This window comes from Pistacia vera, unplaced genomic scaffold, assembly GCF_008641045.1.
Source record: "Pistacia vera cultivar Batoury unplaced genomic scaffold, PisVer_v2 Contig76, whole genome shotgun sequence".
NCBI lineage: Eukaryota > Viridiplantae > Streptophyta > Magnoliopsida > Sapindales > Anacardiaceae > Pistacia > Pistacia vera.
In genome coordinates this window covers 12,167-84,255 of record NW_022196623.1, presented here as the reverse complement: position 1 = coordinate 84,255, position 72,089 = coordinate 12,167, and the positions used below count along the sequence as shown (strand labels likewise).

At 37.6% G+C, this 72,089-nt stretch overlaps 2 protein-coding genes across 2 annotated transcripts; one reads left to right on the top strand and one right to left on the bottom strand.

The window, feature by feature from the left end:
• The first annotated feature begins 23,647 nt into the window (after window positions 1–23,647).
• Window positions 23,648–24,307, top strand: LOC116116012. Its single transcript, XM_031402119.1, has 2 exons — window positions 23,648–24,013; window positions 24,098–24,307. The coding sequence occupies exons 1-2, from the start codon at window positions 23,648–23,650 to the stop codon at window positions 24,305–24,307; spliced, it is 576 nt and encodes a 191-aa protein (XP_031257979.1).
• Window positions 24,308–50,212: 25,905 nt separating this feature from the next.
• On the bottom strand, window positions 50,213–51,025 carry LOC116116045. Its single transcript, XM_031402146.1, has one exon. The coding sequence runs from the start codon at window positions 51,023–51,025 to the stop codon at window positions 50,213–50,215; it is 813 nt and encodes a 270-aa protein (XP_031258006.1).
• Window positions 51,026–72,089: the final 21,064 nt, after the last annotated feature.

Here is a 72,089-nt window from a genome sequence, read left to right as displayed (position 1 = left end):
TTGTACCTATTGACACTATTCCTCACTGAACAACCTTAAGTCGTTTATACATTGTGCATTTCCAATAGGACCCTTGTCTGTTTGAGATTTTAGCTATTACTTCAGTTGGTTTAGGCTATATTGTATTGGGACCTTAGCCTCATTTTTTTTTTTTTGGGTTTTTCCCCGGGCTTCCACTGGGGGGGGGCCATTTTTTTGCGGGTGCATTAGTATTAGGTGGGTTGGGTGTTTCGTATGGATTTATTAAGTGTAGCTTCTTTTTTTGGATAACATTGTCTAACGGTATTAAATATTGGGCCAATTACTATACATGAACCACATGCTTCTTTTAAGTGTGTTGTGTCACCTCTGAATTTGGAATTCATTTATTATACAACAAGTAATGCATCACCTTTTCTCAGCTCTATAGCTAACCACACTGCTTACAATCCAATGTGCCTAAGACCGCTAAGGTACGCTGGAGCTCTGTAATTATACAACTTTGAGATTAAATTTGTTTGCCATTTTTTAAGTCTAAGAGTAATGTATACCCAACTCCTGACCCTATAACGAGTTATTGATTTCCCATGAACAATTTCAGGTTCACCAGTTATCAAGTTGTGATTGAAGAACCCGGTTTTGTCTAGGGACTCATATGAAAAAGGAACACCCTGAGGCGTCTAGCAACCCATCATTGAAACTTTGCAACTGGACAACAAAGTAAGAAGCTCAGTGATTTCAAAAATGTTTATTAAGGAATGCTTAGGTTGACAGATTCTTGGTTACTAGTCCTCGCTCTTGGTCCAGCCCCCCTACACGACCAATGCTCGCAGCTTCTTCTTTTATGTGACCCAGGTGCCTGTCTACAAGCGAGAAAACAGCATTCATCGTTTTAGGACTCGACTTATAGTTATGTTATAGCCTTTTGCCTTCTTCTCTTCTTTGGTCCTAAGTTTTTGTGGTGAGCCCCCTTTGACAGTAGGTCTGTATCATAAATAAAACACACCACCCAAGGGAGAGGCTATTCGGTTTTTTCCTGTTACAATAGAGATTATTCCTTATTGTGCTCTTTTAGTAGCTCAACTCATAGTTTTGGATTTTAAAGCCAGACCATATATCAAAAATCTACATAGGGACATGTGCAGTGTACTGTCATGCATTTTACAAACTAAGAGGATTAAATAGGAAAGAGAATTTACAGAACATTGTATCAGACTGAGATAAATGCTCCTAATTCTTATTATTCAGTTTCGATTTTTTTTAGTCACTTTTTATGGTCATTTTGTTTATTGTATTTATTGCTATATAATATTCTTTTCTGTGTTTTCTAGATTGATCTTTAGACAACCATTGGCTACTCATTTCTATAAGAGAAACCAAAACAAAGACAAGACACGCTTTTCATAGGTATAGGCTAAATATTCAGGACAGATTTGTCTCTCAAATGCAACCAGTAGTACAATGTTTTTGAGTTTTTTTTCTCCCTTGAGCTTTTGTATTCGTGTTGTCATTAGACTTCCACACTTGACCAGACATACTTCTATTTCGAGATAAATTTTTCATGATTATTCTAGTATGGTTAGTTACTTTCTTTCATCGTATCTTCTGCCTTTTTCTGTGTTGTGTCGTTGTTTTTACTTCTGGGGACCATTTAGGATATTCATCTTTTCCACACAAAAGTGCTATCTTCTTCGGAGCGCGATTGTGTGGGGGGTAGAGAGGTGGCCTTCATTGTTTTGTTCGTTGCGAAGGTATGGTGGAGAAGCGCAGCGTCTGGTCCGTAATAATACTGGATTTTATATTTGACACGCTTTTCTCGTGGTGAGGGGTGGGTCGGGATGGCGGGATTTTCGCGCGCGATGCGGGCAAAGCAAGAGAAGAGCGGCACAAGACATAAAACACAGGTGATTGGGAGGTACGTGGTCTTGTTAACACTAGTAGTTACCAGAAAATTAATGCTCAGGGTGGTTTAAGAGTGTCACTGGTATTCCAGCCTATATACCCTTAAACCAAGAAAACCCCTAAATCTGGACAAAAAACCCTAATTTTGATTTTGCCCTATTTTCGTCGATCCCTTGTGTATGTGACCTAATCTCACGAATTAGCCCCAAGACTCAACAAGATTTGATAGCCTAATGATCTAGGGACCTTTAAATCGAAAAACCCCCAAAATCTGACAAACCCTAATTTTTGAGTTCGTCAAGAGTTGAACGATTTCTAACCCTAGACTCGATTAAGACCTAAAAGGCTCTGATACCACTGTTGTAAATCAATACTAATCCTTCAACCTGCAAGATTAGTCACAAACAAAACAGAAACTGCAAGAACAAAGCACAAACACACAACACAAGATATACCGTGGTTCGCTTGTTCAATATAGAACAAGTTACATCCACGTTGAACTCTAGAATATGGAGCTCGCTGCACTAATATTGATTTCCTCAAAGATTACACTTTACAGAAGAATCTTCTTCACTGATATTCCCAGAAACAAACACTCATTCACTTCCCTGTATCCCGCAAATCCTAATAAACCCTAGAGTGTTCTATAACCTTCAAGGAACCCCTGCCCTCAAACACAACTCTAGATAGATTCACACAGAAAAGAAATCCAGAATGAGCATGAAACCCTAACCTAGACCAGATGAGTTTTACAGAGAAAACAAAACGAATACCTAAACTCGATTACCCTCAAATGCGTGAATAGTCCCATTTTATACTGTTGACTTCTGAATGCATTTGAGCCGTTGGATTCTCTTTATCTTTGATGGCTGAGATTCATTTGGAATAATGAACAAAACGACAGCGTTTTGTTTCCTGGTTAAACGACGTCATATGCTTCACTTATTTAACAGATTGCATCCTAGTTATCTACCAAAAGAGGGAACTATTTCGACCCATTTCTTATTTAAGTTTTTTGCCTTCCACCCTCAAATCTATTATTGCTCATTGTATGTTTGGGGTTTGCTTAGGTGTACAAATGTACAAATGAATATCTTGGCTTGATATTAAAACTTGACCATGATTTCTACAGACATCGTCTTCGACCAAGGAATGCTTGCATTTGTCATCATTGTTTCTATAATTGCTGCTGTGCCACTCACTTGGTTCTTGAAGCAACAATTCTCCTTTGGCAAGTAATTCGTTCGAGGTATATGAGCAGTACTCACTTCCATTCAAGAAAATGCATCTCCAAGCTCTTAAATTGGTAAAGCAACTTTGGGAGCAAGTGTTATTGCTAGATGACTATAAAATTGGAGAATTACTTCGGAAACCGTCAAGATTGTTGCATACAACTGTAGAGTTAGGGAATGTTGAATTCGTAAAAGCGTTGATTCAAATGTATCCTGGTTGATGATCATAGTCGAAGCATACTTCACATTGCAGTTTTGCATCGTCAGAAAAAATATTTTTAATCTCATACATGANTGGCCATTAGGAGCAAGATTCAAGTTTAGTAAATCACAAATTCTAAATATATAATACTCAATTTTATTGGAAACTACAATAAAAAAAGTTCTAAAACTGTAAAACATGGAATGAATAGAGAAAATTAGGGATTTAGCCTTTAGGATTAGGGACATTACCTTTGATAAATGGATGAAAAGTACTGCTGGATGTTGGTTCAGCCGTTCAGCCTTGGAAGGAGAGTTTGGTGAGAGACTGAGAGTCAGAGTCTGAGAGAGACTGAGAGTTAGAGCACCTGCTGACCTGCACCATGAGAGAAAAAGGGAAGAGAGAAAGAGGAAAGAGAGGTTTTACTTTTTAGCGTGTGTTTTGTTCTGGAACTGTAAGAGTTCAAAAACCAAAAAAGCTTTTATTTTCCCAAAATGTCAAAGTTATATAGGGGGCAAAATGTCAAAGTCTTATGGGGGCGAAATGTCAAAGTTTTATAGGGGGTAAAATGCAAATAAATAAAAATATTTATGGAATCTGAAATTTTTTAAAATTTGAGTGGGGGCTGTGGTCCCCACTCGTCATTAAGTAAATCCGCCACTGCTGCTGACATAGATTTAATAGCAGCTTATGAAGATGAAAATAGTAATAACATGTTGCATTTGGCGGGAAAGCTGGCTCCCCCTAATCGACTTAAAATTGATTCGAGTGCAGCTCTACAACTTAGACGAGAATTGCGTTGCTTCAAGGTTAATTACTTTTCAACTACAAAACTTGCACTGTAATTAGTTTTGTTGCGAATTAACATCTGAATGAAGAAAACCTAAAACTACAAATGCATGAATTCCAATTAAACATTTTCTTTCCGGCTCTGAATCCTGATGAACGATAATTTTGAAAGTAATTTTAGGAAGTTGAAAAAATTGTTCAAGCATCTTATAGAGAAACAAAAAACTCTGAGGGAAGGACACCTTGTGTTTTGTTTTCAGAGGAGCATAGAAGACTTGTATGCGAAGGGGAAAAATTGATGAAAGACACAACATCTTCATGTATGGTTCTTGCGACTCTTATTGCCACTGTGATGTTTGCTGCAGCCTTCACTGTACCAGGTGGCAATAACAATCTTACAGGAAGGCCTATTTTTCTACATCACGACTCATTTTTGGTTTTCACCTTATCGGATGCGTTAGCACTATTTTGCTATGCCACTTCAATAGTAATGCCCCTGTCCATTCTCACCTTGCGCTATGCAGAGGAAGATCTCCTGCATTCATTACCAAACAGACTAATTATAGGGCTTGCAACTCTCTTCATCTCTATAGGAACCATGATGGCAGCATTTGGAGCCACTCTTTTCATTGTTCTTAGTGATGACTTTGCATGGGTAGCTTTTCCAATAGCTACTGTTGCTTGTGTTCCTGTCACCTTGTTTGCTCTGCTCCAATTCCCCCTTCTTTCTGATAAGATTAATTGTTTGCATAATTCTAGTATTTTTTATAGTCCAAATCATCAACTGTACTAGATCAGTTCAGAGAGTGATGTCTCAAGTTCATGTAAATTTAGACTCAAATAGCCATACAAATCCATTGTTTTCTCATAGGTAGCTATGCTTGTTACAATAGTATAGCTTTACAAGCAAATGGTAAAATCTTAAGAGCTAGCTAGCATACATGAATTCAAAAAATATGCCTAATTGTGAAGTACAAACAATGCATTTACATCTTATTTTCCATTGATCTTTCTTCTCTTTTCTCTAAAAGAGGATGTCCACAAGGTTAGATGAGACGCTATTGTTGCTCCGTGGACAAGATAACTGGCATAGGACTGATGACTATAACCCAAGGCACCCCTTCTTTGAAGATAATGCAAATAGTGGAACAATATACTACCAGCATTGCTGCTATTGATAAACAGAAATGTTGCAAGTTCAACAGCCAAACCTTCTAGGCAAAACTGAAGGGAAAATTTTCTCTGCATATCAAGGAGTGAGAATGGATAAGAAGTTTAGTATAGAACAAGAGGATGATACAAGCAATATTAATATGACCAGTAAAAAATTTCTGAAGGAAACTTTTCGGATGAAAAGAGGAATATTTGTCTGTTCCTTGGTACCACCTGGCACCAAGAAAGCTGCTTTAAAAACCCATCTCGTTCTCGTACATGAGTTTTTTCATCTTTATCTTTCTAAGGAACTATCTAATCTTTAATTGAACCTATATTGCATATTAGTTTGAAGAGTAATCAACTGTTAATCAAAAGTACATAGTCCATTAAGGTAAACTAGGAATTTGATTTGTGTTCCCAATAGTAACGCACTAAAATTTAAATGCTGGACTTCTATAAATATATCCTATAAAAGTCCTCATATTAAGAAGAAAATGTAGAAACTATATTTTTCGAGGACCAAAAACTAAAAATAAAAAATTGGGTGTATAACAAACATACCTTGATTTCCAACAATTTTGTATACATAGCATCAATTATGTAAAAATAAATTGTCATTGATGCTTCTCTTGTGAGAGATTAGGTTATGGATCACATATGGTCTTTCTTGCTTATAGCCCCACACGTTCCTTTGTCTTGCACGACACTTAATATTATCATCTGGTCCCAAAATTTAAAATAGTTCTGTTGTTGATTAGTAGCTCCAGTTACTTGACCTCCGTGTAAATTGGTCTTGGTCATTATTGGAAGATAGCTCTCCTCTTTCCTGGAAAGTGTATGTTAATTCAGCCTTGTGAGAATTGAGCCTATTTACCCCTCTTTACAATCCACTTACAACTGTCTTCCCAATTTTCCTTTCCGCCGATTGCTCCCAAGTACCTGAACAGGTAACTTTTTGTTTTTTATTTATTTATTGGGGAGTTTAATTTCACATTAATTGGGATAATTTTATATGCCAGCATGTTGATTATTGATAGTAGCTAGTTACTATATATAGTATACAATAATCCCTGTAAACTGAACTGAATTTACTAGACAAAACTTAAATGCTTAATCACAGCAACTTACATATGACTTCAGCTACAGTCGCGGAGTAGGTGATTCATTAACAACCGGAATGCTCTTGAATTACACTAAGATTCGCTGTAAAATAATGACAAATATGTGATAAATTTACAATCACTTCAATGTAAGTTATTAAATGTATAGCATTGTTATGACATATGATATTATAAAGTTTGTAAATATTTGTTAGATTATATATGTAGTTTAATAAATAATTATAAACACAAGTCATCTTATGCTAAAAAATTCATTGTAAGTTATGTAGATTTACCACCAATACAAGCAAAGAAATCATGAAGATAACATACATCAGGAAGTGCTCAACTGAAGAAAAACTTGAGACGTGATTGCTCCACCTCATAAAAAATGGAAGGTACGTGTTCACATTACAAATAATGCTACATCTCCTTTGTTTTTTGTTTTTTCTCAAGATATGGTTTTCTGACTCTGACTCCCTTTTAATATTTTATTTCCAGGGCAAATGTCACATATAACTTGCTAAGTTTTTGTTAATATCATATGGGTCTCTCCATTAATTATTTCAGTTTAATTTTTTGTATTTAATTTCTCTTGTTTGGGGGAGTCGGTAATCAAACAGGCTTTTTGTTCTATCAAAATCCTACGTGTATCCAAAACAAAATTTAGTAACTTATATTTTTTTTTCTTTTAATTTAATCATCAGAGTTTAATGTGGATGTCTCAAGGAGTCTTCGATCTCAATGGTATTAGTGGGAATGTTAAGGAAAAACAAATTAAGTCTTCAACGAAAGAAGAGGAAACTGTGCCGGAATAAATTCTACTTCATTCTCAAAAGGTAAGCCGTTTATTATGATTGTAGGCTCTAGCACCCTTTCTTAACAGTTCATGTTTACGGCCTCATTTTCTCAGTAATGAAGTGCTGTATTCATCAGATTTAATTTATATAACTTTCTAGCTTACACCACGGTTATCTCTAAATAGACTGATACATGGAAACTAATGTACTGTAACAAAAACTTTTGTTAAAGTTAATGTGCCTTTGTAGTCCTAGTTTAATTCACTTGAGTTAAAGCAGTTGATGTAAAAGAAACCCTGTGTTGGGCCTTCAAAAATATTATAGTTCATATACATACTAGATCATTCCACTTGTTAATGTGGATAGCTCAATGGTCATCGAAGATTAAAAAATAGATGAAAAGCAGAAAAAAGGCTGTTAGGAAAAGTGCAGAAACGGGAATTAAAATCCAGCAAAAAAAGCTGGAATTTTTCCACATTTTTTCCCTTTTTTAGTTTCCAAAATACTACTATACTTTCTCTGTTTTTAGCTAAAATTTTCAGGTTGTGTTCTTCATTTCCCGAGCTCACTTTCATTCTAAATCCTGGAAATGATTGTTTTTTTGTGTTAGTGATTGAGCTGAAAATTAGCCAAACAGTTTGTATAACTTGTTCTTGTTTCGCCTTGACAGATCAAATTGAAACGAGAAATAGGCATTTCAATTGTACCGGGCTGCACTGGCATGTAGTGGAACTCAGCTGAAAAAATTTCAAGGAAGATAAAATTTATATAACGCTAAGCTATCAAAGGAAGGGGAAACTGCTCTCCATATTGCAGCTGCAGCAATGAGCACTGATTTTGTGAAAAAGCTGCTCGAACAAATGAAAAGAGAGGATTTACCATAAAAATAATGCTGGCATACGGCCTTCTTTCTTGCAGCTGCATCCGAATAGTGGAAATTGTCAGGCCATGATGGAAAGAAAAGACTTAGTAAAAATTAGGAGTAATAATGACATGTTACCGCTCACAGGCAACTCTGATGGGAAAAAAGAGATGGTGGAATACCTTTATGAAGCCACTGGAGATGGATTATTGATGATAACGTCGCTTCGAATTGCTTATCTATCGCTAAACCATGTTGTTGTGTAAGTCTTACTATTTTTTCTGGCTATTTCTAGCAGGCACTGTGATTTATATTTATATACCACCAATGGACAATGATTAGGCAATCTATTACCAAAAGAACTGATGGATCTATATAGTTACAAAACAGTAACATCACCACAAATTAAGGCATGTATCTAAAGTGGAAAAGTAACCGCCCGGCCCGCCCGGCCCGCGGCGGGTTACTTTGTTTGGCGGGCTGGGCCTAACCCCCCGCCAACCAAAGCAGGCTGGGTTAGGCCCGCCATTTTCTCCAAAATGGCTGGCTCAGCCCGGCCCCCAGCCCTAACCCGCCGGGTTAGGTGGCGGGTTTGGGCCCAGGTTGCCCGATTTTCCTTTTTTGTTTTTTTGTTTTTTTATTTAACTTTTCAAATAATAATTATAATATAATGTTTTTAATTAACTTTTCTAATATCAATAATTCAATTCATTTTTTTTGTTTGTTAACATTTCAAATATTAATTACAATTTTGATATAATAAAATTATATATAAGAAAACATAGACTTATGTGAGTAGGAAATTGGAATTTTAGAAATTGGAAATAATGGCATTAAAAATTGCAAACACTAAAAAGTAAAATATAGCAAATTGCAAAAACTAATAATTGAATAATTGAAGATTAGAGATTAGAGAATATGAGAGAATGAGAGAATTTGCGTTTGGAAAAAATGTGATAACTTAGGCCAATTATAGGAAAAAATGGGAAAGAGAAAATGACGAAAAAGACCCTTTCAACCGCTATATTTCAAGGTAAAGGGGTAATTTGAAAAATAAAATAAAAATTTTATTTTTTTTTATTTTTTTTCGGCCAACCCGCCGGGTTGCACACAACCCACCGCGGCGGGTTGCCGGGTCCCTTGCAAAAGAGACAAAATAGCAACCGCCGTTGCGGTTTGCCATTGTGCAACCCGCCCGCCCGGGGGTTACAGCCGGGTTAAAGTTAACCCTCATTTTCCCAGGCCGGGTTGGTTTGACCCGCCTAACCCGGCCCAATTTTCCACCTCTATGCATATCTTAAAAATGTTCAACTAATAACCATTAATTGTAGATTTGACTTGATGGAAAGGAAAACGGTAAATTACATAAATAATTCAAAAATATTTTCGTGCTATTCTATTTTTTTTTCATCGTAACAATTATGGTGTAAGGACACCTAAATTACAAATTTCTTATTTAGGTAATTCAATAGAGCGTGCCATTATTTGCAACTACTGAGATCATTACCATTTAATTAAGATGGTAGGATCCTTTGATACAAATAGAGTTGAATTTATTTATTTATGATTTTGACATTGTTTGTAGATATGTGCGCTAATTTGGTGAGAGGCCGACCCGGAGATGGCTCTTGCGCGTGATGAAAACAAGAAGACGGCATTGCATACTTGGCTCGAAGTCGGACTAGGGATCCTATCGATTTTAGCGTGGTTGCACGTGAAGAGATCATGATCTACTCTTTGTTAGTTCTCTCTAATCATTAACACCTTTATCATGCTTTGATTTTTTTTTTTTTTTTATGAATCATTATATAGATATATATGAGGTTTCGGTAACACCACTTTTTTTACATAAAATATAAACAATTCACGTACGCATGATTACACTTACATAATAATACACTTGAAAATACCATAATTAAGACACAATCTCAACCATTCAATGTTTAATCTAAAATGTCAAGATTATGTCAAACTTGTGTAAAAATAGAACGCTCTTGAACCTTTCACAACACATTATTGGAAACAAGTATAAAGCAGGTTGTTTTTCTCTGCAAAGATTAGAAGTTAAGTAGGGTTTGTTTTTTGTAAAGAAAATAAAATTGTCACCACAGCGGTGCGTTTTGTGTGCTTTTGTATCAGACTAATAATGTCTTCTGTAACTAATATTGTATTAACTCATTGTTTTAATAAAGAATAGAAACAAAGTTCTTTCTTCTTTCTCTCATCAATTCATTCATTTCGGTATTTTTCTTTTCAAGTCCGTCGCTAATCCTCTCATGGTATCAAGCCATAGACCAGCGTCAATGTTCGAATCTTGATTCCTCGAATGTTTCGTCAAAATCTGAAGTTGAGTCAACTGAAAATGCAAACGCAACAACTCAGCTGCTCACTCTACACTTCCTACCATCAGTAAAACTCGTGGGAAGAATTACGTCATGGAGGTCGCAAGTTTTTCTAGCGTTAGCCTTCACACGGTCTCGAAGCTTTATCACGTGGTGGAGTATCTGTCCATCCATGTCCCTTTTGAAAGCGTATTGTTCTGATGAATTAAGTGAAGAAACAAAACCCTAGTACCTTAACCGGAAAGAACATATCTTTTTTTTATTTAGTTGGTGTGTTTTTCGTCACTCTCTGAATCCATGTTCAGCACTGTTGCAATGTATCAGTGTGTATGAATCTTGAACACCTAGAATTGCATTTTCAGTCAATTTTCGAGGCTAGAAACACTTCACTTAAGAAATATGTTTGCAGACCACAAAAAGCACTCTTTTAAGCATTAAGAGTATGTCCTGAAAATGAAGGAATTAGGGTGATGATAGTAGCAATGGTGTTCCATGTGAGAGAAGAGCTGCTCTTGTATGGTCTAGGACCACGATACGACGCTGTTGTGGTAAATCTGACATATAATAGTAGCAATCCAACTATTCAACAAGCTCAAATCATGCTTCACAAGCATGAAATGAGCCGGAAAGACAACACTCGGCTCTGTCAAATTTTTCATGAGCACTAAACTCTGCCCTGTTTGCTTCCAACAAGAAATACCACCACCTACTCTATCCTCGTGACTACTCCGTCGTCAAAGAATGCTTGTACCATTTCATGGTCAAGCTGGTAGTCATGGACCCTCACACGCCCCAATCTTAATGTACAAACTCTGGTCCAATGCCTGGGTTGTATCCTGCATCAAGCGTTTTGTATTCTGACAATCAATTATCAATGAGCAAGTTATGGAAGAACTGGTTACTCTCACCAAATCAACACACTCTGCTGGACACTTCAGTTTCAAAACAACTTGGCAAGAGGCAGAGGCAAAGTAGAAGTTACTTCAACGAGACTAATAGGCCAAGTGTGGTAATATCAGGCCACTCTGCTATCCAATGTTACCACCGATTTGATCAGGAGTATCAAGTTTTGCTGCCATTCTTACAGCTCTCAAATGCAGCCTAATCTGTACAATCCAATAGCATATCCTCAACTGTCACAGCTGAACCAATACTGAACCTGCACAAGCCTTAATTGCAGCAATTACACACACCTCCACACACACACAACATTCTGCCAATGCTTTCACACACAACTTTACAGAGTTTCATGATTATTCCACTCCTCTTATGTCTAAGTCAAATGCACCACCTTCTGCAAACTTTCCGTCAGTACATATCCACAATACTGTCTGGTCCCTCAACTAATATTGGTAAGTCTATCAATCTACACCCCAAAATGGCTACCAATGAAGCACCTCAATCTTCAGCAAACCTGTTATCCAAGCAGTGGCCTTTCCACAAACTCTACAAGATCATCCCTGGTATATGCCTCTGGAGCCTCCATCACATGACTGCAGATGGTTCCAAACTTGTGTTCAAACTGCTCACAGTTCAGGAAGTTCAAAGTGCAAGGTTGGGGAATGGTGGAATCCATCCCTATTACTCATACAGGTAGATGCTGGTACCCTCGTTATGACACATCAGATGATTCATCCTTAGAAAAACATGTGTTCCCAACTTGCAAAGAACTTATTAAGTATTTTCAATCAATAAAGATAACAAGTGTCTAGTGAGTTTCATTCTAACCATTGTTTTATAAGGATAAGTGTAGTAGGGCTGTTCTTCTTCAAGGTGCTTAAAGGGATTGTCCCATTTAACTCCACATTTGTTAGCCACTGTTCTCAGTCTCAAGTTCAAGTTGTCCGTCTCCGCTGCTGCTGGTCAGTTTTTCAGAAACCTTTAATACTCCTATCAAGCTATGGTTAATAAGTGTTCTACTGTGATGTTCAGTTTACTACTGTTATGAATAATTTACATTCAGATTTGTATGTTTATGGCATGCAAGGCTAGGCGCATCCCAATGTAGAGACCCTTCATTGGACAAACTGAATGTAAAACACCTCCTTGAGCAAAATAAAAGTTTCTTTTGTGAGCATGTCATTTGGTAGTGCAACAGTGCCAATTTCTATTTCTCCATCTCTAGAGCCAAGATCCTTTAGAGTTAGTGTATTCTGATCTTTGGGGACCAGCTCCGTCAATTCTCGGGAAGTATTCAGTATATATCATATTTGTTGATGAACTTTAGCCGGTTTCCTTGGATTATCCCTTGAAATTCAATCTGAAGCCTATGAGCATTTGTACATGTTGTAGATTGTTGTAGATAATCATGCAAATCTTACAGATATTGCATATTAAGTGAATAATCTATAATAGAGATTTAGTGATGTAACTCTATACATAATAGGACAAAATCTGTAAATAGAAGTAGATTTTTTATTTCCTAGATTAGATTATTTATTTCCTAGATTATCGTTTATTTTCCCTATATTGATGTATAATTGTCAATGCAATACAAAGAAAATTACAATCAGTCTCTATTTGTAACATGGTTCAGAGCCAATACAAGCATTCTAGGTTGTTTTTATTTTTTTCAGTTTGTTTTTTTTTTTTTCTCTCCTGCCCAGTGAGCATTTTTTCGTGAGTCACCCTGGAGAGTGGCCTTTTTTCCTCAGCGACTGCCTAGGAAGTTCGATTTCTCAGCCAGGTCAAACAGTTTTTGTTGATTTTCGTTGATATCAGTTTGTTTCCTGATGATAGAGTTCATTCGTGAAGAGTTTTGTGGCTATTTCATCTTCTTACCATGACTGATAGTCTATAATTGAATGTGTTCTTGTAATGTCAAAAATTATGAGACATAAGCTTAATGGTCTGTAACATTATTGATTAGTAGTAGACAATTCGTCGTTTATCTGCAAAGCATTGGTAAAATGATCATCTCACCAAAGATTCATCTTAGAGATTCAAACAAACATGGTTGAGAGAGGATGCCCCGTTGTTCTTGGCAAATACGGAACCCATCACAGGAGTACTGTTAATTTAATCATTGTGAATTTAAAGTAATTGATGGACTATCTAGATTTTTTGTATTCTGGGAAAGGGAATGTTTCTCGTATTTTTGATGTATGCAAAGCTTTTTATCGAGCTGAGAACACAGATAGGTCTCTTACGGCCTATTTTATATGGATTTTAAAAAGACATATGAAGAACTTAACATTCTTCTACCGGTGAGTGCTGATGTGAAAGTTCAACAAGCTCAACGAAGAAAATATGCAATTATGAGTTTCCTACTGGAACTCCCTTCTGAGTTTGATCTGTTAAATCTCAGTTCGTTGCTAGTTCTGAATCACCCTCCCTCCAGACATATTTCTATCTAGGGTTCTTCGTATAGAAAGCACTCCATCTGTTCAATCGAGTAGTGCTCTTGTAAGTCAGAATCATGACACTGGGCGTTCAATAACAGGTGCATAATATAGAGGGGGTTCGAATTATCGTGAGAATCGGAGTCAAGATCAGAGGGATTGTGTGCTACTATGTCATAACCGGTCATACAAGCGCACGTGTAGAAGTTGCAAAATAAGACCCAAACCTCAGTCAGCTCATGTTGCCGCTACTACTGATACTTCTGAGAAGAAGGTTATGATTTCAGCTGATGGATTTTTGCCAATTTTTCTCAGTATCAAGAATCATTGAAGTCCTCATCTACTTCCATCACTCGCTTGCTCTCGCCGAGTCAGGTAAACAAACACAGTCTTATTCCTCCATCCTCCAAATGGGTTTATTATTCTGGTGCCACAGATCATATGACATGAATCCTAGTCTCTTTTCATCATATCAGTCACATAATTCCTCGTCTAATGTTACTATGCGAATGAGTCAACTCTTGTGTTCTTGGGTCTGGGTCTGTTACCCCTACTACTCCGTAATTTCCCTATCCATCAATGTACTTGAGTCTACCACAGTTCGCTTTTATTTATTTCTTTAGTACTCACTCGCTGCTCTTAAATGTGGCTATCAGTTTTCCCTGATCATTGCCTATTTCAGGATCTTACGACGAGGCAAATTATTGGTAAAGGACATGAATCTGGGCTTTACATCCTTGACACACAGGTGCCCGAACCATTGCATGTTCTAGTATTTCGACCCCTTTGAGGAGCATTGTCGGTTAGGACATCCTTCTTTACATGTTAAAGAAACTATGTCCTCAGTTTAATAAATTATCTTCGTTAGATTGTGAGTCATGTCAATTTGCCAAACACCACCCTCTTTCTTCAAGTCCAAGAGTCAATAACGGGCTAGTGTCCCTTTTGAATTAGTTCATTCAGTGTTTGGGGTCCGTGTTCTTATTGTGTCTAAACCTGGATTTAAATTTTTGTTACCTTTATTATGACAACTCCGTGTACCTTGGCTTTATTTATGAAGAATCGTTCTGAGTTGTTTTTCCTCATTGTTGTGTCCTTTTGTGCTGAAGTTAAAACTCAATTTAATACTTTTGTCCAGAACTTAAGAAGCGATAATGCCAAGAGTATTCTCGAGTTCTTTTCAGTCTTATATGCCGCCAGCATGGCATTCTTCATCAATCCTCTTGTGTTGACACACCATCCCAAATGGAGTACCGAGAGGAAAAATAGGCACCTTCTTGAAACCGTTCGAGCCATTATTCAAATGCAATTTCCTAAACATTTTGGGCCGATCCATTTTCCACGGCCTGTTTTCTAATTACCTGCATGCCTTCCTCTATTTGAATGGTTCCACTCCTTAAGTGTTCTCTTCTCCCCGTCTAAGTCTTGTTTCCTATTTGCCCCAAAGATATTTGGTAGTACTTGTTTTGTTCGTGATGTTCGACCCAAGTAACCAAGTTAGATCCCAACTCTTAAATGTGTTTTTCTAGGTTACTCTCGTCTTCAGAAGGGATATCGATGTTATTGTCCTGGTCTTAATAGATATCTGGTGTCACCTGATGTTACTTTCTTTAGAAAACACCCCTTTTTTTCCACTTCGTCTACCTATACACGTCATGGGGAGGAACGATGACTTACTAATCTATACTGTCCACGTCCATACCTGAGTCTTCCCCACTAACTGTTCCTCCTCCGGCACCACCACTTATCCGTCCACTACCTCCAATTCCCATTGTCTATTCTCGTCGACAGAGAACCTCTTGTACCAGTCCCTTCGTCATTAGACCCAGTCCCCAGTGATCCGGATACCTGTGTTCCTCGTCAAGAAGACCTCAGACTTCATGTCCTATCCAAGACTCTTCGTCGTTGGATCCAACCTTGAGTGATCTGATCTTCCTATTGCTCTCGAAGTAACGTCAGGTACTTATCCTATAATTTCATTTGTTTCTATGATCACCTATCATCTTCTTCTTGTTCTTTTGTGGCATCACTAGACTCTGTCTCCCTTCCTGCAACTGTCCAGGCCTTATCTCATCTGGTTGCGTGATGCTATATAGAAGATGACTGCTTTAGATTTAATGGTACTTGGAACTTGGTGACTTACCTACTGGAAAGAAGCCTATTGGATGCAAATGGTTGTTTTGCTGTTAAAGTAATCCTGATGGGTCAATTGGCTCGCTTAAAGCTCGTCTTGTACTAAAGGCTATGCTCCAAACTTATGGAGTGGATTATTCTGACACTTTTTCCCCTGTGGCTAATTGACTTCTGTTTGCTTATTTATCTCTCTGGCGGCTACTCATTCTTGGCCATTACATCAGTTGGACTAAAATGCTTTTTTACATGGTGACCTTCAGGAAAAGTCTATATGGAGCAACCACCTGGTTTGTTGCTCAGGGGGATTGTTAAAGTTTGTCACCTTCGCAAATCGTTGTATGGTTTGAAACAGAGTCCACGTGCTTGGTTTGGAAAGTTCAGTGAGTAGTTGCAAAGTTCGGAATGACAAGAGCAAGTCTGATCACTCAGTCTTTACAACAATCGGCAGTTGGCATTATTCTTCTGTGTGTATATGTTTGGCGACATTATCATTCACTGGGAGTGACACTACAGGGATTGCATTACTTAAGTCATTTCTTCACACTCAGTTTCATACAAAGATTTAGGAGTGTTGAAGTATTTCTTAGGGGTGAGGTAACAGGAGCAGAAAGGCATCTTCCTCTCCAGAGAAATATGTACTTGACTTATTAACTAGACAGGAAAATTAGTGTTACCATGTAGTACGCCAATGTTTCCTAATTTGCAACTTACCAAAGATGGTGAACTATTGAAGATCCTGAGAGGTATAGAGACTGGTTGGAAAGTTGAACTATCTAACAGTCACTCGTCCTGATATGCGTACTCTGTAGTGTAGTAAAGTCATTCATGTCTTCTCCTACTATTGATCATTGGGCAGCGTTAGAACATATTCTGTGTTATCTGAAAGGAGCTCCAGACGTGGTATTTTATACGAAATCATGGACATAATAATATGAGTGCTTCTCTGATTCAGATTGGGCGGGTTCCAAGATAGATAGGAGATCCACTACGGCTACTGTGTTTTTTATTGGTGGAAATTTGGTCTCATGGAAAGTAAGAAGCAAACTGTTGTGTCCCGATCTAGTGTAGAATTGGAATATAGGGCTATGGCCCAGTCTGTGTGTAAGTAATATGGATATATCATTTTTGACTTAGTTGGTCTTATGGCTTTCTTTGCCCAAAATTGTGGTGTGATAACCAAGCCGCTCTGCATATTGCTTCTAACCCCGTATTTCATGAACGAACTAAGCACATTGAAATTGACTGTCATTTCATTCGTGAGAAAATACAGCAAGGTTTAATTTCTACAGGATATGAAGACTGGAGACAACTAGGATATGTTTTCACTAAAGTCTTGATGGGGTTCGGATTGATTAATTTGTAACAAGCTGGGCATGATTAACATCTATGCTCCATCTTGGGGGAGTGTTGTAGATTGTTGTAGATAATCATGCAAATCTTACAGATATTGCATGATTAAGTGAATAAATCTATAATAGGATATTGGATTGTAATCAATACATAATAGGAACAAATCTGTAAAATAGAAGTTAGATTTTTTATTCCTAGATTAGATTATTTTTCCTAGATTATTCTTTTATTTTTCCTATATATTGATGTATAATTTGTCAATGCAATACATAAGAAAAATTACAATCAGTTCTCTATTTGTAAACGTACAATTTCATTGCTTTGTGAAAAACAATTAGGTTATAAACTAAAAGGTCTACAAACTGATTGGGGGAGGTGAATATAGATCATTTAGTGGTTATTTACAGCAGAATGGTATTCTGTTTAGGCATCCATGTCCACATTCACATCAACAAAATGGCGAGTAGAGAGAAAACATAGGACTATTACAGAATTTGGGTTATCCCTTCTAGCAATGCTGGTATGCCATTAAAGTATTGTGGGCACCTTTAGTACTGCTACATACTTGATAAATGACTACCCCCGCCTCAGTTCTTGAATCTGCCTCACCATATTCGTTTTTTTAAAACACCAGCCTAACTACACTGAATTGAAGGTTTTTGGATGTATTTTTATCCCTACTTGAGGCCATATCAATGACACAAACTCTCTTATCATACTGAAAGTGTGCTTTTCTTGATATACCTTGCCCTAAAGGATATTTGTGTTTGGCCTCTACTGGCAGATTGTATTTGCTAAGCAAGTTAAGTTCAATGAGACAGTTTTCCATTCAAGAGTGATTTTGGTTCATTCACTTTGAATAGTTGCACATCGCCATTGAATTTAGTTTGAACACCACTAGTAAATGGATTCTACCTCAAAGTGTTTCTAATTGTATAGAACTACTCCACCTGTAGTTTCATCCAACTCTACTCCTACAGAACATTATCCCAACCTGATGTAACCCTGAATGTATTTCTGTTCCGAACCTGTTAAACCTGCTAGTTCACCTAATCTTGCTTCTGTATCATCAGTACAACCTGGTCAGTTTGATACATCAACTATCAATCCAAACTCAACCTCTCTTGAATCAATTTACCATGTCCTGGAATCAACCTGGAAGTAGTTCTTCCACTACCCATACCTCATCTTTAAACACACACCCTATGGTCACCAGATCAAAGTCAACAGCTTATCCTAATCCTGGTTCCATTGCTTATCAAGCTGAAGTAAACACACTTCTATTCTTCCAGAACCTAAAACAGTTACTGAAGCATTGTTAAGCTCTGAGTGGAAACAAGCCATGGACTCTGAATATCAGCGTTGATGAGCAATAACACATGGAGATTGTTCCTTATAGAAGGAATGAATGTTGTAGGGTGTAAATGGGTGTTTAGAACAAAATTAAATTCTGATGGGACACTTCAGAAGTATAAGGCCAGGTTGTTTGCTAAGGCTTCCACACAAACACCTGGTTTAGATTACTTTGATACATTTTCTCCTGTTGTTAGCAGCCACACAATCAAGAGAATGTATCCTATGCAGTGCATCAAAATTGGAAATCCAACAGTTGGATGTTAATAATGCGTTCCTGAAGGGGAGCTCTCTAAAACAGTCTTTATGCTTCCTCCTGAAGGGTATTCTGGTACTGCAGCAACCAAGGGTCATCCTGCGCAGGTTTGTAAACTTCATAAAGCATTGTATGGCTTAAAACAAGCCCCTAGAGCTTGGTTTGACAAACTCAAAGCTGCATTGATTATGGGGCTTTGAAAACTCTGTTTCAATTGAGTTTATTTTTTTACAAAAAGGATTTCAAGCTAATGTTCTGTTAGTGTATGTAGTGATATCCTTGTAACAGGGAATGATCTCAGCTCATATCAATTTTGATTGCTGACTTGAATAGCAAATTTGCCCTAAAACTCTTGGGACAGTGCAGTACTTCCTGGGTTTTGAGGTAAGAGAAATGAGTCTGAATTACTACTGTCCCAGACTAAATATGCACATGATCTACTCTTAAAGGCAGAATGGCAGACTCAAAGCCTTGCTCCACCCCCATGGCTACTGGTCTTCGACTTGGAAAGGAATAGTAAGGTGTTTGATCAGCCCACATTGTACAGAAGTGTCATTGGTGGCCTTCAATATTTAACACTCTCTCTCGGCCAGATTTGGCCTTTGCTGTAAACAAGCTCAGCCAGTTCTTGCAGCAGCCCACTGAAGCTCACTGAACAGCATGTAAAAGAATTCTCCGATATGTTAAGGGAACAATGCCAGCATGGCATTCTCTTTACAAAGAAGCAGCCTTTTACTTTAGAAGCATTTTCAGATGCTGATTGGGCTAGAGTGAAACTAATAGGAGATCCCCCATGGGTACACTGTTTTTCTTGGAGGCAACTTGTCCAATGGTCATCTAGAAAACAAGGTAGTGTCCTTATCATCTACAGAAGCTGAATACAGATCTCTGAGTCAAACGCCACTGAACTTGTATGATTCAAAACCTATTCAAGGAACTTGGCATTCACATAAATAACACTCCTGTGATATGGTGTGACAACATGAGTGGCGGGGCATTATCCTCCAATCCTGTTTTTCATGCCCGAACAAACACATCAAATGTGGTCATTTGTTTAGGAATTAGTTACACGAAAACTGTTAAATGTGCAGTATGTTTCATCTGAATATCAGATAGCTGATGTTCTAACCAAAGCTCTCTCTTGTTCACATTTTGCTATGCTAAGGGATAAGCTAACTGTCACATCTGAATTTGTACAAAGTGATCACAGCAGCCAGGAGATATAGTTTGTGATGAATAGAAATTTGCTCATGTACAGCTAGAGTTCACTTCTGAAGCAGTTAGAATTTGCTGATTTTGTTTGATTGTAATGTAGTAGGAGCTATGGAATTTTGCAGTATGTAGAAAAATTTTGCAGTGTGTGTAGAAGTGTTTTGCTTCTACTGCAGTTGAAGCTTGTAGTGTTATAGAGCAGAAGTTTTTGTTTGAAATGCAGTTGAAGTAGTTTGTGCAGAAAAAGTTTGCTGAATGTGTTGTTTGATTAAGTTTGAAATTTGGAATGTTTTTTGGGAGAATATTGGTTTGAAAAATGCAGCAGAAAGTTTCTGCAGTTCTCATGGTTGTGATATAGTTTGAAGTGTTTGTAGAAGTTTTTTGAAAGTGCAGCAGAAATATGTGCAGTTCTTGGTTGTGATATAGTTTGCAGTGTGTGTAGAGTTTTTTTTTGAAAGTGCGCAGAATATTTGCATTCTCGATAGAAGTATTTTTGCTTGCAATGCAGTTGAAGTTTGCAGTGTTTGCAGTGTTTTCTGCAGTTTCCATGTTTGTGATATAATAGAAGTTTGCAGTAGGAGATTTGGTGTTAATGCAGTTGAAGTTTCTGCAGTTTCCATGTTTGTGATATAGTAGAAGTTTGCAGTAGGAGATTTGTTGTTAATGCAGTTGAAGTTTGCAGTGTTTCTATAGTTTCCATGTTTGTGATATAGAAGTTTGCAGTAGGAGATTTGTTGTTAATGCAGTTGAAGTTTGCAGTGTTTCTGCAGTTTCCATGTTTGTGATATAGTAGAAGTTTGCAGTAGGAGATATGGCTTGAAATCTCTGCAGCAGGAAATATGTCTGTGATATGGTTTGAAAATTGGAATAGGATGTTTATGCAGTCCTCATGTTTTGAGACACCTCATGAGGAGCTTTGGCTTACGGGAAGATATTGATCAAAGAAAGTTCAGCTGAGTTAGTTCAGGGGCCTTGGCTTACAGGAAGATATTGGAAACAAGTATAAGAAGCAGGGTTGTTTCTGCAAAGATTAGAAGTTAAGTAGGGTTGTTTTTGTAAAGAAATAAAATTGTCACCACACGGTGCGTTTTGTGTGCTTTTGTATCAGACTATATAATGTCTTCTGTAACTAATATTGTATTAACTCATTGTTTTAATAATAGAATAAGAAACAGAGTCTTTCTTCTTTCTCTCTCAATTCATTCATTTTCGTTTATTTTCTTTTCAAGTCCGTCGCTAATCCTTCACACATATATTAAAGAAAACTCAAGAGCATTATTTTCTTTTAAACAAGTTTTGTCATAATTTATAAACCGTTAAATTAATGCATTCAATACTTAAGATCTCATCTAATTTCCAGAATTCACAAGTTGCATTTATTTTGTAAGTTGTATTCAATCTCAACCACTCAAAGTACATTGATCATAAATTGTGTCATATTTATGTAAAAAAAATGGTGGTACTCTCGAAGCTTGTCCATATATATATATATACCAGATAAATAATTCTGCAAAATAGTTCCTAAGCAAACCTCAGGTTTCCTGAGAAAGCTAAACAAATAGTATCTATGATCTTGTTTAAAATAAATAAAACGTCATTATTAGAGTATTAATTAACTACATGATTTTTCATACATTTATATAAGTTTTCTTCATATGTTTATCAAGAGTACATATTATAACGTTTAACATAGTAACAAATAGTATCTATATTTAAAGAAGTTTTGTAATAAAAAAACAGATTAATTTGAATTATTTAATTAATTTAGATGATAAGATAACATTTTCTACAATTTTCCCTTCTAAAGTAGTAGTTTATGAAATTTTATTAACTTCTTTTATGGGATTTGAAAACCGTACTCTATAGTCTATTCAAAAGCTTCTGATTTTCACATTAAATTATCAAAAGCAATTGTGTGTAAGAACATTAAAGGTGCTTTCATGTTGTTTTAAAGCAGAAAATGAAGTGCAAAGAGACACTATAAAGATACGTCATTCAGTGTTGGGGAGGCAACGCGTGAAGGAGAGGGGTGAACTGGGTTTGAGGGATCAGAACAATGAGAGCAGTAGCGGATCCAGAAATTTCTTTTAGGGTGAGCCAAAATAAAAATTTATTATACATTACTATTTTTGTCTATTAATATGTTTGTTAGAATGGACCAAAATATATAAATTATACATATTAATATTAAAAAAAAAAAATTTGACTGTGGGCCATGACCCACCCAAAAAGTGGCTGGATCCGCCACTGAATGAGAGGGAGCAACGGTGGAGGAATAGGATGGGCTGGAGGGATCGGATTAAAAAGGCGAAATGCGAAGTGCATTGTCGGTATCAATTTGTTTTATAGTTTTGTCTATTTATTATTACTTTAAATTTTAGTGTTCGTGGTTGGATGACGAAGTTTTTATTTACTTTTTAAACAATATATAAGCCTTATAAGGTATTAAAATATAGTGAAAATTAAGATATTTATGGATGCTCTAATAGTTTCACTACCAATATTAATTAAGTGTAGATAATAAATCTATGGTAGATTCGAAAGGGGATGATCTTACAAGGATGAGGCCACTAGCAATCTTGTAGACTTGCACACACAAAAGAGTGAATGCAAAGCTCACGGGAGACATCGGTGTGGTGTCAGCCGTAGGCACTCCGACGTTAAAGTCAACACAATTATGAGGGAATCTAGTAAGGCTGAGAGCAGGAAAGGGTTAGCAGAGTGTTTGGTGCACGACTTAATTGGTGTAAAGTGGTGAGAACTCAGTTATACGATAATCGGAATAGAGTAGTCAGAACTATACTCTATAGTGGGAAAATGGCGCTGGTTCTTGGAAACAAGAACTTAGAGAGCAAGTGAGAAGCATTGGGATTGAATGAATAATAAAAGAGCAGACTTCTATTTATATAGTGAGCTAAGAAGGCTTAAATTCTTGTAGAACTCGAAGTTCTACTAGTTCAAAATTTTCAATAAACAAAAAAATCGTATAACTTATCTATGCAGAATTAGGAGTATTTATTCATGTAAGATTAAGAATCTTTGATAAATTAGGAAGTGTGTGGAACTTAGAGTCCTATTCTAGAATTAGGTTGATGGGCTAGAACCTAAGTAAGCTCATCTAGTAGAATGGCCAAACTTATAAGGAGGCTCAATTCATAGAATGACTTTAACTGTAGAGTGATCATACTCCTTGAGTAGCCAAATTCATGGAATAAACTAACTCATGGTTTGGACCAGCTCATAGAATTGGTTGGCCCATTGAAAAGATCTCCTTATAAAATGGGCCATCTTGTTGTATGGTCCTTCCAAGATAGATTTAAGACTATGTCCAATTGGAATTGGACTATGACATTGGGCTATGTCAAGTTTACTTTGTTTTTGGGCTTGCCAAGGCTCAATACAATTTTTTGCCATACATTACGTCGACATGAAAATTTAAACTTAAAATCTAGTCAGTTAATTGTTGAATAGGAGGGTAATAAAATTTTGTCTATTCTTTATCAAGTAATTAATGTAATTGATTATGTGAAAATACCTTGCATCCTCAAGTTTTCTGTAAACTAAAGTTGGCTTATCTAAACTTGCTGTTTCAGATATCGGTGACCAGACTCTCCATGCGGCTTTTGAACTAGTCAAATAATGCTTTTGGATGACTCCCAGATTCTTGAAATTATTAGAAAACCTTGGTCGGTCATATTGGAGGCTGCAAAACAAGGAAACCTTGCGTTTCTAAACATAATTTTTTGTGCATATCCTGATCTGATGTTTGAAGTTGACGAAAATCATTGCACCATATTTCATTATGCTGTCATGTATCGTCACTCTAGTATATTCAGAATCATTTATGACATAGGTTCATTGAAGGATTTGATAATTAAGAACACAGATGAAGAAGGGAACAACATCTTGCATTTAGCAGCAAAGTTGCCACCACCAGACAGACCCAATAATATCGAATCAGCTGGAGCACTTTACCATCTGCAAAGAGAGCTACTTTGGTTCAAGGTGAATATTCAATTACTCCGGCTTGTATGGAATAAAATACTTTGCTATTTCCTTGACGGATAGATGTTTCGTTACTAACTGTAGGCAGTGAAGAACATTTTGCACCCAGTGAATGCTGAAGCTACAAATAAAAAAGGGAAAACTGCTAGAGATTTATTTACTGAACAGCATAAAGATTTAAAGGATAAAGCTGAGAAATTGGCTAAGGACATCGACAAATGCATGCATCGTCGGGAACACTTATTGCCACCGTGGTTTTTGCTGCAGCTTTTACGTACCAGGGGGAACCAATGAAGAAACAGGAACTCCACATTTTGTTCAAAGACCTTCCCTCATAATTCTTGCAATATCAGATACCATAGCATTACTATTATCCTCGTCATCCATCATAAGGTTCTTACCGTTATCTCTCCCGATACGAAGAAACAGATTTCATTTGCGGTTGAGTTACGATTGGATGTGGGATTATCCTTACTTCTCTATTCAGTACAATCAATGTGGTAGTGTTTTGTTCAACTATGTTCATCTCTTCAAAGATGGGATGCTATGGAGTCGTTATTATTGCGGCAATGACTGTTTTCACAAGCTTCATGTCGTGGGAGAAATATTGGACTGTGGCTGGAAAGCTAAACCGTTTTAACCTACAATCACTAAGTGCGGTCTTTATACAAATTCATTTGTAGAGAAAACTTAATTTATGAAAGCAGGCTTATTGCGGTTATATTGTTAAGAAGCAGAAGCACGGAAACGCAGCGTTTTGTTAATCACTGTTAGTAGCTGTTATGTTACAGTCTTAGTTCTCGCGAGTTGTATGTACTCCCGGGTTTTGCCCTAACACATCTTCATTGTAATATAATAAAAGATTTTCCTGCATTTTCTAGTTTGCCAAACACTCTAGATAAAAGAATTTTTTCTAATTCGATGGCGATTCCAATTACAAAATATTCTAGTTTTTTTTTCCATCTAGTCTGCAAATTGTTGCTCCAAAACTGGCTCAAGATAACGATCGAATATAATATTTATCTTATTGTATATAATATTAATAAAAATGGAATTTATAAATATTCCTTTAAAGAGATTTTCGAAATTATATTTAATGACATTTCAAATTAATTATTTTAAAATAAATGCTTAATTTACTCACTATTTGCCATAAATCCTATTTTTCTTTTTCTTCACAATTAGTTTGAAGTCGACATTTTCTTCCATAATTATGTGCACTATTTGTTGACTAAAAGGACCAAAAGCAAAGAAGAATCAAGTAAAGAGGAGTCACTTGATATTGTCTAAAGTGTGTTGTTTTGCTGTTAAGAAACCGTTTTCAGTTATCTGTTACAGGTTGTTATGCAAGTGTTAACTCTTTCATTTTGTATAAGAAAGAGAAAGGGTTTAATAGTAGCCAACAGTCTGTAATTGTATTTCATATCGTAAATACAAAATCGCTTTCGAATATTTTCTCTATGTTTTTCTTGAGTTTCAACACTCCACATGGTATCAGATCTCGACTCACATTGATGGCCAAAGATTCTGATTTCTCTCAGTTTCTAAATAATATTGGTAGTATGTCGAAAGATTCAAAAGCTGTACAACTTTGATTTTGGCTTCGAGTTACAAGTCATTAACCCTAAGTTGACGAGGAACAATTATCGCTTTTGGAGCGCACAAGTGCTGTTTGTTGTTGGTCCAATGAACTGGAAGGTCACCTCTTAGGTAGGATTCCTTGTCTCCACCAATGTGCTTTGTGAGTCTGAATTGAAACTAACCTAAGTAAAATTAGGGATGAAATATAGACCTAATAGTGATACTATCAGTGAGAAGTTAAATCCAGCCTATGTGATTTGGAAAGAACTAACAAGTTCTTGGTGGGTTGATTTCTGGCTTCGATTTCAAAAATTATGTTATGCTATATGTCCAAATGTTATTTTTCCATTGAAATTTGGTTAGCTCTAGAGAATGAATTTTCAACAGACTCAAAAGCTAGGGCTCTTCATCTTAAGAACTTACTTCAAACTACTCAAAAATGAAATCTGAGTATTGGTGATTGTTAGAGTAGATGCCATAGAGCCAATCAATTGTTGTAGAATTGACTCTTTGTAATAATGTTAATTAATCAATAATAAAAGGCATTTTGTTCTATATCGCGTAAATCATTATTATTGCAATATGTATTGATATATGTTCTTAGAATGGTAGAACCGTGACGAGGGTATCAAGTGTTTCAAATCTTGATAGTGAGAACCCTATGAGCACATATGGTGGCCATTCTAGAAACGTTCGTAGCTATAATATTATTCTGAAGTAAGGACACAGATAATACGGTAAGGCTATCATAGTGTTGAACGACCCTGTTGAAAGGCAGTGACAGATCTCACTTGTTAAGGTTGTTTGGTGACAACCTGGTGCAACATATGGGTGCTTGCTGTAGGCGATTACACCGCAGCAAGTTCACTGGACTGACCCACCAAAGGATTCCATATGGATGGTAACCCCAGTGTCTATGGAACAAATCCTCTAACGAATGGTGGTGCATGTGATCCTTAGACTTGAGATCACTAGAGCGCCTTGTGCACCGATTAGTGCAGTTTGACACTAGCCTAACGCAGTTCTATTTAGAGCTGTCAGTACGATGGTGATTGGCTGCATCAAGGAGTGTATCAAGACTATGGTGGATTGACAGAGGATTCATCACTTCCGAGTACAGGAGAAGTTATCTCACGGCGCCAATTCAGTATATGGCAATGACACTAAAACTGTGGCCACTGTGGGATTGAGTTGTTGCTCTATCCAGTTTATAATACGGGTCATTGGTCCAGAAACTTAATACATAATATAGAGAGTAACCGAAGGTTGACACTATTTCTATGCCTTCGTCTCATCAAGATAACGAATTATGAAAGGATCGAATTGTACGGTAACCATATCATTGACAAGTAGCTACTTTGCTGAATCCGAATCTATCGGGTGGCCATGATACCTTGCTAGGGGCCAATCTTGGTCTGTGTATAAGTGAGATGATTAATTAGTGTTAATCGCGATACTATACACTACCGGTATGATGAGGAGCCTATAGGTCACACATATAGAAGATAATTTAAGACTCAGGAAGAAAGAAGGGCGTTTTCGTCTTTTTGGGTGAAAGGGTATTTTGGTAATTTCATAGTGCAATTAAATTTGCTGAGGTCATAGCCTTTATTTAATTTGTTAGAAAAATTAAATAAGTGAAATTCCGGTTAAATGTGCGTTCGCACATAATTAATTAAATCATCATTATTGTTAAATGTTAATTAAATATTAATTGATTTTAATTGAGATAATGATGAATTAAATTAAAATATCTAATTGGAGTGTTTGGCAAATTGGGGATGTTTGGTTGGAGCCCAAGCCCATTCCATATGGGAATAGGGCAACTAAAATAACACTATAAAAGAAAAGGTTTTAGTTGAAAAAAATAAGAGTGTTATTTTATTATTCATTATTTCATTCTTGAAAAAGAGAAAACCTCCAGCCCCAAAACAGTCTCCCATGCCACTTTACTGTTTGATTGAAAATCAAACACTCCTTTTGTTTTCTTCTTGATTTCTTAAGGCCAAGGAGGATCTAGCAAATCCTTCATTGGTTCTTGTTGATTGTCTTCATGTGGACCTCTACGGTTCGATCCTACACTTGGATCGGTAGCAAACACATTTAGAGACGATATTGGTGGAGCCTCCAAATGTGGGTATGTTTCTTAAACCTTGAACTGATTTTTCTACAGATTTGATTATTTTATATAAACGGTGATTTTTGTACCCGGATCTTGGTTCTAAGGAACGATCTATAGAGTTTATATTTTTTGTTTTCCGCTGGGTAACTGGGTCGTTTACTAACAGTGATTATGTCAAAAAGATGAAAGAGATTGTAGAAAGCTTACTAGCTAGTGGATTAGTTGTTTCAGATGAGGATTTATTACAGTATGTGCTAGATGGACTAGAACCTAAATATGATGCTGCGGTTGTTACACTTACGTCTAGATTAGAGTCCAAAGTTGATACTGACACACTACAAGAAGCTCAATTTCTATTGCAGGAATATGAAATAAGACTTGACAAGTTTAATGCAATTGACTTTTATAATAGCTTAGCTAATATGGCTTCTGCTAATATGGTCCCTATTAACAATCCTAGTGATTGTAATGTTGCTAGTTTATTAGCTCAATCAAATCAGAACAATACGAATAATGTTAAAGCTACTAGAAATTCATTCAACAACGTTCCCTCACTGATATCACTTGGTAACCCTCACTGCTCACAAACCTATATAGCTCCACCACCTTATCAAGTTCCATCCTCACCTTAGCCCTTTATACCTTACCATAATAATGGTTTCAATCCTAGACCTGCTAGACCCATCAATTATGGGAGAGGTAGAGGAAGGAGTTATGATAAAAGTAGACTTATTTGTCAAGTATGTAATGAAGCTAGCCATTCAGCCGTTCAGTGTTATCGTAGGTATAATACCTCCTATAATGGTGCCATACAATCTCCTGGAACCTTATCTTAGAGTTACTATATTTATATAACCACCACTCTCACATTCAACATCCTCTTATCAATTTGGCACTGCTAGTACTCGATACAACACAGGTCCAAATCTCCTATCAGTAAGCCTATGGTTCTCATCAACATAATCATCAGCACAATGCTGGCTCTTAATTTGATTTCTTAAATAGTTCTTCTTATGGTGTTCCTAGCCAACAAATATCAGGAGTTAGTTAAGTTAATTTTGTTTCCACTAGCCAAGGGTAGGCTACTCATTCTCGTGGTGGTTCACCTTTTATACAATCTAGTGCACCTCATAGTATTTGTATAACCCATCATCCCAATCAGCAATTGCATTTTGCTGCTGCAGTGCATTCTCCAATTGACCCTGCATGGTATATGGACTTAGGAGCTACAAATTAGGTTGCATCTGATCTCTAGTATTTGAGCAATTGCAAGAGTTATGATGGTGAAGAATGGCTTCAAGTGGGTAGTGATAAGTATCTTCCGATTTCACACACATGTCATTCTTTGCTTCCTAGTGCCTTACATTCTAAATGTTTGCATCTTAGAAATATACTTTGTGTTCCTAAAATCACCAAAAAATTGCTTAGTATATCTATTTACTAAAGATAATAATGTTGTTGAGGAGTTTGATGCAAATTATTGTGTTGTTAAAGACAAGGCAACAAGGGCAATGTTATTGCAAGAGGGCCTTAAAGGAGGTCTTTATCAACTAAACATTCCCTCACATTCCTTTCCTGTTTCAATTTGCTTACCAGAGAATCTTCATGTCACTGCATAGTCTTCTTCTACTTCTAATAAAACTCGGTCTAGCTTTGTCAACAAGTCTAGCTCTGTTACACATTTAACCTGTCCAGTTGAGTCAGATTGTTTCAAATATCATTAGTCTCATTGTAGAGAACCCTGGAATGTAGCTTCCCACACAAACTGTGCTATTAATTTGAATTGTATTGTACCTGTTGTTGATAATAATAATAATAATACTAGTGTTTGTCTTGATCCTACTGTACATAATTCGACTACTATTTTGAACGGTGTTGATTTTGCTATTGACACTAATAACATTGTTGCCTTGAAAGATTATGTTGTAAATAAAGCTCATGATTTTAATAACACTTGTTTACTTGTGGATAAACATTCTGATCAATGCATGGTCTGGCATAAAAGGTTAGGTCACCCAAACTCATCAGTTTTGCATAAAATTCTAGCCAAAGTTAGTAAGTCTTTAGGGTCTTCATCATCTCGATTTCAAAAATTTAATCATTCTTTTCCTCATTTTTGTGATGCTTGCCAATTAGAAAAGTTGCATCAGAATAGTTTTCCTTCATCATAGTCTCATTCCCTTGCACCTCTTGCATTGGTACATAGTGATGTTTGGGGTCCAGCCCTATTGCCTCAATTGAAGGTTTTAAGTACTATGCACAGTTTCTGGATGATTTTAGTTGATTTACCTAGTTGTTTCCTCTTAAAACCAAGGCTGAAGTCAAGTCTATCTTCATTAAGTTTCATCACCTTGCTGAGAGACAATTTGGAACCAAGTTAAAGTGTCTTCAGTCTGACCAAGGTGGAGAGCACAAAGCCCATATCCCTTATCTCACTGAAACTGGTAATATTCAGTTTAGGCATTTTTGTGCCTATGTCTATCAACAAAATGGTCAAAGTGAGAGGAAGCATAGATATGTTGTTGAGACATGACTCACTTTACTTGCTCATGCTCATATACCTTTACAGTATTGGTGGTTAGGATTTGAAACAAGTACTTATTTTATAAATAGAATGCCTACTGAAATACTCAATAACAATACTCCTTATCAAACACTCTTCAATAAAGAACCTTTGTATGATAGCCTAGAAGTGTTTGGTTGTGCCTATTTTCCCTATCTTAGAAATTTAGCAACCATAAGTTTGATTTTCATTACTCTAAGTGTGTATTTGTTGGTTATAGTTTGGTGCATAAAGGGTACAAATGTTTGAGAGCTGATGGGAAAAATTTTATTACTCCTACTGTGAAATTTAATGAAGTTGAGTTTCCTTTTTCAAACAATTGTTTCATGCAGCCAACATTTTTTGAGTCAGTTTCTAAATCACAGTCAAATCACACTAGTCTTTCTACCTTTCCATATGTTGCTCTTCTTGGTTCTTCTTTTTCAACTCCTCCTATCACTCAAGTAGTAACTAGCTCTCCTATCAAACCTTCTCCTAACAACACAGCAGTTGCCAACAATAACACAATAGCAAGTAATCTTATTCCTCCAATGTCTTCAGCCTTTGCATCATCTTTACCTAACAATCTTACTTCACCAAATCTTGTCCACCTCACACCTATACATTCCTCTATACAGTCCACTCCAACTACCACCACTATCTACTCTATTCCAACTAACTTAAATTGTACTAAATCTGTTGACTCTATTTGTCTTTCCACTTCACCATCACCCTCTCATTTAATTTCAACCTTACCTATCATCTCTTCACTTAATAATTTACCCACATGCACACTTGAAGTTGATCTCACATCACTAGGACTCTCTGGTTTTGTACTGTCTCCTCTTATAAACCCACATCCCATGATTACTAAAGCAGAATCAATGGCTACTACTGTTCGTTTAAAAACAACTTTAATTCATCTGCAAGTGCATGAGTCACTATTACGGTATAGTGCACAAGTAAGGGTCGATCCCACAGAGAGTTGAGCTATCAATTAATCTAATACTGTGTAACAACGACTAAAATAGTGAAATCAAATGAGATAACAAAAATATCCAACAATTCAATAAAATCTAAATTAACTAAAATTCAAATGAAAATAATAAAAATACTAAAATGACAACTAAGGTAAAAACAATATCTAAACAAGTAGTCAACAATGAGAAATGTTCTAGTGTATCCAATTTCACCATGATTATCCTACTTTATGTTATTAATCTAACCGATGTTTATCGATCCAAATCTTAAGGTCGATACTTACCTAAGTAAGGTCTTCCCGTCGCCAACCAGATCAACCTGATGTTTTCATAATCCAAACTAGCTAGTGGTGTGTAGCCTAGTCTAAATCACAAAAATCCATTATTCACAAAAATCCATTATGCACAAAAGTATCAAAATGAACTCAAACCAACTCACATCTATTGAGGGCATCGCACAGACATAAATCAATCATTCACCAGAGCAATATGAGATTAGCTAGTGGTGTGTACCCTAAACCCAACTCATATAGTCAATCAATCAACTATTAAACACTATCAAACATCATCTACAATCAAAGATCAAGAGATATTCAAGATTAGCTAGTGGCTTGTAGCCTAACCTTGACTCATACAACCATTCAACCATAAATCAAAGTCAATCATGCAATAATAATGATTAATCAACTCAATAAACATAAATGAACGAAACTAAGATACAATTGGACCAATTAAATAATCGATTAAATAATAAACATAAAATAGTCTAATTAGATTACATTGGATACACTAGGAAAGAGTTTAGCTACTCATAAATACAAGAAAACAAACCTTGATCTTACACTTACACATTTGGGTGCAAAACTCACTCAAGATGATCAAGGATTTGCCTTACACAATCAGTCACTCTCTCCCAAGCCTCCAAGTTTGAAAAAGTGTTCTCTAAAACCTAATACATACCAAAAACGAAGTAAAGTTGCTTTTTATATAGTGTTTAGGAAAAATGGCATAATTGTAAATAATGGTCGCCCAAATTAGGGTTGAAAATGCAGAGTTTTTACAAATATTGCGATTTGCACCGCGACTCACTTTAATTGCATTATGGCTTACATGAATTGAGTTGCAGCATAATTGCACATTTGTGTCGTCGTCAAGTCTGACGATGCAATTGCACCGTGGCTCAATTTGGATTTTGTCTTTTTCACGCCGCGGCTCAGAAAAGTGTGCCACAGCTCAGATGCAGACTTTCACTCTTTTTCCGTTCACCTTGATTTATCTGCACTCGACAGGTCTAAGATGTCCAAAGACCAACACAAGCACGAATAATCAATCTTTTTGCACCTAAACACCTAAAAACATAACAAAACCTGTTATTCTGGGAGATAACAAAACAAGTAAGAAAACTCATCCTAAATAATGTGTTAAATCTTGAATTTCTTACAATTTAACCCCCAAATCACAAAATAAATCTGCATTTTCAACACTCAACAGCTGCTCTTAATAGGGCTACTCATAATGTGGTCCATAAAGCCTATCTTACAACTGGTCAGAATGTGATTGAACTTGAACCTGCCATAGTTGTAAAAGCACATATGAGTACTACATGGAAAACAACCATGCAGACTGAATTTATGCACTTGTCCATAACCATACTTGGACTCTTGTTCCTAAAACTTTTGATATGAACATTGTGGGAAACAAGTAGGTGTTTAGGACCAAATTTAACGCAGATGGTAGCTCGCAAAAGTACAAGGCTAGGCTGGTGGCCAAGGGTTTAAACACAAAGACTAGAATATTTTGAAACATTTAGTCCAGTTATCAGACCCTCCACCATTAGGATTATACTCACCTTAGAAGTTACAAACTCTTGGGATAATCGACAAATTGATGCAAGTAATACTTTCCAAAATGGAGTTCTACATGAAACAGTGTATATGTCACAACCTCTTGGTTTTGAAGTTGCTGCCCATCCTTCTTTTGTATGCAAATAGCCTTATATGGTTTAAAATAGGCTCTTAGAGCTTGATTTGACAAACTCAAAATTGCTCTTCAAGTTAGAGGATTTAAGAACTCTATTTTAGATTCAAGCCTATTTATTCTCAGTTAGCCATCCGGTCTTATCTATGTTTTGGTATATGTTGATGATATTCTCATCACTGGCTCTGATTCTAGTTGCATTTCTCAACCAATGAAAGGCTTGAATGATGAGTTTACTCTGAAAACTCTTGGTTCATTGAAGTATTTCCTAGGCTTAGAAGCCACTAGGACTAATGCTGGTATTCATCTCAATCAGACCAAATATGCCTCTGATTTGCTAATTAAGACAAAAAGGATGGATGCTCATCCTTGTACTACACCAATAGTGGTTGGCACTAGACTGTTTACTGGTGACAATCCCTTATTTGAACATCCTAGTCTCAATAGGAGCATCATAGGGGTTTCGCAGTACTTGACTTTTACAAAAACTAGATATCAGCTTCCCTGTTAATAAGCTAAGTCAATTTTTGTAAGCTCCTACTGACTTGCAATGGCAAGCCTACAAGAGAGTGCTTCAATACATCAAAGGTACTCTAGCTTATGGACTACAATTTAAACCAGCCAATTCATTGAGTATAGAATGCTATGCCGATTCTGATTGGGAGAGTAATCTTGAAGATCAAAGGTCAACCAACCAGTATTGTGTATACTTGGGACCAAAATTGATTCAGTGGAATTCTAGGAAACAAAAAGTGGTGGCTTTTTCTCCATTGAAGCTAAATATAGAGCATTAGCTCACACTGCCACAAAAGTTGCATGGGTTCAAAGCATGTTTTTTGAGTTGGGAATTACTCTTTGTCTCGCTCCTATCATTTGGTGTGACAATGTTAGTGCTTGTGCTCTAGCAGCTAATCTAGTTTTCCACGCAATAACTAAACATATTGACATTAACACTCAATAAATAAGGGAGTAGGCTTTAGCCAAAAAAGTAATTGTGTAATATGTACCTTTCAAATTGCAGATTTCTGATCTTTTGACCAAACCATTGTTAGCCGTTCAATTTGGTGAGTTAAGGAAAAAGTTGGGTGTGATTGATCTTGTCAACTAATTGAGAAGATGAGTTACTAAACTGGTTTGATGTGTGAAGCTGTGTAGTTTTACAGTTGTTGAAATTGACTTGGCAATTGTAAAGTTTAGAGCAGTCTGCTTGTTGATTGAGGTTTGGTTTAAGCTTTAGTGTTGATTGAGGATTGTCAGCTGATTAAGAAGATGAGTTACTAAAGCTGGTTTGATGTGAGTGAAGCTGTGTAGTTGTAAAGTGGTTGAAATTGGCTTGGTAGTATTAAAGTTTAGATCAGTTTTCCTGTTGATTGAAGTTTGGTTTGAGGTTTCAGTTTTGATTGAGGATTTTAGTTTGCTTTGAGAATTGTAAAGTTTGCTATCAGTTCAAGTTGGTTTGAGACTTGTATAGTTTGGTAGTTGTGCTAAGTTGTATGCAGATACTTAGCTAAGTTTGTGTGCTATTGTTGTTGCTGACTAAGTCAATCTTTTAGGTTAGGTAAGTTTTGTGTGTTGTTGTTGTTGCTTAACTAAGTCAATCTTCTGCAATTCCCTCTTGTTATCAATTTAAGCTAAGTCCTCTTGAAAATGTAGCCTAAGCTAAGTTCAAAATGTGCTAAGTGTCATTCTTTGTTTAGTTGAACTGCTGGTAAAGATGTCAAAATTCTATGGGGTGCAGTTTGAGGGGGAATGTTGACTAAATACATTGAGCTCTATGAAGTCCAGATTGAGAGGGAATGCTGAATTAAAGGAGTTTTATAAAGTCCAGCTTGAGGGGGAAGGATGAATTAAAGGAGTTCTATAGAGTCCAGTTTGAGGGGGAATGTTGACTAAAAGGACCAAAAGCAAAGAAGAATCAAGTAAAGTGTTGTTATGCAAGTGGTTACTCTTTCATTTTGTATAAGAAAGAGAGAGTGTTCTAATTAGTTGTAATTGTATCTCATTATCATCAAATACAGAATCACTCTTCGTAATATTTTTCTCAGTTTTATTTGTGTTTCAACACTTCACATATTTAACATCAGACTCCTTGTCAAGATGCATATTAAAGATATAAATTTGAAAATCAATAATGAGACACAAGTTACCAAATAATAAATTCGAAGAACTTTGGGATACAAAAGAATTCTTTGTCATACAATAAAAACAAGAACAAGTGTTAAATGAAGTATTATTCAATTTAAAGATAATTACAATTACAATGACAATGACAAGGATAAAACCTTTTACAAATTTTATGCAATAATTCAACAATGCAAATAATATTATGAAATATATATTTTTTTTTTCATACTGATAGAACTTAAAAGAAAACAAATGAGTATAAATTTATTGTGAACATATACCTTAATTAATGAACTTTGAATTAATGAATCTATAGGTACTTAAAAATAAATAAAAAAACGAAAGACATTAAGTGTAATACCCAGTATTTTTTGCACAGAATTTTATTGAATTTTATTTTGTGATTTTGGGGGTAAAGTGTTAGAGTTTGAAAGTTTTAGGGGAGCAAAGGTAATAGATGAAACAAGTGAGGACTAAGATGAAATCTGCTAGATATTTTAATGAACAGTCGCCAATCAAAGAAATGAAAAAGGGGGAAGAAAGGAAGGGAAGAAGAAAAAGGGGAGAAAAAGAAGAGAAGAAAGAAAATAGAGGGAAGAGAGAAAGAAGAAAGGAAGGAAGAAAGGAGAGAATGTAGAAAGAGAGGAGTAGAGAACGTAGAGAGAGAGGAATAGAGAACGATGAAGGTGGCTGGAAAAGTGCCTGTCGGCGAGCAAAACCCCTATGATCGGAAAGAGTGGAGGAAGATCAAGCGCATGGGAGGTGAGTAAAGCTTAAAATTTCCCTCTTTGACGAGTTTTAGTTCGATTGATTTGTGTTGTTCATAATTGAGTACAAGGGCATGAGATTGAATTAAAATAGGGAGATTGATTTCAATAATTTTATGTGGGTAGGACATACATGTTGTTCTTGAACAAAAATGGGTTAAAGACATGATTTTTGATATAAGGATTATGAGACATGAAGGTTGTAAAGTGTTAGGAATTGATGATACTGATAAGAAATATGATTAAAGGGTCATGAAGGAGGTTAGTAAGGTTAAACGACATAAACAGTTCCCAAGGGATAGAATAGTCTTTTCACAATAATTTATAGGAATCAAGTATCCATAAAAGTGTATTATGGGTAAATTAGTTAATTATCTTATGGATTTACTTGGTCACCAAGTAGAAAAGAGAAGTCAAATGACATTAAGGGAGTGTAATAATTATATTGTGGCGAAAATGACTAAAATACCCTTATATTCAAAATTTATACCAAATGACCCATATCTCTAAATTTTGATGGCCAATCCCATTTGGGAATTAAAAAAATGAAATATTTATAAGATATTTCCTTGGTTAAGTCGGCCAACACTCTTAGAACATCAAACTCTCTCCTTCAAGTCTCATTCTCCTTCATTAAAGGATTAAATTCAAGCTCTCTCTCTAAAAATTTTCATAGGATTTCAAGTTGAGTTTCAAAGGAGATCACCATCCACACTTAAAGAACTTCAATTTCAGGGTTTAAGGTGATTTTCAAAACCCTAATTGTTCTGATTTTTTTATGTGTGTAAGGTAGAAAGGGTGAACCTTTGGAGCTAAGGGGGAGTGTCTTTGTGCTTTGAATACTAAGGTAAGGAAAAAAAATCTCCCTTATGACTACAATTGTTAACACCTAGGGTTGATGAAACTTACATTTATTTATGTTAATCTGAGTGTGACGCTATGTTTTGGTTATGGATTGTTTAAATGGGTGTGTTGATTGGTGTATGTGTGCATATGGAGGATGATTATGCTAATTAAGAGATTTGTAGTTGGACAATGTTTTGGCACTTTTTGGCGCTAAAAAAATGGAGGTTTTTATGGCCCTTTATACTTAGAATGATATGGAAAATACTATGAATGTGCAAATGAATGTGGCATGGTTAAAAATGAATAGAATTTGGATTTGGTTTTTTAAGACTAATACCGTATGTGCTTCACTGAATCGGTCATAGTTGAAGTTATAAAAGTATGATTGAGTTGATTCTTGAAGTATTAAAAAGATAAGAAATAGACCTAAAAATTTTATGTTTTAAGAAAAAATCAATTCGAATTGTAAGATAAGGAAAACATTGCTTCAAAAGTGACAAACAATATGGCATCCACTTCCTTAATAGAAATTCCCATCTTTTTTTAATAAATTCTAATAAACCCCTGAATAATCTTACTATTGAAATTCCTTGTGTTGTATAAGAAATTGAATGAATTAAGTTAAGGAATTTAGTAGGAGAATATTCATGCCATGGAATTTTGCTAAATTGATTGATTAGTTGTGCAATTGGCCAAGGGTATATGTTAAATGAATGCATAGTATGATTAAGCATGGGAGATGTTATCCCGTACGTTTGCATTCATAATGGTAATGCATATAGCTTATTTAGTTGACTTATGAAAAAATTTATGAAATGTTAAAGAATGAATTCCATAAGTCTCTTGAGGTATAAACCAAATCAGAGGAATGAAATTCTTGTGGAAAGTATGAGTCCTTTGAGGTGACGACCAAGAACAAGGTAATGGTTCAAATGAATCCGATCGGATAATAAAGACTAATGAAAACATCAAGTACAAAAACAAAAGAAATAGGCATGCCATGTTTATGAATATTGCATAAGTCATATATGTTCTATGTTATATTATGTATGGTTATGTTATGACTTATGTTTATGAGGAAAGTCCAAAGCGTATGACATGTTATATGAACTTGATAATGTCAATGAATGAAGGTTATATCTTGTAGGTAGGTAAAGATAAGGTCCTGAGTAATATGCTTGTATAATGAACCTTAATAGTTTATGAAAGGCCATATTTCCTTATTGAGCAATTAGCGCTCACCCCACGATTTTTTTTTTAAAATGTTTTGCAGGTAAAAATTGAAGCTTGAAGCTGAGAGAGGCTATTGGGGAATGACATGCGCATGAAGGAATGCTTTTGCTATGTTTTGAATTTTTATTGTAAAATAAAATCAAATGGTTTTTGGTTTATGGATGTTGAAGTAAATTATGTACTTATGATAATAACTCTGTAGGAAGCTAAATTTCTTGAATCATTTTATGGATATGGGATGTTTAATATCATGCTTTGAAAAAAAAAAAAAAAAATAGACAAAAGTATACGTTTTAAAATAAACTCATTTCCTAGGCGTACTTTTTCTAGGTTTTATATGGATTTTTGAAGTTGCCTTGTCAATTTTAGAATTTTCGTTTTCAGCAGAGTGTGTATTTTCGGAAAATGATTTGATGCATCTATTCTTATCCAAATTGAGTGATTTTAAATTCTGGTGAATCCGTTTTGTTTAATTCTGGAGAGATCCGCGAGGTTTAGATTAAGGGTTGAATTGTTATGAATTTTAAAAACTAGTAACCTCAATTCTGGAAACAATTAGTAGATTTGAATGAGTTGAAAGAAAATTGTGTTTTAAATAGTTATTGATTCTAGAATGACTTGAGAAAATTATGGGAACAACTTATATGTCTCTAGAAGACTCCATAAAAATTATGACTTAAAATTATGAATATAATTTTTATGAAAAATTCGAGAGTGACAAAATGTTCGGTTATGAGACAGTTTTGTTAAAGAATAAGCTAGGTTAATCTTTTGGTGTGTGAAGTTCCCAATGAATGTAATAATGAGGTGTTACCTTAGGGCGACTTATGTCTGGAGGATTTATTGTATTTTGTATATACGGAGGCAAGCGGGGGCATTTTAGAGGATTTCAATCTTTTTTTGGCTTAAGGGTCAAGCTCCAAAATGGTGAGTGGAAAATCCAAACCCTAACTTTCATTTTGAATTAATTGTTTGTTATAAACCTCAAATGAGTTGTTTTGGTTTACTGTTTGCCATAATTTAGTGATTTTCTTTATATAAATATGATTCATTGCTAATGTTATTGGTGTACATGAGAAATTAAGTATTTTTTTGGAAAATTGTTGTTGATAATATAAAAATTGGGCTGAGGTGTTATTATGAAATCATGTTGAAAACTTGCATTTGAGCCTTATACTGACATGAGAATTTAATGTTATGTTATATGTTTTCTTGATGAATAAAGGCATGAGATTTATGTAAAATGGTGAGTTAAGGTATGTTTATTGATGATAGTAGTTTTCAAACCACCATATATAGTTCATCCCCCTTATGATATTGATTTGATTCTATGCATGCATATGATATGATTTTGCTGGCCCAAGTGGATCGAAGGCCCAAGCGAGGCAGATATCGCTGCACATGATTTTGCCGGCCCAAGTGAGTCGAAGGCCCGATCGAGGCAAATATCGCTAGACATGATAGTTCCAGCCCAAGATATTTCTAGACACGATTTTGTCGGCCCAAGTGGATTGAAGGCCTAAGTGTGACAGATATCACTACACATAATTTGGTCGGCCCAAGTGGGTTTAAGGTCCGAGTGAGGCAGATATCGCTACACATGATTTTGTCGGCCTAAGTGGGTTGAAGGCTTGAGCGAGGCAGCTATCGCTAGACATGACATTGCCGACCCTAGTGGATTGAAGGCCCAAGCCAGGTAGATATCATAGACATGATTTTGATTTTGTCGGCCAAAGTGGGTCAAAGGCTCGAGCGAGACAAATATTGCTAGACATTATTTTGCTGGCTCAAGTGGGTCGAAGACCCGAGCGAGACAGATATTGCTAGAAATGATTTTGCCAGCCGAAGTAGGTTAAAGGCCCAAGCGAGGCAAAGATTGCTACACATGATTTTGCCAGCCCAAATCGGTCGGAGGCCCGGGCGAGGCAGATATCGTTAGACATGATATTGCCGACCTAAGTGGATCAAAGGCTCAAGCGAGGCAGATATCGCTACACATGATTTTGCCGGCCCAAGTGGGTCGAAAGCCCAAGCGTGGAAGATATCGCTAGACATGATATGATTGTACCGACCTGAATGATGCATGGCCTCACTTGGTCGAAGGCTTGAACGGTGACCGATTCTTCCTAGTAGGATGGATCTAGTGGTTCAACCCGCGATGTTAGATCTTGCCGAGTTGGACGGATTTACCTTTGGGTACTAGTTGGATGAGAGTTTTCACATGTGATTGAAAGATGGTTTCGCTATGTATATGTATATCATGAAATTAAAATGGAAATTTATAAATGTAAGTGCTATTTGTATGTGAAATCTTTTTAGAAATTAGATTTTTTAGAGAAAATGAGTGTTGATTTGTTACCATAAAAGTTTTCAGAAGGAAGTTTTTGCAATGAGAGATTTCAGCGTTGGTTATGAAAGATGGTTTATATTATAAGATGTGTTTATGAAAATGAGATTTTATGAGCATGAATGTTTTATTGTATATTGAAATATTTTATTGCATACTAACCTATTCTCCACTCACTGAACATTATAACTCAACCCTTGTTTTTAAATGTTTTTGTTTTCCACCCCCGCCAAGTCAAGAAGGAGATCATGCAGAAGAGTGAATCTCACTCAAGGTTGAGCCACACGACTTCATTTCATCATATGTCATAGTTTTGTTTTATTTTCCGCTGCACAGTTTATGTTTCTTCATCGTGTATTTATTTCATGTTTTGGATGGTAAAAGATATATATATATAAAACAAAAGCTCTGATACTATACGTTTCATTTTGTAAAAAAAGTTCAGTTGCATTTGCTTATTTACAAATGATATTATAATTATTTGGAAGAAACAAAAAGGAGTGCCCATAATTTTTTTTTTAGCTAGAAGAGTTTTATGATGTTTTAATTTATAAACAGATTTCATAGTTTTCTAACATGGCACGTCTCAATCACCTGAGTTTCATGGGTGTACCCAAAGCCGATGGGATAGGGAGAGCCAGGACAGGTCGTATCATTAAGGATATATAAGTACCATTGACTTTGAGGTCGTTCTCTCTTTATGAATTTTCCTTTTTTGGTCCAATAATATTTTTGCACCATAATTGTCAAAAGGACACCCTGGATCCTGCTTTGGAAATAGAATTGTTTGTGAGAATCCTTGTTTAGATATTGAAAATACAGAAGAGTGATCTTATATCGTTTTATTTTTTATTAAGATTTCTATTCCACATAAAAATGGAATAATTTTTTTTGTAAGAAATAAAAAGGGACAAAAAAAAAAAAAAAGTACAATATTTGTCCAGGAGATTGTAAACATCATGACACCGGAATCCCGGCATTCTTCTTAGGAAATGTTATCATCACTTGGCATCTCCTTGTCTTTGAAAAAGAATAGGTTATTAATGACTCCACTTCATGACTCATGAATCATCAGGTCTTCCTTTTAAGAGAATATTTCAGGCCTTTTTTTTTTTTATAAATAATTTAGCAATGAATATACACTTCCTAATAAAAAAAAATGGATGGTACGCTTTGACATGGCAATGAGTAGTTTATCTCTTTCTTCTTTTATTTTTTTTGTCTTTTATTAAGACGCATTTTCTGACTACCATTAATTTAGTGTCCAAGGGCAAATGTCATATACACTTCCAAAGTTAAGTCAATCTTTTCATTAATCGCTATTGTCATTTCAATTTGTCGATGATAATATGTCACATCAATACAAGTGGGATGTATACACTTGTCTAATCATTAGCTGCTTGTGTTACAACAAAATCAAGGTTTTGAAAACAAAACCGGACTGGACCGGCCAGGCTGACCGGTTGACCGTCGATCGGCCACCTATCCCGTTCAATGCATACTAATTGGTATCAGCCTAAAAACCAGTATGGGCCAGATTTGGACCGGATGAACAGTTATGAACCGCTGTTCAACCGGCCCATCCAGAAAACCAAATCAATTTTAAAACTAAAATCCCCAGTTTTTTCACTTTCTTTCGTCGTCATTCTTCAAAACTTCTTCGACCTGCTTCTGAAATTCGTCTTCAACTATTCACTATTGTAATCTTCGATTTTTTTTTTTTTTTTTTTGGGCTAAGGTTATTCGGTTTGGTTGGTCAGTCGTCTTCTTTCATTCATCACTCTTCATTCTTCAATATTCTGTAGTAGATTTTTGTGTTTTTCGCTTGGGTTTCAGTTCAAGACAATCAAAAGTAAGAAGTCTTGGTTGGAATTCCCTTGTCGCTCATGCCCATTTCCTCGATGTGTAAGAAGCAAGATAGAGAACTTGTATACTTTGAAAACATTTTCTGATGGATTGATGTTGAGTTGTGAATTTATCAAGACATTTGCTTTTAAAGTTTTTTTGATGGATTGATATTGAGCTGAGACATTTTTTAGAAAGGAAACAAAGTTTCAGCACTTAGACGATGTTTGGAGGATTGGGAAAAGTAGGTGGGAGCTGGAAACGACCAAAAAAATGATCGGAAGAAAGGCTGGGGTGGATTGCAATTGCGGCGGCTAGGGGTTCCTACAGTTTTGATCACAGAGGTGTTTTTACTAGATTTCAAACCTGCAGGGACATAATTTTAAGAGCGTGTTTGCTGGATTTTAAACCTGTTGGATACGACAGTCAAAACTGTCATTCCAATTGGTCAGACAATCAAACCTAGAACGGCCCCTTGACCCAGTCCGGGTTTAAGAACATTGAACAAAATAAATGGATGACTTTTTAAGTATTATTCTTTTATTCATAGAAATCAAAGGCAAAGAATATCCCTTAAGTGAATAAATCTTATTAAATATAATATTTATCTTTATAGTAAAATAATATCAATAAAAATTAAATTCAATAATTATTCAGTTTCTAGAAATTTTTGAATTTATATTATTAAAGTACCCATAAAGTACATTCTAATTTATGACAATTTAAAAAATATATATATTTTAAATAAATACTCGATTTGCCCTAAATCCTACTTTTATTTTTGTTCACACTTAGTTTGTAGTTGACATCTTCTTTAACCAATGTGCGTGAATATCAAACTTGTCAAGATGCATGCTAAGGATATAAACTTCAAAATCTATATGTCTATATAATCATGAAGCATAGGCTATTTGAGCGTCACGTCGAATCTCAGATGCTTTATAATTATTGCAAGTGTTTGGATGTAATTGGTTTTGGCTATATAATTGTACATTTGGCCACATGTTATTGATTGTGATGATGTGAAGGTTTTTAGGATACATGCGGATTCATGTGAATGGTTTTTGATATTTTGTGTTACTAATAACATATATTAATATAATAGTATACATTCTGTTGATGCGAGATTTTGACACAAACTAATCGACACGTGCATAACATTGGCTGGCCAAGAGACACACATGAATATAGACCAAAAGGTAGTAAATGTCGTAGTGAAGACTTTTTAAGTAGTTCGGATGCTAAGGTAGCAAGTCCTACATCTACTGACTTTGTATTAATATTGGGGGTTAGGTCGCAACAGCGGACTGACTTATAAATGATTTGCCAAATATCAATACACAGGAGAGAGAATAACTATTTCGGAGTAAAAATGGGCCAATCCCCTCAATAGAAAGGTCTTCTCCCTTTTATAGTGGGGTGAGCGTAAGTAATCATCACGAAATCTATGGGTTGCTGTAGATGTCAGGATAAATCATCCTTTATGTCACATTGCCCACCTTCCAAACTGATTTCGCGCGATTTGGAGCAGGGAATGGACACGTGGGTTCTCCACAGCGCCTGGCAGGTCTGGCGCGCGCCTACTGTTCTGACCGGAGCAGGCCATACTCTCCCTCACGTGATTTCCCACGTCAGCCCTCGATTTCCCAAGCATAACAGAAGTCCCTTAGTTTTTAAGGTTTGAGGATCGAACCTTGGAAACTACGAGTCATGCCGCGATTGGAGATTTCTAGAAAGTTCTGTCGATTCCAACCTAACTGAAATCAGTTCGGGATAGGGCCTTTCTCGAACACGTCCTAGCACGACCTCCTCTCAAGCGACCTGGCGGCCATCGTCCAAGCGACCCGACTTTGCCAGGTGTTCCTTGTTGTCTCTTAGGGTTGGAAACATTTAATGAGGCAGTCCCTGCGTTGACAGGTGTTCTGCACGTGTTAAGCGTCTGCCAGACGCATTAAATGCATTGTGTGCTGACACATTATTGCTTTGACAGGGCATTAACTGCGTGACACGCTCGAAACGACAACCCTTAGTCATCGTACGATTGTTCCGTGTCGCCGTACGGGACAATTGTACGATGACGAAAATGACCTGTCTATCACTATTGCAGACTGCGGGATGGAACCCTCAGCGTCTAGGTCCGAGGAAGGAGCCGGCTCGTCTTTGCGGGATGTTCTCGTGGATGCCTCCCTTGATGTCTTCTCGGTTCTCACCCGAGAAGAGCTAAAGAGGGTAGTGAAACAGTTCGATGTCCATGCGGAGGTGTTCCTTGACACCACCAGGTCGTCGCGGCATCCTTCAAGCGGCTTAGCTGCGATCTCTGAAGAGATCTTCAAAGGTGGGGGGTTAATTCCTTTCCACCCTTATATCAGTTTGGTCCTTGATCACTTCGGGATTGCACCAATGCAATTGACACCGAATGCGTATGTCATCGCTATTGCGATGTACATCGTGTGTCGCAAAAACGGCCTGGGTGAGCTAACAGCGGTGGAGCTCAGCTGCGCGTACTTCCTCAAGAGGAGTAAGGACAAGGACTCCTACTACTTGTCCGGGTGACCTACCATTGCCGAAGGGATATATAGTTATCCCAGCAACGCGGGGGCCTACGAGATGAAGTTTTTCTTCTTCTGTTACGACGGCCATTGCCGCTTTCAGGATCCAAGTAGGTTTCTTTTCGTCGGATTTATTAACTGTGCATTTCGTTTTCTAACGACCTGCTTTTCTTTGCAGTTAACAAGTCAACCAATCTGGACTTGCTCACCGATCTGGACAAGATCGTATCTTTTGGGGTTTTTCCTGAAGAAAGTCGCGACGCGAAGAAGCTCGTGACGACCGCGAACTTGCGGAAGTACGGTTTTTTCAACGAGGTTGCGTCTTTAGAATCCCCAGAGCATAAGTTGCACTGATCGATTCTTTTCTGGTCGTAGAATAATTTATATAGTTTTATTAACTTACTTGTATGCAGCGACCATGCCTCCGAAAGAGTCCGAGTAGCCCCGGTGGGCGCCGTTTAAGTTCCCTCGGTCGAGGAAGGCAAGGGCAGCCGAAGCTGCTCGCGCCATACCGGCTCAACCGGTGCAAGCTGTCGCACCTTCCTAGTCCCGTCCTGAGGAAGCAACGACCAGGACCGAACAGGTCGCTCAGCCATCGCCTGTTCGCCCGAGGCATAAGACAAGGGCTCAATGATCAAAGAAGAGGAAGCAGATTCAGGTCGATGAGTTAGAGACCGAATTCGAGGGTGATCAACCCCTGAGGTCACGGTGGGATGCCAAAAGGAGGTCGGGCAAGGAGCCCGCAGATGAGACGACTACTGCTGAAAAGGCGAAGGACACCTTAGTGCTGGACGCACTGGGGAACCTGTCTGAATACTTGTAGCCAGTAGTCTACTCTTTACTTGAGTGTAGACTATCGGAATCGTACGATGAGTTTGCTGATACGGGCGATGTTGAACTTATGACCACATCGGTCCAACATTTAAGCAAGGTGAGCGAACTGTTTTTGATGTAGAGTTTGTTTGCTATTTTTAGTGATTGACTCATTTCTTATTCGCAGGCTCTGCTCGCCATGAGGATGTCCCTGGAGAAGGCTCGGCTGGGCATTGCAAAGGGAGAGGTCGATCTGAAAGATGAGGTCGCGAAGCTCAAACAAAGCCTGGAAGACGTCGAAACAGAAAAGGAACTGTCTGCTGAGGCAGCGAACAGGTATCTGAACCAGAAGAACACAGCTATGCACACGGTGGACTTCTAAAAGGCAGAGCTCAAGCGACGCACCGAGGAAATAAAGGAACTTCAGAGGACAACAGCCAGACTCTCCAAGAAGTTCGGAGAGAAGGACCAGGAGCTCCAGACGACCTTAATGCGAGCTTAGCGAGTAGAACAAGAAATGGAGGCCTCCGAAAAGAGAAGGCGAGCTCTTGAGGCTGAGCTTCAGGAGAGTCAGGGAAGGGTTGCTTCCCTGACCAAGGAAATGCGGAGCCAGGCAGAAGAGGTCGAGGATAAGGCCGTCGACTAGGAGATTGGCTCCATCTATGCCCTGCGTCCAAAAAACCCAAATCTGGATATGTCCGACCTCCCGGGGAAGTGGCAGGAAACCTTGCATACCTTGGCGAGGAAAGATGATGAAGCAACGACTGCCCGTGGACCCGATCAGGTAGGAGGTTTGGGTTTTGCCTCAAAGCCCCCAACCGACCAAGCCTAGCGCGATGAAGCTGACCCAATAGTGGTTATAGGGTCTCAACAGTTTTTGTTTTGTACATAAATGAAATACATTTTGTTTTCAATTGTTGTTCGCTTAATTATACATGAGTGCAGTTTACAATTCAGTTTATTTGCATAAGCAATATTACATGCAAACTGTTACAAGCGAACAACATAATACTTTACAAGGAAACTTAAACAAAAGTTAACTAATTCATAATGAAGGCTGAGTTTGGGATTACTGATAATATGGCCGAAGGTGCTCAGCATTCCAAGCTCAGGGTACTTTGGAGTCATTTAACCTTTTGAGATGATAAGTCCCTGGTCTTATTACTTTGTCGACACGATATGGACCTTCCCAGTTCAGTCCTAATACCCCCACACTTGTCTCTCGGGTACCGAGGAGAACTTCCTTAAGCACAAGGTCGCTGACCTGGAAGTCTCTTCGCTTAACCTTCGAGTCGAAGAACTTCTTCACGCGTTGCTGGTAGGCTACTATCCTTAGCGAAGCCTTGCTGCGGTGTTCTTCAATAAGATCCAAACTTGCTCTCATAAGTGCTTCATTTTCGACCTCATTATACAAGTCCCTCTGAAGTGAACCAGTTCCTACCTCCACAGGAATCATTGCTTCGCAACCGTAGGCTAGCGAAAAGGGCGTTTCTGAGATAGAGGTTCTTGGAGTTGTCTTGTATACGCATAGGACTTCAGGGAGGTCGTCTACCCAATTTCCCTTAGTTGCGCCGAGCTTGGCCTTTAGAGTGTGCTTGATGGTTTTGTTGACAGCTTCAACTTGACCATTTGCTTGAGGTCTTGCGACGGAGGCGAACTTTTTATGGATGCCCAGCTCATCACAAAACTGTTTGAACTCCTCGTTGTCGAACTACTTCCCGTTATCCGAGATTAGGGTGTGAGGGATTCCGTAACGGCACACTATATTCTTGAAAACGAAGTCTTTTAGCTTTCTGGTCGTGATCGTGGCCAGCGGTTCAACTTCCACCCATTTGGTGAAATAGTCTACCATGACCACGGCATACTTGACTTCCCCTTTTTCGGCTGGCATGGGACTGATAAGGTTGATCCCCCACATAGAGAACGGCCAGGGGCCAGTCATTGTTATTAGCTCATGAGAGGGGGCTCGCAGAATGTTCGTGAACCGTTGACACTTATCACTCCTTTTAACAAAATTGTGGGTATCTTCTTAGATTCAGGGCCAATAATACCCTTGACGAACAACCTTGTTCGCGAGAGATCGTGCGGCGGTGTGATTACCGCAGATCCCTTCATGAATTTCCCTCATGATATAGTCTGCCTCTTCGCTAGTTACGCATCGGAGGAGGGGGGCACTGAATCCCCGCCTATACAGTTGGTTTTCGATGAGAGAGTAGCAAGCAGATCTTGTTCGCAAGACCCGTGCCTCGACCTTGTCGTTTGGCAAGGTCCCATCTTTGAGGTACTGGTAGATGGCTGTCATCCAAGAATCTGATTGTGTTACATTCACGGCCTATTCGGTCGGGCTGATGCTCGGGGACTCGATGAACCGAACAGGAATGTTATCAAGTGCCTCTGAATCCAATGATGAGGCTATCTTTGCCAAGGCATCTGCCATAGAGTTGCTATCTCTGGGGATCTGGGTGATCGCGAAATGCCTGAACGGCTCGAGTGCGACCTTAGCTTCTTTCAAATAACGGATCATGTTTTCTTCCTTGGCTTGGTATTCTCCTAGGATTTGGTTAACGACCAGCATAGAGTCGTTATGGACGCTGATCGCGGTTGCGCCCATATCTCTGGCCAACCGCAATCCAGTGAGCACTCAGCTTCGTTGTTGGTCGCTTTGAATCCAAACCGTAGGATGCCATGAATGCAAGCCCCTTCGAGACTTAAAAGAAGGAGGCCTGCGCCTGCCCTTTTCCTGGTCAACGATGCGTCGACATAGAGGCTCCAGGTTGATAAATTCTAAATGGTTTCCTAGATGGCTTCGCTAGGCTATTGCTCCGACTCATTCGAAAGATAGGAGAATTCTAAAATGAAGTCAGCAACAATTTGCCCTTTGATGGTCGACCTTGGCTGGTACTTTAAGTCGAACTGACTTAATTCCATGGCCCATTTGAGCAGTTTACCCGAGGCCTCTGGCTTCTGGAGGTCCTATCTAAGAGGGTAATTAGTCATTACGTGGATCGTATGGGCATGGAAATAAGGTCGCAGCTTTTTGGAAGCGATCAGCAGGGCGTAGGCTAATCGCTCTATTTTTGGATACCGCGTCTCAGCATCCAACAAGCGCTTGCTCGCGTAGTATACAGGCCATTGAACTCTTTCCTCTTCCTGAACTAGGGCTGCACTAATCGCGAACTGGGATGCAGATAGGTACAAAGGCAAGATCTCTTGTGGAAGAGGCTTGGAGAGGATAGGTGGCTTCCCGATATGTTCTTTTATAGTTTGGAACGTCCATTCGCACTCGGGAGTCCATTCGAATTTCTTATTAGCCTTCAGAACATTGAAAAATGGCAGGTAGTGATCTGTTAACCTCGATATGAAACGACTAAGTGCCGCTATTCGCCCATTGAGACTTATGAAATGTTTTTTGCTGGTCGGGCTTTCCATATCGAGGAGAGCTTGAATTTTCTCGTGGTTGATCTCTATTCCCCGCTAGTTAACCATGTACGCTAAGAATTTCCCCGAGGATACCCCGAATGAACACTTCAGAGGGTTCAGTTTCATTCTATACAGTCGGAGGATATCAAACATTTCTGTGAGATGCGCTACGTGATTTGAAGCGACATGGGACTTGACCAGCATGTCATCTACGTAGACCTCCATTGACTTTCTGATCTGGTCGGAGAACATCCAGTTAACTAGTTGCTGGTAGGTCACGCCAGTATTTTTGAGGCCGAAGGGCATGACTTTGTAGCAGTACAGTCCCTGATCTGTAATAAAAGATGTGTGCTCTTCGTCTAGTGCATACATCGAAATTTAATTATATCCCGAGTATGCATCCATGAAACTTAGCAGCTCATGCCTCGAGGTGGCGTCCACGAGCTGGTCAATTCTTGGCAAGGGGAAGTTGTCTTTAGGACAAGCTTTGTTGAGGTCGCTGAAATCGATGCAGGTCCGCCATTTTCCATTGGGCTTCTTTACCAGAACCGGGTTGGCAACCTAGGTTGGGTAGAGTACCTCTCGGATGGACCCGTTATGGAGGAGGTTATTCACCTCTAATTTTAAGGCAGCATATCGCTCTGGATCCATTGCCCTTCTTTTTTGGTGAACCGGTTTGGCTTCGCTGTCGATATTCAACGCATGGCAGATAACATCTGGACTGATCTCGACCATGTCTGCGTGTGACTATGCGAACACATCGATGTTCTCCTTGAGGAAACTGGTCAGTTCGGTGGCGAGCTGGGAGTTGAGATTTCTGCCAATCCTTAACACCCTGCTCGGCTCATTATGATCAACTAGCACTTCAGTCAGGTCCTCAATTGGCCCACTGGAAAGACAATCTTGGATGCAAGGGTCTATATTGTCCTCGGCTAGGCTAGGTCGCGGCTCGATCCTGTTGATCGCCATTGCCTGTCGATGGCTTCCATGCAAGGTGCCCTTTCTCTTTCACACCATCTAAACGGCTTTCATGTAGTAGTCGCGCGATGTGCGCTAAGACCCGCTGACTTCCCCGATTCCCATCGGGGTGGGAAATTTCCTTTTTAGATGGTAAATCGAGGTGACCACCTTGAACTGTCTTAGTAGAGGCCGCCCCAGGATCCCATTAAAAGCTGATGGGCAATCTACTACTAAGAACTCAATTACCTTAGTCACTTCGTCAAAATCGCCCAGTGTGACTGGGAGTGAGATCGTCCCTTTGGGGAGTAGATGGTCTCTTGTGAATCCGTACAGTGGGAATGAGGCAGGCTTCAGGTTGGCCTCGTCCAGATTCATCATTTCGAAAGTGGACGCGAACAGGATGTTCACAGCCCTCCCGTTATCCACTAACATTCTTTGGGTATTATAGCGCCCTATCAGGGGCGTGATCACAAGGGCGTCGTCGTGAGGGTGATGCAACTTGGCTGCATCCTGCTCAGAGAAGGAGATTTCTATCTCCCTGCGAACCTTTCGTGGTCGCTGCTCTGCACTCATCATGCTAATGGGGTTGTGATGTGCTTCGTGAGCTTCATGAGCTTCGTGAGCATACCTTTCTCGGGCATCTCGAGAATTTCCAGCGAAGTGCGGTCCTCCAAAAATCAAATTAAGACTGCACAAACCCTTCTGATCGCGGCGCTTCTTACTCTGCTCCCCTCGATTTTTCTCTTGCGAGGGAGCAGAGTCGTCGACGTATTCCTTGAAATACGCCTTCTTGATGAGCTTCTCGATTGCTTGTTTTACAGCCTGACAGTCATCAGTATGGTGCCCTTTGTCCCGATGATAGCGACAATACTTTTTATTATTTCTGGCTGTCACGGGAGTCTTCATGGGCTCGAGCTCTCCGAGTAGACAGGCCTCTTCGGACTTATCAAGAATGGCAGATATAGAGGCGTTCAACGGAGTGTATTGGTTTCTGTCGTGATCGCGACGAGGAACAGGAGCATAGGACTTTTTGGGCTCGTAGCGAGGTTTCTTTCCTTTTCGCTAATCATCAGCAGCCCCTCCGCGATCAGCTGTTCTTTCCCCCCGACCAAACATACTTCCTGGACTGTCGGGGTCATGACGCCGGAGTGCCGCCAGTGAATTTTCTATCCGGAGGTATTTCTTCGCGAGATTATAGAATCGGGTAAGGGATACATCGTCCTCAACCTGTAACTCCTTCCACAGGTCGGTTTACAGACGAACGCCTGCTATTATGAGTGTTCGGATGGACTCTTCGAGGGCATGAGCCACTTTGTTGAGTTCCCTATGGAAACGGTCGATGTAAGATTGTAGGGATTCATCCCTTTCTTGTCTTATGTTGCTGAGGTAGCTCAAAGGCATCGAAAACTTTCCATTTGCTTGGAAATGCCTTAGGAACGTCGCGCTTATCTGAGGCCATGAACTGATCGATCCCGCTGGGAGTGACCTTAACCACCGTTTGGCGTGAGAAGTTAAAGTCACGGCCAAAAAATGGCATTTTGCAAGATCCGAGACCTGGTGAAGTTCCATCAGGTCGTTGAATTCGTACAAATGATCTTGCGGATCATGGTTCCCATCGAACGCCCGCATGTCAGGCATCCTGAACCCATGCGGGAGTGGAGCGGCTAGCACAGATGCGACCTGCCCCTACTTGTTTTGCTGCTCTCTTAGTCTGTCTAGAGCTCACTGCAGCTCCTCAATCTGTGGCAATGGAGCCAGTTAGGGATTGCTTTCGCCCATGTGAGTTCGACCTTCGCAATTACGGTTCAAGAAAGTCCGGAGGTTGGACTCCTTTTCGCCTCGACTGGCATTTTCGGCCGCTCTCAACACACGCTGGCTAGAGGCATGTGAAGGAGATGCATGGTACGGAGTATTTTCACCACCCTTGCGGTGGTACGAACTGCCCCGCGAGGTGTGGGAACCACCTGTATGATAGCGATCAGGATTGTTCTGTTGGCGGTGATAAGAATTGCCCCGCCCAGCACTTTTGCTTGGGTTCACTTGTGACATGGCATGGGACAGCTCGGGATTTACTTTTTCGCCTAGTCTCAGCTTTGCCGGTACCTTGCTCGGGACACGGTTTGTGTTCGCTGGTCCTTTCGAGCCCATGGGCTTGCTTTTTGCCACTTGCTTTCCTTTACGCCTATGCGTTGTAGTGCTCGCGACACAGACTATTTCCCTTTGCCTCGCTTTCGCGCGACCTACAGGCGTTTTAGGCTGTTGCACTGCCCCAGCTGATCTGGATGACACGCCTTGGTCCAAACAGTCCAGCCTTTGGTTGACTGTCTGGAGAGTATTGTCGAACCTCTCCAGGTAGCTTCTGATGGCGGGGTCAAGTTGTGAAGTTGCTGAGATATCCACCGCAGCATTTTACGAAACTGGAAGTATCCTGGAAGAGGTATCCCCCTAGGTCAGGGGGACTCCCTCAGCGCCCCCGCTAGCTTGCTCAAGTTCAGGTTGGCGGGCCATTTGTTGCTGTAGGACCAGTAGGTTAGAGATTCTCCCGATGAAGGATGAACACTAAATCTTGCCCTTCTTCTAGCGCCAAACTGTTGATGCGAGATTTTGACACCAACTAATCGACACGTGCGTAACGTTGGCTGGCCAAGAGACACACGTGAATATAGACCAAAAAGTAGTAAATGCCGTAGTGAAGACTTTTTAATTGGTTCGGATGCTAAGGTAGCAAGTCCTACATCCACTGACTTTGTATTAATATTGGGGGTCAGGTCACAATAGCGGACTGACTTACAAATGATTTGCCAAATATCAATACACAGGAGAGAGAATAACTATTTCGGAGTAAAAATGGGCCAATCCCCTCAATAGAAAGGTCTTCTCCCTTTTATAGTGGGGTGAGCGTAAGTAATCATCACGAAATCTGTGGGTTGGTGTGGATGTCAAGATAAATCATCCTTTATGTCACATTGCCCACCTTCCAAACTGATTTCACGCGATTTGGAGCAGGGAATGGACACGTGGGTTCTCCACAGCGCCTGGCAGGTCTGGCGCGCGCCTACTATTCTGACAGGAGCAGGTCATACTCTCCCTCACATGATTTCCCACGTCATCCCTCGATTTCCCAGGCATAACACATACAATGTGATTGGTGAAGGTAAATGGATTGATAAGGTGTATTATTGAAATTAGTGAATGTGAAAAGATATGTTATATTTGTAATTTGGTAATGTTTATGTGTGATGGAGGACCACAACATGGATTTTGATTTAAATTCAATTTCTTATTAGTTGAACAGTTTTACTAATTTTTAATCGTTTAGGAATTTCAGTTTCTTATTAGTTGGAGAGTTTTACTAATTCTTAATTGTTTAGGAATTTCATTTAGTCTATAATTAGGAGTTTAAGCCTATAAAAAGGCTAGTTTCTCATGAAAGTTGACGCTCATTAATTAAAAAAAAAAAAAAAATTGAATATTCTTCGCTGTTCCTGAGTTAGCCTTGAGGCTATCAAGTTGTATCAATTTTCATTGTTTGTTGAGATGTATTTGCATCTACGTGAACGATATCACGACCCCATTCTATGCTTGTGCTACGTCAATGTGTAATTAATATGAAGGGTTAGAGATATTTATTTGAATATGAAGGGATTCATTACTTGGAATCCTATATATGTAGATATATTAATACTTTCATACATACATTAATCGAAAGAAAGAGAGGTAGTCAATATTAAATTGTTAGATAATTGTTTTCTTTTGCTTTTGCTAGTTTATTGTTAATAATTTTTACTCTGATTAGATGTAAGTATATGCTATTGGTGGAAACATAAAATTTGTTCTCATAGTTGCAATTTACCTCCTATTGAAGGTAATGTACTATCCTGAACTATTTTCAATATTGTATTATATCAATTATGTTAGATATTTAATCGTAGCTGTGTTTTTTTTTTTTTTTTTTTTTTAAAAAAAATAGTTTTGTGATGTTGTTGTGCAATATTAAATTGTATTTCTTTGCTTAGACCTACGAGGATTGGCATCATTCAACATTTTAGGATGAAAATGTAAGGATTTGCTGTCATAAAAACGAGTTCAATTTTTGTGATGAGAAAGAAAAACAAATATTGATATGTAGTTTTAATTGTATTTGTTCTATCTCTTTTTGTTGATATTTTTTATGTCACATACATATATCATAAAAAGCGGTTGTTGTTGAATATAACCAATTTTATTTGTTTTACAAATATCACCTGATGTTTGATGCCGAACTATATAGCTTTAGTAAACCATTTGTAATGTGTCGAACCATTATTATTATCCCTAAAAAAAAGATGGAATCATTGTTATTAACTTTAAAATAATCACCATTTAAATAACTATTCTCAATGCAAAAAATATGCTTAACAATGTTTAATTGAAATAATGTGCCTATTTAAATTACTATTGCCTATTCAAAAAATTGCTGAACCATTGTAATATGCTGATCAATTTGTATTATTTGAAACCATTGTAATATGCCGAATCATTGTTATTATCTTAAAAAAATCCACCATTTAAATTACCGTTGCCTATTCAAAAAATATGTTGAACAATGTTTAATTTTTATCATCGCACACATTTCGGTTTCCCTTGTTTCTTGGTTTCAATGAATAGTAAGCAATAAATGGTCATAAGTTGCTCAATAAAAATCCAATTGATGAGCAATTTGAATCTTTGGAAACTAAATAGACATACCTTTAATTTGATATATTATATGCTAAATTTGTATAGTTGTAGACTCGCTGTCGAATCATTCATTTTATCATCATACACATTTTGGTTTCCCTTGTTTCTCGGTTTCCACTGGATAGTCAGTAATAAATTGGCCATAATTTGCTCAATAAAAATTCAATTGATGAGCGGTTTGAATCTTTGGAAACTAGACAGACATGGATTTAATTTGATATATTATGTAATTAATATGGATAATTGTAGACCCGCTGCCGAACAATTCATTTTATCATCTTACACATCTCAGTTTCCACTAAACAGTCAGAAGTAAATTGGTCATAACTTGCTCAATAAAAATCCAATTGATGAGAGGTTTAAATATTTAGAAACTAGACAAACAGAACTTTAATTTGATATATTATGTACTGAATTTGGATAACTGTAGACCAATTGCCAAACCATTCATTTTATCATCATACAAATTTTGGTTTCCTCTGTTTCTCGGTTTCCACTGAACAGATAGTAGTAAATTGGCCATAACTTGCTCAACAAAAATCTAATTGATGGGCGGTTTGAATCTTTAGAAACTAGACATTGGATAATTGTAAACCCGCTTATGAACCATTTATTTTATCATCACAAACATTTGACGCGGTTTCCCCTATTTCTCAATGTCCACTGAAGAGTCAGTAGTAAGTTGGCCACAACTTGCTAAATAAAAATCCAATTGATGAGCGGTTTGAATATTTGGAAACTAGACAGACATGCCTTTAATTTGAAATACTATATGATGAATTTTGATAATTCTACACCCATTTCCAAACCATTCATTTTATCATCACACACATTTCAGTTTTTACTATTTCATAGTCTCCACTAAACAATCAGTAATAAATTAGTCATAACTTGCTCAATAAAAATCCAATTGATCAACAGTTTGAATCTTTAGAAACTAGACAGACATTGATTTAATTTGATGTAATATGTGATGAATTTTTTATAATTGTAAACCTTCTGCCGAATAATTCATTTTATGATCAAACACATTTTGGTTTCCACTGAACAATTAGTAGTAAATTGGCCATAACCTGCTCAATAAAAATCCAATTGATGAGAGGTTTGGATGTTTGGAAACTAGACCAACTAGGATTTGATTTGATATATCATGCACTGAATTTGGGTAACCGTGGACCCATTGCTGGACCATTCATTTTATCATCACACACATTTTGGTTTCCCATGTTTCTCAATTTTCACTGAATATTCAAGAGTAAATTGGTTATAACTTGCTTAATAAAAATCTAATTGATGAGCGGTTTGCATCTTTTGAAACTAGACAAATAGGGCTTTAATCTGATATATTATATGCTGAATTTGGATAGTTGTACACTTGCTGTAGAACCATTCATTTTATTCATCACCACTTTGGTTTTCCCTATTTCTTAGTGTCCACTGAACAGTAAGTAGCAAATTGGTTATAACTTGCTCAATAAAATTCTAATTGATGAGCAGTTTGCATCTTTGGAAACTAGACAATTAATTTGATAGATTATATGATGAATTTGGATAATTGTAGACCTGCTTTCGAACAATTTATTTTATCATCACATACATTTCAATTTTCCCTGGTTCTCGGTATCCACGAACAGTCAACAATAAATTGGTCATAACTTACTCAATAAAAATGCGATTGATGAGTTTAGAAACTAGACAAACATGGATTTAATTTGATATATTATAAGATGAACTTTTGATAACTATAGACCCTCTGTAGAACCATTCATTTTATTACCACACGCATTTCGATTTCCACTGAACAGTCAGTAGTAAATTGGCCATAACTTGATCAATAAAAATCCAATTGATGAGAGACTTCAATCTTTGGAAACTAGACTGATAGGGTTTCAATTTGATATATGATACGTTGAATTTGGATAACTTTGGCCCCACTACTGAACCATTCATTTTATCATCACACACATTTTGGTTTCCTATGTTTCTTGGTTTTAAGTTAGTAGTAAATTGGCCATAACTTGCTCAATAAAAATGTAATTGATGAGTGGTTTGCATCTTTGGAAACTAGGCAAACTAGGCTTTAATTTGATATATTATACGCTAAATTTGGATAATCGTACACCCACTACCGAACCATTCATTTTATCATCACACACATTTTGGTTTTCCATGTTTCTTAATTTCCACTAAACAATTAGTAGCAAATTGACCATAACTTGCTCAATAAAAATCTAATTGATGAGCGGTTTGCATCTTTGGAAACTAGACAGACAAAATCTTTAATTTGATATATTATCCAATGAATTTAGATAACTGTAGACCTATTTCCTAACCATTTGTTTTATCATCATATACATTTTGGTTTCCCCTATTTCTCGGTGTCCACTGAATAGTCAGTAGTAAATTGGTTGTAACTTGCTCAATAAAAATCCAATTAATGAGTAGTTTGAATTTTTGGAAATTAAATAAATAGGGCTTTAATTGTAAATATTATATGATGAATTTTGATAACTCTAGACCTGCTATCAAACCATTCATTTTATCATCACATATATTTTGGTTTCCACTATTCCTCAGTTTCCACTAAACAGTCTGTATTAAATTAGCCATAACTTGCTCAATAAAAATCCAAATGATGAGCAGTTTGAATTGTGGAAACTAGACAGATGGGCCTTTAATTTGATTCATTATATGCTGATTTGGATAACTATAGACCCGTTGCTAAACCATTCGTTCTTTCATCACATTTTGATTTTCCCTGTTTCTCGGTTTTTACTAAGTAGTTAGTAGTAAATTGACTATAACTTGCTCAATAAATATCCAATTGATGAGTGGTTTTAATCTTTGGAAATTAGACAGACATGGCTTTAATTTGATATATTATACGTTGAATTTGGATAACTGTATAACCACTATCAAACCATTCATTTTATCATCACACACATTTATGTTTTCCCTATTTCTCGGTTTCCACTTAATAGTCAATAGTTAACTGGCCATAACTTGCTCAATAAAAATCTAATTGATGAGCGATTTGAATCTTTGAAAACTAGACAGACAAGGCTTTAATTTGATATATTATACGTTGAATTTGGATAATAGTATACCTGCTGCCAAATCATTCATTTTATCATCATACACACTTTAGTTTCCCATTTTTCTCGGTTTCCATGATTGGTATCATTCGACCATTTTAGGATGAACAAGCGAGGATTTGTACCATAAAAAAAAAGTTCAATTTTTGTGATGAGAAAGTGAAACAAATACTGATATGTAGTTTTAATTGTATTCGTTCTATTTCTTTTTGTTGATGTTTTTTTATGTTACATACATATATCACGAAAAGAGGTTGTTGCTAAATATAACCAATTTTATTTGTTTACAAATATCAATTGATGTTTCATGTCAAACCTTGTAGCTTTAGTAAACCATTTGTAATATGTTTTCTTTAAAAAAGTGATGGAATCATTGTTATTATCTTTAAAAAATCCACCATTTAAATTACTATTGCCTATTCAAAAAATTGTTGGACCATTGTAATATGCCAATCAATTTATATTAATTAGAACCATTGTAATATGTTGAACTATTGTTATTATCTTTAAAAAATCCACCATTTAAATTACTATTGCCTATTCGAAAAATATGTTGAACAATGTTTAGTTTTTATCATCACTCACATTTCTATTTCCCCTATTTCTCGGTTTCTACTAAACAGTGAGTAGTAAATTGGTCATAACTTGCTCAATAAAAATCCAATTGATGAGCGGTTTGAATATTTGGAAACTAGACAGGCTGAGATTTAATTTGACATATTATACGTTGAATTTGGATAACTATAGACCTATTGCCAAACCATTCAATTTATCATCACACAAAAATAATTAAATTAAAATAAAATAAATTATACATTGTATGTGTTATGTGGTGATGTTTATGTGTTATTAATATGAAGGGTTAGATATTTTTATATTTTTTTGAATATGAAAGGATTTATTACTTTGAATCCTATATATATGTAGATATATTAATAGTTTGGTACATGATTTATCTGAAGAAAGAGCGAGTAGTCAATATTTAATTGCTATATAATTTTTTTCTTTTGTTTTGCTACTTTATTGTTAACATTTTTTATTGTGATTTGATGTAGGTATATACTATTGGTTGAAACGTAATATTTGTTCTCATAGTTGCAAATTACGTCCTATTGAAGGTAATGTATTGTCCTAAACTCTTTTCAATATTGTATTTTAATACATCTATTCAATAGCTCCTTATGGTTGCTATATAGTTTTTGTTAGAAACGTAAAATTTGTTCTCATGGTTGCAATTTATTTCCTATTGAGGCTAATGCATTGTAATACTCCTGTTCAATCGCTTATCATGTTTGCTATATATTTTTTCTTAAAATGTTATGTAATTAATTGTATGGTTTTGACTATTTGATTGTTTTAGTCCAGATGGTGAAACGCAAATTTTACTACAGAATTATCAAATCCATTTGCCAAACCATTAATTTTGTTATTCAATTTTAAGAAGATAGAGGCCATTCCGAACAATTAATTTTTCTACATTTATATTGTAGGGCTGAACCATTGCGAACAATGTTTATATTGTAGAGCAATATTTTTTTTACTATTTAATTTTGATAGTTTAGATGTTGTATTATAAAGTCGACTGTAGGATCGCCAGAATTATTTTACCACACGAAAAACAACAATAGTTAAAATAAAATTCTATAAACATACCCGCGCAACGCATGGGCTTTAAACCTAGTATAATAATAAGACAAATGTTACCAAATGATAATTTCCAAGAACTTAGGGATACAAAAGAATTCTTTGTTAGACAATAAAAATGATGAACAAGTGTTAAATTAGTATTATTTCAATTTAAAGATAATTACAATTACAATCACAAGGATCTAACCTTTTTATAAATTCTACGAAAGAATTCAACAATGTAATAATATAATAAAATATTTTTTCGTATATTATTAAGACCTAAAAAACAACATAGATGCATAAATTTATTGTGAATATATACTTTAATAAGTATTAATTTAAGAAAATTTNTTGCTCAATAAAAATCTAATTGATGAGCGATTTGAATCTTTGAAAACTAGACAGACAAGGCTTTAATTTGATATATTATACGTTGAATTTGGATAATAGTATACCTGCTGCCAAATCATTCATTTTATCATCATACACACTTTAGTTTCCCATTTTTCTCGGTTTCCATGATTGGTATCATTCGACCATTTTAGGATGAACAAGCGAGGATTTGTACCATAAAAAAAAAGTTCAATTTTTGTGATGAGAAAGTGAAACAAATACTGATATGTAGTTTTAATTGTATTCGTTCTATTTCTTTTTGTTGATGTTTTTTTATGTTACATACATATATCACGAAAAGAGGTTGTTGCTAAATATAACCAATTTTATTTGTTTACAAATATCAATTGATGTTTCATGTCAAACCTTGTAGCTTTAGTAAACCATTTGTAATATGTTTTCTTTAAAAAAGTGATGGAATCATTGTTATTATCTTTAAAAAATCCACCATTTAAATTACTATTGCCTATTCAANAATGAAAGACATTACAAATTTATATTTTTCAAATATAATTATAAGGGTACAAGTATAGAATACAGTCATAAGTTAATAAGTTATTATGATGTAATAAGTTATGCATATGTTTCAATAAATGTATAGCAACATTCATGTAGAAATCAAATATCAATTTGATGGCTCCACTTATTGATCCAACGAAGAAATTAAGTTAAAGTGTTTAATGCTTGTAGATGATAAAAATCTACGGTTACGGAAGCGACGGGTCCTGTGAGGTTGAGGCCACTAACAATTCATTGGACCTGCACACATAAAGAAATTAAGCGTGAAGCTTACAGGAAACAGTAGGGTGGTGTCTGTCGTAGGCACTCAGACACTCAAGTCAGCAAGGCTGATAAAGGCTTTTTAGTGAGGGTTAAGGGAAAAGAAATTTACCGAAAGTTTGGTTGGAGACTAAAACTACGACGAAGGTGTAAAGTTCTTAGGAGCAAGAACGTTTAGGAGCTAGAGGGTGGTAGTGAATAATGGATCCTTTATGAGAGGGTAGACTTCTGTTTATATAGTGTAGCTAGGATCTTTGAATCTTAGTAGGACTCTGAGTCCTTAATAGTATAATTTTTGTGAATAGAAAAGTCTTTGATTCACTTGCCTTTCTGGAAGTGAGAATCCTAATATATGTTAGATTCAAGATCTTAGATAAATTAGGATGTAGATGAAAATAGGAAGTGGATGAAGTTGGGTTTAAGTATAACTCTGGGTTCTTGGAATAATTTTGGATCAGTGGGCCTAGGCCCAAGTGGACGGGTGATGAGGCCCAATTGGTGGCAATGCCTTAACATCTCGAGAGTACCACTGGTTAATTTGATGAAATGGGTTGTCCCATAGTACGAATCTTGGCACAAACCCAATCAAAATTGGGCTATGCCTTAGGCCACATAGTAGATGTTCCAAGCTTGAGCCTTATCAGGCCCAAGGTGATTTTTGGCCTATACAGTTACCCGCCACTCTCCAAGCTAAGGAGTACTTAGCTTGGAGAGTAGTCCAAACTGAGTGGAGCTGTCCTAGGCCGAGCGAGGATAGTCTTAATTGTGTGAAGGTGTTTTAAACCAAATAAGGGTTTAAGATGCCTCCTTTGTCCCCACTCGGTTAAACAAACCGAATTAGAGGATGTGAGGTACATCCTTTTGTAGGCTTCCCTACTCAGTTAACCAAGCTAAGTGTGTGTGTGTGTGTGTGTGTGTGTGTGTGTGTGTGTGTAGGGGGGGGGGGGGGGGGGGGGGGGGGAGGGAAGGCCATGTGCACCCCTTGTAGATATCAAGACGGTGAATCAATGTCCTTGAAGGTGTATTGACCTGATGCGTCAAATGCGTTTGATAGAGTTCAATGACGTTCACATGGGAGATGTTAAGGGTTAGTCCACTCAATTCGCCCTATCAAGTGGGGATCATGTCTTGTAGATGTATCCTATTATTCATTCGGCTATGCATTGCTGAGTGTAAACAAACTGAATAGAGACGAATAAGACAAGTGAAGGTAAAATGAGCCAAGTGAGGATCAGACCGAGTGAGAACCAAATGAAGCATGACTTACTAAAGTTGATTGGGCCGAATGAAGATGTTTCAGACAATGAAGGTGTTAAGTTGAGCCAGGTAGTACTGAATGAGTAGGTTTCCATTGGTCTACTCGGTTATCTAGTCGAGTGGGAGTCAAACCGAAGAAGGGTTTTCAGATTAACCCACGAGTGAGAACAAGAGGTGAGTTAATTTTTTAGATCCTCCCACACTTTGAGAGAAAAATGAAACAAAAGGTTCTTTGTAGGAAAAATTCTTTGGTTCATCTTCAACGATTTTTGACACTCTTTCATAGTAGATCGCTTTTTGCTTTACTTCTTTTGTTTGTTATAGTTTCTTTGCAGTCTCTGCATAGGTTTTAGGCTTTGCTTCGTAGATTTTTAGTGGAAACTTGTGAGGAGGTGTTTTAGACTTCAATTTGGAGGTTGTTTAATAGGAAGTTTTGAGAAGACGAAGAGTTTATTGCTTTTTTCTTGAGTTTTGGCGTTTTTCTTCAAGGTCTTTGAATCTAAGCAGCAGATATTAGGTTGTTGGGGAGAGCTATGGATTTTGAGAAGTGTTTAGATAGTTGACTAGTTTTGGGGATTTTTGTAAGAGAGAAGATAGGTCTAATTTACTCTACTATCGCACTCGGCTCGTCTTGGTTTACTTGGCTGAGTGGATTGTTTTGTGAAGGCTTGGATATTTCGTTTGGACCGAGTGAGGAGACTTGGCTGTGTTTAGGCCTTTAAGACCAAGTGGGCTTTTGAGATCATGTGGAGTTTTGAGGGTGGCTCCATTCAGTTATTCAGATCAAGTCGGCTGAGACGAAACTTATAGCAGATGATTGCATTGGAGTTGTGGATTTCTTCTAAGTCCTAGATATTGGTTTGGGTGAGTCAAATGGCATGGAGATAGAGAGTGGCAATGAGTATGAAAATGATCCAACTATGGTGGTGATGCTAGACAATGGAGATATCCCTATGGGGGTACCAAAAGGTGTAACGGTGGCTGCCATTGAGTTGAGTGATGTTAGCCTTAGTGGCTCTAAATCAAATGGGTAAGGGCAAAGTAGGGAAGAATATAGTGAAGAGTCGGATGATAGTTCTGATGATGAGCCTTCAACGAGGGAAGGTTTTAGGGATGAGCTGAATTGATCGGGTGGTGTTATTTCCTTAGATGAGATGATGAGTGGAGGATGAAGACCATGTATCACATTCCTGATTTAGTACAGATCAGGATCCTCAAGAGTCATGAAAGGGTCGATTAGGATGTACCGAGCTGGATTAGCATGTACAAGATGAGTTTTTACAATGGGTTCAGGCTAGCCATTCCCCGACTAGTGTGGAAGGTGTTGGATCACTTCATGATCACACCGACTCAACTCATGCCAAATGGGTGGAGATCGCCGATGGCCCTAGAGCTTCTATGTGTCTAAAACAAGGCGAGGTTTGGGTTGCACGAGCTCCTCTACTCCTACTATTTGAAATTGCATGACAAGGGGAGGTATGCCATCACCCCAAGTCATGATTGAGTCCAACTGATGACATTCCTTAGGTCGAGCGACAAGAAGTGGAAGGAGAACTTTTAGTGAGAGAAGGTAGGGCGACATACTATCCTCTTAGAGAGCCGCGAGTGAGTCACTCATTACTAGTCTTTGCATTTTGGTGACTAGGTCTTATTTCCTATGCCTTTTACAAATCTTTAATACAACCGAGCTAGGCAGAGTGGTGACGATTTGGACGTTACTACAAGGGAGGTTCTTGCCATAGCTGAGGAGCAAAAAGATTAGAGGGTGGTGTTGCGTAAGGCCAACCTAAGGGTGACTCATCTATTGGTAGAGGTCGAAGTTATAAAGAGAGGTATCCTCTTTCCCCTGTTGAAGCAAGTATGGCATCTACTGCTGATTCGGTACTACAATAAGTTATTGTTTAAGTTACTGTTTAGTGAGTCAACTTTGAACCCTCTAACACCCAAAGAGTTTACAATTTGCAAAGGGACTGATGAAGAAAGGCATCACCATCCCGAGTATGAGTTAGGCACTCACGAGGCATTGTGCCAAGAGAAAGAAAGAGGCGATGTCAAAGGAAGATGAAATAGTGGAGGAGATTACTCTAACTCCTCCTAGTTGGCCTATACTGAATAATCTAGGTCATCGCAAACAGTCTTGTTGGATAAGGAGGATGATAAGCTAATAATCACTCTTCCAGCCTCGACATCTATTTACTCAGATACTACATCCATGGGCGAGCTAGCTAATTCATTCCTTTTTCCAACAGATGAAAGCAAGCTGAGCCAGATGGGCATGCCCGTCATGGCTGACTGGGAGGTCCTACATGTGTTTTAGGTATAGCCTGCTCTTTGACTTTATAATTATGTCGAGTGTCAAAACTTAGTCTAATTCGAGTTTTTATTTATAAGCGCTAATTGGGAGTTTGTTCGTGACGAAGTCCACGCTGGTGCAGGAAAAGAAAATCCAAGAGATCACCAAGTCCAACACCAATCTCTGAGTGAGAGAAGTTGTAGCCCAAAAGTTAGAGAATGAGTAAAACTTGGCTAAAGAAGATTGAGGCCAAGATGGAAGAGCTGAGGAAGGAGTTGGCTAAGCAAGACGAGGAGTGTGTGACTTTGAGGGAGCGATGTTGTTCAATCGTCGAGGATGCAATTATCAGGGGTCGTGGTAACTTATGGTGGAGTTCAAGGCTGGGAACATTTCCCATTGGAACCTGGATGATGATATCGAGCTTTATAGGGAGATGGAGGTAGAGTAGTCTAGTGAAGGGACCGAGTCAAGCAGGAGGAGGATCAACTTAAAGACTTCGTTGAGCAATTGAAAGGCACACTTACTGAGCAGATCAAGAGAGGTGTGAGTCTAAGGAATACCAAGACTTAGAATGAATCAGTTGAGATGGAGGTTGCTGGGAAGGGAAATGAGACTAACCCGACTGTGGAGGAATCGGTTCGTGATGATGACCTAGAGCATGGAGCTCCTTAGTTTAGTGTTTATTTTATATTTGGTTTATTTTTATATGTTTGAACTCTTGAGGCACATGATGCCTTTTTTTTACTTGTATTTTTTACTTAGCCCGTAGAAGCTTTTACATGGATGTTGACATATCTGATTTTCTTCATTCGGTGTTGATGTTTCATACTTGTGTTACTTCCATTTCCTTGTTGATTATGAACTACAATTAAGACATGAGTGCCCTAAGGCTAAGTCAGTGTTGACTGACTAACTTAGTTTAAGCCAAGTCAGATTAGAGCAACTAGAAGTGAGAATGGTTAAGTGCTCTTAGATTGAGTCGGATTTGATCCAACTAATATAGAGTTTGAGTTGTGTTTAAACGTAAGGCTTGGTGGTCGATTTGGCATAACCAACTGACGGTGGGAAGGATTGAGTGCCTTTGAGTTGAGTCGGTGTGAACCCACTGATGGTGAATGTATGAGGCCTGGTGGCTGATTCGATATGAGCCAATTGAAGATGAATGTATGGACACTTAGAATGTTTGCTGAATAGTACTTTATTAATTGATTAGAACATAAGTACCCTGAGGCATAGACCAGTTAAGCCGACTAATGGTGAGGGAGGTGGACAGGCCCACTCATCCCTTTTTATTGAAAAACAAAAAACAAAGAATGAAGCTAAGTAATAGCCTATAAGAAGTGATAGCGCTTGAGGTGGATGGCGTCCCAACTGCTGTTGTTCATTGATGGTGTCCAAGTTGTGGTAGAGGTTCTGGCTATTTGACTATTCATCTATCCATTGGAGTCTGGGTAATGGGACTGATACCTCGGCCAAGATAACTACCTCCGAGTCATATGCTAAGGAGAAAGGTGTCTCACTAGTGGATGAGAGGATAATGGTTTGGTAAGACCAAAGGACTCCTGGTAAGTCATCTACCTATGCACCTTTGGCTTTTGAAGGCATTTCTTCATGGTCTGCATAACTGTTTTATTTGATAATTCAGCTTGCCTGTTTGACTAGGGGTTGCGAGGGGTTGAGAAGCTAAGTTTGATCCCCCCACACTTCACAAAAGTCTCTGAATCTAGAGATAATGAATTGAGACCCATTGTCGGTGACTATAGCTTTCGGTATGCCGAACCAATAGATAGCATTCTTCCAAATGAACCCTTTTACCTCTCTATCTTTGACTTGGGCGAATGCTTCAGCCTCTATCTATTTGGTGAAGTAGTCAGTGACTACGAGGATGTATACTCATTGCTTAGGGTTCAACCGAGAGTTTGCCAACTATATCCATCCCCTGTTTCATGAATGGCCAAGGGGTGAGGATTGAGTTGAGTCGCTCAGGTGGAAGGTGCGAGACATGGGCAAACCTCTAACAACTATCACACTTCTTAACATAAGTGGCTGAGTCAGACATCATCTTGGGCCAGTAGTATCCGACTGTGATCACTTGGTGAGCAAGACTGCATCCCCTAGTAGGATTACCACACTCGTCTTTGTCAAGGTCGGCGAGGACATACTGAGCTTCTTCTGGGGTGACACACTTAAGGTACGGACTGGAGAAGGAGTTCTTAAGGAGTTGGCCCTCATGGATCGTTAATCTAGTTGCCTTAGCCTAGAGTCAGCATGCTTCATTCATATCAGATGGTAGCTCATCATTCTCTAAGTATTAGAGGATGGGTGTCAACCATAAGTTAGTCAAGTCGATGTCCATTACTTCAAAAGGTTCCCTAGGGGTGAGTGTGTCAGATGCTGGATCCTTCTAGTTGGCTGGCCATTGGAGAAACACTAGTGGGATGGATGCATCTGAGGATCCATGAAGTGCTGAGTCGAGGTTGGCTAATGCATTTGCATGGGCATTTTCAATCCTTGGGACTGGGTGATGGTAACGTCTTCAAAGGCCGACTAGAGTTCTTTGACCGGAGTAAGGTAGGCTGTCATCTTTGAGTCCCAAGCCTAGTATGTTGGAGTAGGTGCCCTAAAGCCAACTAATTATTGTGGAATTGACTCTTTGTAATAATGTTTATTAAAAAATAAAAGGCATTTTCTGCTATATCATGTAAATCATAGTTGTATGCATTGATATATGCCCCTGGATGGTAGAACCATGACAAGGGTATCAAGAGTTTCAAATCTTGATAGTGAGAACCCTATGATCACATATGGTGGCCATTCCAGAAATGTCTGTAACCCCAGTATTATTCTGACCAAGGACACAAATAATATAGTAAGACTATCATAGTGTTGAACAATCCTGTCCAAAGGTAGTGACTGATCTCACTTGTTAAGGTTGTTTGCCAACAACTTGGTGCAACACATGGGTGCTTGCTGTAGGCAAGTTCACTAGACTGACCCACTAGAGGATTCAATATAGACGGCAGCCCTAGTGTGTAGGGAACAAATCCTCTAACGAATGGTGGGGCATGTGATCCTTATACTTGAGATCACCGGAGCACCTTATGCACCGATTGGTGTAGTTTGACAATAGCGAAAGGGAAGTAAAACCCCATGAGCAACCATGCAAAAATGAAATGATAGGATACCATGCACAAAGCACAATGAAGCAGCGAAGTCTTCCTATGTCTAACCCAACCACTTTTTCTGTGTTTCTTTCTTTTTCTGTTTCTCTTCCTTTCTATTCTTTCTTGCTTTTCTATCCTTTCCTTCTTTTCTATTCTTGCTTTCTTTTCTTTCCTATTCTTTTCTTTCCTATTCTTTTCTTTTCTATTCTTTCTTTTCCGATTGGACTCGGTTGAGGCATGGATTCAGAACCCTGGCCACGTGAGTGTCTTCTGAAATTCTTTCTTAGGTACAATCCTCATCCACATGCATTTCTTACAGATTGTACAAATTCTTCTTTCTTATTCTTAGGCCGCTCACTGAAGGCGGCATGCATGCGGGGTTATTCTTCTTCTCAGTCACTCATGGGTCCCCCATCGCAACAACTTTCTCTTATCTTATCTTTCTTTTAGGAACTAGTATTCAGTTTCTTTTCTTTTCTTTAATAATTAAGTCTCTGATGAATTTTATTTTCTTTCTTTCTCTTTAATCTTTAGTATTCTTATATACGTATGTATGCATATAGATGGGCTTATTCTTGTTATTCTTTCTAAACTCAAATGTTTAAATGCAAGAATGCATTATGGCATGTAGACATGTCATTCTCTACTTTCTCTACCATTTATAAACTCGTATCAATATAACATACTATCATATTCATACATGCCCTTCACTTTGAAATTTCATCAAACAATTTGTATGCACAAACAAAACACTAGGTTGGTTGCATCTCCATATCAATATCTAACTACAAAAAATTTGGAGCAAAGCTCCATAAAATAAACACCAACCTAGCCTAGAAATCACACTTTATAAATCTACTCAAATTCCATATACACAAACACTACTTCTCATAGTTGAATCCTAACCATCATTCAACATCAATTCCATCAACAATTCTCAACATACAAACACATAAATACATATAAAAATTTCTCTACACACTTATTGCTCAAAACATAACTAGGGTTGGATTTACTTACCTTGAATTTGAGTAATTCCAACACTGTAGTCCCTCTTTGGTAGCTTTCCTCTTCCTCTTAAACCCTAAGCATATAAAACTATAAGAATTCAAGACTTTAAAAATTAGTCTCACATCTTATTGCAAGAATCTTACCTTTGGATGCTTAGGATTGAAATTCTACCAAAATCTAGCCAAAATCCTATGAATTTCCTTGGGAATTTAGGGAAGAAATTTGAGAGAATTGGAGTGAAGGTGGCGTGAGCTAAGAGAGAAATGACTAGGGTTTCAATTCTTGAACCCTTAATATCTCATAATATTATTTATAGGTTCCCATTTTACCCTTGCACTTTCTACAAAATTCCATCTTTGCCCTTTAGTCAATTACAATAATGTCCTCACTTCCATTGCATTCTACTACTTTTCAGTCCCCATGCTTTCAACTAATTATGGGTAGAATGACCATTTTGCCCTTAAGCAAGTTTTCTAGAATTTTCTCAAAAATTCCAACAAGTTCTTTGCCTCAGCGAAATTTCTTCTTCGCCTCGACGAAAACTTCCAGAGTGTACATCACCATGGTGAAGTCTGCAACGCTAAGAACATGAATTGGGCAGTGTTTACATTACCGTGGCGAAGAGTGAAAATGCCAAGTTTTCAAACTTTCACCTTGAAATAAACAATACTAAGGGCATTAAGACATAAATAAAGTTACGTACCTCGATGTGGGTGCTACAATTCTCTCCCCTTATAGGAATTTCATCCCTAAAATTCAAATGAACAACTTAGGGTAACGGTTCTGCATATTTTGCTCTACCTCCTATGTAGCTTCTTCTACTTTGTGATTCCTCCATAGGACTTTCACTAACGGAATACTTTTGTTTCGGAGCTCTTTAATCTTTCTATCCAATATTTGTATTGGATGCTCCTCATAGACGAGGTCCTATTCTAAGTCCACTTCTTCTATTTTTAGTATGTGGGAGGGATCGCTGACATATTTTCAAAGCATCGAGACATGGAACACATTGTGCACCTTGTCCATGTTAGGTGGCAGCACCAATTTATAAGCTACCTTTCCAACTCGTTGCAACACTTCAAAGGGACCAATGTATCTAGGCGCTAACTTTCCTTTGCCGCTAAAACACATTGCTCGCTTATAGGGGTAAACTTTAATAAACACTTTATCACCCACTTCAAATTATACATCTTTTCTCTTTAAATCTGCATAGCTTTGCTGTCTGTCTTGGGCTTGTTTCATTCTATTTCTGATCAACTTAATATCTTCTATCATTTTCTAAGTTATTTCTGGCCCAAAAGCTGTATTCAAAACATCTTTTTCTCCTACCTCATCCCAATGCAGTGGAGATTTACATTGTCTACCATTCAAGGCTTCGTAAGGAGTTATCTTAATCATAGACTAGTAACTGTTATTATAGGCAACCTCCACCAATGGTAACATCTCATGCCAGGTCATACTATAATCCATACAACACGCTTTCAGCATATCCTCAAGCACTTGATTCGTTCTCTTAGTTTGGCCATCTGTCTAAGGATGGTATGTTGTACTAAATGCTAACTTGGTACCCAAGTTTCTTTGTAAACTGGTCCAAAAAGATGAAACAAATCTGGAATCCCTGTTTGATACTATTGTCTTAGGCACCCCATGGAGTCTAACTATCTCCTTGATGTAAATCTGGCCCAACTGATCTAAAGTCGTACTATCCTTTACCAGAAGAAAATGGGCTAATTTGGTTAATCTGTCTACTATCACCTGTAACGGATTATATCCCTTTTAAACTCTTGGAAGGCTTGTGATAAAATCCATTGATATACTTTCCCATTTCTATTCAGGAATGTTGAGTGGCTGAAGCAAACCTGATGGCCTTTGGTGTTTTGCTTTACCTGTTGATAGACTAGGCACTTAGCCACATAATCTCCAATATCTCTCTTCATACCTGGCCACCAATAATTCTTCCTTAAGTCTTGATACATCTTGGTTGCTCTAGGATGAGCAATGTAAGGTGTATTATGAGCCTCCGTAAGAATCTTCTTCTTCAACCCAGTATCTTAGGGAATGCATATACGATTCTGGAAACAGAGGATACCATCTAATAGGTGGAATTCTGGTATCTTGCCCTCAAGCACTTACTGACTTAATTGACAACTTGTTTTTCTTTAATCTCTTCCAGTAAAGTAGGCTAAATTTCTAACCTGGCAATCCTTATTGGTATCACCTCTATTTGTTCCTTACACAATTCTTCCAATAATTCTTTCTGCATTATAAGTCAGGACAAATAAGTTTTTCTACTCAAGGCATCAACTACTACATTGGCCTTTCCAAGCTGATACTTAATTTCACAATCATAATCCTTTACCAACTCTAACCATCTCCTTTGTCTCATATTCAGCTCCCTTTGGGTGAAGAAGTATTTCAAACTCTTATGGTCGGTATATATATTACTCTTAGCACCATACAGGTAATGCCTCCATATCTTTAATGCAAAGACTACAGCAGCCAACTCTAAATCATGAGTAGGGTATCTCATCTCATACTCTTTCAACTGTCGAGAAGCTCTTTCAACTATCAAGAAGCATAAGCTATTACCCTACCCAATTGCATCAACATAGCACCAAGTCCCTGAAATGAGGCATTTGTATAAATATCATAATCTACACCCTCATGTGGTAACACTAGGATAGGAGTTGTGGTTAATCTTTTCTTTAACTCTTGAAAACTTTCTTCACAAGCATCTGACCATATAAAAGGAGTTCTCTGTTTGGTAAGAGTTGTAAACGGCTTAGCCAACTTGGTAAATCCTGCTACAAATCGCCTATAATAGCCTGCTAGCCCTAAGAAACTTCTAACCTCTTTTATTGTCTTTGGCTTTGGCCACTCGAGAATTGCCTTTACCTTACTAGGATCTACTGATATACCTTCCTTTGAGACAGTATGGCCTTAGAAGATAACGTGATCTAGCCAAAACTCACATTTAGAAAATTTGACAAACAACTTCTTATCTCTCAATCGTTGTAGCACAAATCTTAAGTGTTCTTCATGCTCCTCCTTTGTCTTAGAATAAACCAGTATGTCATCAATAAACACTACTATAAATTTCTCAAGACAATCATAAACACCTGGTTCATTAAGTCCATAAAGACTGTTGGGGCAGTTGTTAACCCAAAAGGAATCACCACAAACTCATAATGCCCATATCTGGTCCGAAAAGTAGTATTAGCAATATCTTGCTCTGCAACTCTTACTTTGTGATAACCCAACCTCAAATCAATCTTTGAAAACATTGCTGCTCCTTTAAGTTGATCAAATAAATCATCTATACGAGGTAACAGGTATTTATTCTTCACTGTCACCTTATTCAACTCTCTGTAATCTATGTACATCCGTAGTGACCCGTCTTTCTTCTTCATAATAGGATTAGAGCTCCCCAAGGAGAATGGCTGGGTAGAATAAAACCCTTATCTAGGAGTTCATGGAGTTGCTTCTTCAATTCCTAAAGCTCAACCGGGGCGATACGATAAGGGGCTTTAGAAATCGGTGTTATCCCTGGTGCCAGTTCAATGCTAAATTCTACTTCTCTTTCTGGAGAAAAACCTAGCAAATCTTCTGGAAAGACATCTAAAAACTCT

Excerpts from the sequence above, each read along its gene's own strand:
- LOC116116012 (XM_031402119.1), top strand. The coding sequence starts at position 23,648 with ATGCTTTTGGATGACTCCCAGATTCTTGAAATTATTAGAAAACCTTGG. Across the intron at positions 24,014-24,097 it reads GAGAGCTACTTTGGTTCAAG|GCAGTGAAGAACATTTTGCA; the intron begins GTGAATATTCAA and ends TACTAACTGTAG.
- LOC116116045 (XM_031402146.1), bottom strand. The coding sequence starts at position 51,025 with ATGAAGACTCCCGTGACAGCCAGAAATAATAAAAAGTATTGTCGCTAT.